Here is a 71,017-nt window from a genome sequence, read left to right as displayed (position 1 = left end):
GCCTCCCTCGCAGGCAGCCCGCTCCATCCTGGACGGCTCCCACAGGAGGCAGGGCCCTGGCTCCCTGAACCCCGGCCTGTGCCCTCAGCTCTGGCCCTGCAGCCACCCTGGACAGAACCGTTCATCTCCTACACATCTTCCCTCCTTTGGGTTAAGAGTTTGGACTCTGGATCCAAGTACCTCAGGGAGACTCCTCACTCAGACCCCAGGATCTCAGGGTGACTTCCCAGCAGAGTGGCCTTGAGTCAGTTATCTATCTGCTGATCCTCAGTTTTATCTCCTGTAAAATGGGGTTTTTGAAAGAATTCTTCATAGATTCTTCTAAGCCCAGGTGTTCCTCCAGACCAGCATTCCCTTCCCTATATGAGAAAGGAAGTGGTGGAGGTGGATCAATTAGGATCCCAATACTACTTTCACGGGGGCAATGAGGAGCCATGGAAGGCTTTAGAGCAGGAGCATGGCCTCACTGGAGTTAAATCTCCATCTAACAGCCAGAGTTAGAGGGGCTCTGACAGGGTCAGATTCCCGGGAGCAGGTGCTCAGGGGAGATTTCCTTTGAAAGCCTGAGGGGACACCAAGCTCCCTGAGGTTGGCAGGGTTTCTGGTTGACTGCCTAGCAAATGTCACGAACTCCAAGGGAGCTCTGTCTGTGGTGACAATCGCTACCTTGTTTTGTTTCCTGGTGAATGACAGGGTCATCTCCAACTCCAGCTTTATCATCACTGTGTCTACTGAGTGTCCAGCCAGTGGCCCTCCTGTGAGCCTGGAGGTGACAGACCGAGGGTCCTGGGTGAAGCAGGAGCCTCTTCCAGACCTCCCAGTGAGAGGCCAGGCCCGGACGACCAGAGACCCCCTTGTTCGTGGAGGATCAGAAGGAGAAGGACCAAGGTGCATGGGACACATTTCCTGGCCTATGCCAACCCTGGGCTGGAGCAGGGGCCCTGGGTCTCAGGCTACCAGCATCTGCCGACATTCAGCGGTCACGGCTGCTGTGAGCCTCAGCTTCAATATCTACAACTGCACCATGTCTGTCTGTCTGTTCGATTCTACCATGGAACCATCTCTCTACCCACTTGAGCTCCATTCCACCCACACACCCACCCACTGACCAACCTTCTACCCCTCCGTCCCGCCCCTTATCCACCTGTCCGTTTTTCTCTTCATCTATCTGATAAAAGCCCCTTTTGCTCTGGAGCAGTTGCTATGAGCATCAAAGAGGGGAACGCATGCAAACTGCGCAGCCGGGTCGCTGTACCTGGAGTGGCTGTCACCGTGCACACGTGGAGAGGGATTGCAGGCGGGCTCCCTTGAGCTGCGGCCTTGGGGAAGCGTCCCTGCCTGCGCAGAGGCTCCGGCGATCTTCCGACCCGGACGCCAGGCAGCCGTCCGCCGGCCGAGCAGACAGGTCTCCGCAACTTGATCTCCCTCCCTTGAGGGCCGCGCTCCCGCCGGTGCGGCCGGTGATTAATACGCTCTGAGTGGGGCCCCGACCCCTGTCAGGGACGTCACGGTGAGAGCCCTGCGCAGACTGACGGCTCCGCGGATGAATAAATAATGACAGCAGCGGAGAAAGGGGATCCGGGGGCCGCTGGGGATAATGGAGCCACAGGCGCGGTGTCGCAACCCCAGGGACCAGGGCGGCGGGAACGTGGGCGCCTGCCATCCCAGTCAACAGTCACCTGCTGGCCGTAGTGACGCTCAAGCCCTGTCCCAGTCCCTGCTGACTGCAGCAGCGGGGTTCACACTGAAGTGACTCGCTCAGGCTGGGGAGTCCCACACACCTGGGGCACTTGGCCTGGCCGGGCAGACCTATGTGTCCATGCATCCTGGATAGATGCATGGATGGATAGACAGACAGACAGACCGGTATATGATAAGTGGGTGGGTTCCACTTCCCACAAGGAACAGGATGGGCCCCACCTCAAAGCCATGAAGACAGGAATGAGGGCCAGTGGGCCCATTCTGAACCCCTTGCTAGTTCTACTGAGGATTATTCTTAAAGTGATCTTGCCTCCTTCAGCACCCTGAATTTTTTTTTTTTTGGGGGGGGGGTACCAGGGATTGAACAGGGCTGCTCTATCACTGAGCTATATCCCCATCACTTTTTATTTTGTATTTTGAGACAGGGTCTCGCTAAGTTGCTTTAAGGCCTCACTAAGTGGCTGAGGCTGGCTTTGAACTTGGCAATCTTCCTGCCTCAGACTCCACAGACGGCGGGATTACAGGCACCCGCCACCACACCTGGCCCCTTGATTTCTTAATTCACAACTGCCCTGAGGACCAGGCAGGGTGGGGATGGTCATGTCGTCAGATGAGGAAGCACCTGCCTTTCTCCAGAAACCCGAACTCCAGTCCTGGCTCTGCTTACCCAACTCTGAGTCAGGGTCTGCTCTGTGCCCAGCTGTCTTCTGGGCTTTCAGGTGACACCAGTGCCTACGTCTGTGTCCCAAGAGATCTCAGTTAAGACGAGGGGCAGGCAAGGTAAACAGTGGGTCCCCCAAACAGGTCCCCAAATTGAAACCACAGGGAGATTTCACCAGAATGGCGCTGTGACGATGTCTGACAGCCCTGCCTGTTGGTGAGGGTGTGGGTCACCTGGGACTCACGCATCTGGCGACAGGCTGAAACAGCGAAACCACTTCAAAAAGGCACAGTTTCTTACAGGTCGAAACACACAGCTGTCCCTGACCCACCTGTTCTACTCCTAGATGTCACCCAAGAGAAACGAAAACATGTCACACGCACACCTGTACACAGGTGTGCAACAGCTGAGGGGACCCAGTCCTCAGTGACACAAGGACATCAGGGGTTGCTTTCTGGGGTCACGTCAGGGTGAGAGGTCAGGAGGGAACTTTCTGGGGCAGTAGAAACATTCTGAATCTTGACTGTGTTGGTTACACAGGTGTACACTTATGTCAAAACCCATAGAACTGTACTTTTTTTTTGGCAGGTTAGGGGTACTGGGAATTGAGCCCAGGGCCACTTAACCTCTGAACCCTTTTTATTTTTATTTTTCATTTTGAGACAGGGTCTCACTAAGTTGCTGAGGCTGTCCTCGAACTTGTGATCCTCCTGCCTGGGCCTCCTGAGTTGCTGGGATTGCAGGCGTGCACCATCGTGCCCCGCGGAACTGTATATCTTTAAGAGTGCATTTTATTGCGTATAAATTGTGCTTATATAGAGTTGGTTGTGTACAATTAAAGAACAGAACAAAACCAAACACAAGCACCCAAAATAAAACTCCAACCAGGAGCATCCAAATAGCTGGCACTTCCCAAAGTGCCTGTGATCCTAAAAGCGTGGCCAGCTGAAGCCTCCTTTTGATCCCTTGGCACAGGGCTGGAGGCCGACTTGGAGGGAGGAACATCGCCATCCCTGGGAGGCTCAGCAGTGGCGCCGTGGGCCTGTGGCCCTCTGCGAGCACTCGGAGAGGGTCGCGTCTCCCGCTTGGCCCGGTTCCTGCCCGCTCCTCCTCAGGATCAGCTCAGGGCCGCCATCACCCACACAGCTTCTTCCTGGGAATTCCGAAGGGTACCTTCTGGGCTGGCATCTTAGCTTGGCAAGAGGATGGCTGCTTCCTCCAAGCAGACGCAGCTCCTTGCCTCGGGACTGGAGTTCAGCTCCACGGTCCCTCGGGCCAGGTCTCCGTGCACAGTTCACCTGGAGAGTTCATACTGAGCCTCCATTCTGGAAACCTCCCTACCCTATCTGTCCTGAAGCCAGTTCCTTTCCTCTCTGGGCTTCGTTTCCTCCATTTGTCAGATGGGAGCGTACAGCCGTGAAGATCTGATGAGGTAAGAGAAGGGAAGTCTCTTTAAACAGGATGTCAGGCTGGGCAAACGCAGTTTCTCCCTGGCACACTGGATGGGTGGGTGGACGGGTCGTTGGGGGGCGGGTGGATGATGGATGAGGAGGTGGTTGGACAGGTGGGTGGATGGCATCATCTCTAGAGTCCAGTCCTGTGACCCTCTGGAGCTGTGAGATCTGGGGCCCACCCATCAGTGACTCTGGGTCTCTCTTTTGGCCCTCTCCCCATCTATCCCCAACTGCATCAATCCCCAGCCTCTGAGCACTGGGACCCCAATGCCACAGCTAAACCTCCTCCTCAGGCTGGCAGGCCAGAGGCTGCATGTGGATTGTGGGAGATGACCGACTGATCATCCCGCCCTGCCGCCGCTCCCTCCGCGGGAGTTGGCCCTGGCCAGGAGCTTCCCTTTCTGGGCCCCGATCTATAATGAGATAACTGATTGTTCCTGCCTCTTAGACTCTTTCTCGATAAAGGGAGAGACCAAGATGAGACAATTAAAAGGCAGGTTCCCAGTCGCCCTGGAGAGATCCAATGAATATTAACGGACTTCCCGCTGCCGTCTGGCTGAGGCCTAGGGAACCCACAGCTCCAAAAAGGCTTAAGGGACCCAGTGGGATGACTTAATTTTCAAGACGACAATGGTGAGGGGGTTGAAGGGCCAGTCCCCCCTTGCCAGGATGCCCACTGAGTATCTCCTTGAGGAGGGGCTGCTGCCCCACACTGAAGTTAGGAGAGGCAGAACCAGGACCAGAGAACAGGGACTCTGAAGCCAGGGGTCAGGGCCACATCTCAGCTGTGGCCTTACCAGGCTGTGTGGCTTCAGGCACATATGTGAGCCTCTCTGAGCCTGTTTCTGCATGTGTGACATGAGGTGACGATGAGGGGAACCTCACAGACCCAGCCCACCTGAGCACAGGTGAGACGCTGCTGCATGGGAGGAGAGGCAGAGTCCACGGGAAGGGCTGGGCCTGTGCACTCAGGCTCCCAGGACGAGGAGACCTAGGAGCGGGCACCGGGAGCCGGCCCTTGCCTGCAGCTCACGTCCTGCTTCTGGTCTGGCGTCACAGACTCACCAAGGGGCACAGCGGCTCATGGGGGCCACAGCCACCGACCGGCCGAGGGAGGTCACTGGAACGCAGGGTCGGGAGCCAGCCCATCTCTGGTCAGGCCCTGCATGTGTGCCCCGTCCTCAGGGAGCCTCCTGAGCCCCCAGATGAGAAGGCCCTTCTGTCGCAGCTCACCTGCCTCCAGGAGCTGGGGCCCCCAAGGGCAATTTGGAGGGTCTGGTGCCCGGTGCAGAGCCTCCGTATCGTGAGCAAGGACCACGTCGCCTCCTGTTTCTCCCTGGCACACTGGGTGAGTGGGTGGACGGGTAGTTGGGGGGCGGGTGGATGATGGATGAGGAGGTGGTTGGACAGGTGGGTAGATGGCATCATCTCTAGAGTCCAGTCCTGTGACCCTCTGGAGCTGTGAGATCTGGGGCCCACCCCTCAGTGACTCTGGGTCTCTCTTTTGGTCCTCTCCCCATCTATCCCCAACTGCATCAATCCCCAGCCTCTGAGCTCTGCTCTCCACCCCCAGCCGGCCCTTCAGCTCTGGGGCGGGTGGGGGTCCACCAGCTACGGCGCCCACCGTCAGTGTTGGGCTTCCAGGTGGCAGAGTGTGAGCCCACCCTAACTGGCTGCCCCGTCCCCGCTGAGCGGCGGGAGGTGTAGACGTGAGCTCCGAGGGAGCCGCTGCGGCAGGCCAGGAGGGCGGGAGGGGGAGCTGAGGCTAGTCGGAGAAGGCGCCCAGGGAGCCCGGCGCGGGCGTCAGGCAGAGACAGGAGGCGAGAACAGGCTGCAGCCCAGGCTCCAGAATCACCGATGGACTCCAGCCTCACCCACCCCAGCCCTGCCCTAGCCGGGCCTGCCAGGCACCTTCCCAAGGCCGCCGTCACTCAAGGAACCATGTGGAACTTCGCTCTTCCCAGGAAGACCAGGCACCAGTCTCGCCTCCCATGAACCTCTCCCCCTAAATGCCGCCTTCCGTGTCCACTTCCTCATCTCCTGGTCTGAGGCCTGAAACTCCACCAGGGCTCCAGTGCGGAGGGCAGAGCACTGTTCTGAGAGTCCAGAGCTCTTCTGCATGGCTTCAGTCGGCACCGCTCTTGACAGCTCGCAGAGGTTGCGGAAACGAGTGACGTCCGACCCCAGACCCACACCCCATGGTCTCCATCTTAGAGGCGGGGACAACTGAGGTCCAGGAGGCAGAAGGCCATGCACGTGGGGCTGCATTCAAGCCCAGGTCTGCAGGCCTCTAGGCCAGGGCTCTATCCTCATGTCCTCTCTGCTACCATATCACCTGCCCCTCTTAGGACATCAGTGTCCCCATCTGTCCAAGAAGGCTTCCTTAAGGGGCATTGGCTTCTCTTACTCTGCCTGTTACCAGGAGAACCTGGGGCTGTGGAGAGGGGTGGGGCCATGGCTGGATGGGCATCGAGTGTGGGAAGAGCCGGCCAGGGACTGCCAATCAACGTGGGCCTGGCGCCCCAGCTGGTGGCCGAGGCAGCACCATGAAGGCCAGGCCTCCTCCTGCCGCTGGGCACGCAGATCACCGCTCCGCCTTTCCATCGGGCGGCACTTCTGGAGAACAGTCTTTGCTCCCCGAGCCCTCAGGAGGTGTGGGAGATGGCACACCCCAAAGTAGTGGCCGGGCCGTGGGAGAAGTCTTCAGCAGGAGGCCCAGACTGAGGGAGGGCGATGGGAAAGCCGTGGTGAGCAGAGCCAGAGGAGCTGCCAGCCAGAAACCTCCCCATGGACACTGTCCTGAGGGTCCTCGGGGTCCCTCTGGGACAGGCTGCCCAGCCCTCCGCGTTACGCCACAGTCACGGGATTCCAATCCCTGAGTGCTGCAGCGTGGACCGTGCCCAGAAAAGTCATGGTGGCAGGGCCACCAGAGCCTCGGGGACCCAACCCGACCCCTTACTTGCTACCAGCTGCCCCCTTCTTCCCCGCTGGTCCTTCTTTTGGTATGAGGATGCCTGGCCTCGGCCCGGCCACCACTGTTCTTTGGGTGAACTTCACGCGTTCCGTTCGGTGTGTTCTCAGCTGGAAAGCGCCTTGCCTCAGAGGAGTGTGCCCGTGTCTGATTAATGCGCCATTATCTGATTAAGTTGATGTTTAGATGAGACTGGACTCTTGAGTCCATGTCGGAATGAGTTAAGACGTGAATTTTGGGGGTCCAGAGGCAGAATGCGGCGGTCTGGGTGATTCCACATTGAAACGTCCGAGTGGAGTTCCGCGTCTGGGCCTGGAGGCCAGCGTCTATCTGCACAGCCACCTCAGCCGGCTCGGCCAGCCCTGCCTCCAGCTGCTGGTCAGTGCTGCCCAGGCTTGGGCCAGCCTCCCTCGGTGCAAGTGGACAGGGACTCCAGGAGCACGAGCCCACTTGCCATGGCGGGACCATCTGTAGGAATCCACGTGACGCTGTTGCTCATGTCACTGTGCGTGTGCACGTCTGTATGTGCGTGAGCACACACGTGTGTGTGTGTGTGTGTGTGTGTGTGTGTGTGTGTGTGTAGCAGTCCATGCCCAAGGGGCAGCCCCTGGTGGATGGAGAAGGGAGCAGATGGGAAAACTGTCCTGTGTTCATTGCCCCCAGGGACTGTCTTCCTTCAGGCCACTTTAAGAAAATGTCCTAGGCTGTCATTTATAAGATAAGAAAAATGTATTGCTCATAGTTCGCCTCACAGACTGGTAAGTCCAAGGTCAAGTGAACCAGCAGATTGGGTTTCTGGCGACAGCTGGACCTCTGTTTCAAAGATGGCATCTGTGGCTGTGTCCTCCCATGGTGGAAGGAGTGGTGGAGCCCCCCTTCACGTCCCTGCACAGAGAGGCGCTGGTCACAGAACGACAGACCCAGGAGGCCTGGGTCCCAGGCTGAAGTTGATTGGCGGCCCCTGCTCTGCCTTCGCCCATGTTGGAAGTGTCCAGTGTGCGTCCTGCCTCAGTGTCCTGAAGCAGGAAACTGTACTGGCCCCTCAGGTCACTCAGCCGCCCCCTCCTCCAGGGAGAGGCGGAGCAGAAGTTCCCCCCGAGGTCCCGCAGTAGGCGTGGGGGGAGGAGAAGCCCAGGAGGGAGGGACTCAGTCTGCCTTTGAATAATGGCCCTGTTCTACTTGTCTCACCATAACAAATGGAGCCTGGTCAGGAGACCCTGCTGAGGCCTGCCCACGTCTGCTGCGAAGCCAGGAGATGCCCAGAAGGGCTTCCCGCCTGTCAAGGCGAACCCGCCCGTTGGTGGTGATTAGTCCTGCACTAGCGGAGCGAGCCGGCGAGGCCGCGGCACGTGGGGCAGCCCTGGGGCCAGCCTCCCTGCCCCCAGGAGCGGTCCCTTCCTCTGCCACCCGTGCGTGGAGTCCTCCAGGCCTGGGCCTCGCTGGGAGGGCCTGGGTGGGCAGGGGCAGCAGTGAGCACCCCAGGGCTTCTTGGTGTGCCCAGAAAGCCCACAGCCCGGCCTTCCTCAGAGCTGACCCAACCCCTGCCCAGGAGTTGTCTATTCTACCCGCGGCAGTGCGTCCATAGCATCCCCAGCCCGGAAACCAAAGGCCGGACTTTTGTCCTAGGGGTTTCCAGGTACAGGAAGGCTCTCCTCAACATTCCTCCCTCCTTACCTTCCCAGAAAAGGAGGGCTGGGGGACAGAGCATACTCCTAGAGGACCCCTGATAAGACTTCCTCAAGCAGGGGCCTTAGAGGTGGACCGACTTGGGTACCAGTCCTGGTTCAGAGCAGCCTTGAGCAAGTTACTGCACCCCCAAAACCCTGTGAAATGGAACTGAACATGAGCATCCCTCAGAGTGGCTGACAGCGTGAGAGCTCAGGTGTGAACAGTGCCTGGCACATAGTAGACACTCAATAAATGATGGTTTTGATTATCGCACCAGGATGGAGACAGTCGACAGAGTACCCTGCTGTCCAGGGAGGACGTTCAGGGATCACAGCCGAGAATAAGGGCAGCAGAGACCCCCTGAGTCCAGAGTGCCATCAGTGGGCCTGGCTTCCAGCCCCTCATGCTGCAGAAGACCCAGCCCTGCCTACCCACCTCCCCACCCCCACCAGAATCATAGGAGACCAGAATCCACATGGAGGGGAGTTTTCCCTCCTGAATGGCAAAGATGGGGGAAAGGCACTGGACCAGCTTAGAAAGAAGCGGGAAACTACTGGTTTTCAACAAACAAAACTGCCTTTTTAAGAAATGGGAGTACGTGCCTGTAATCACAGTCACTCGGGAGGCTGAGGCAGGAGGCTCGCACATTCAAGGCCAGCCTGGGCCACTTAGTGAGACCCTGTCTCAAAGTAAACCTTGCAAGGGGCTCGAGATGTGGCTCAGTGGCAGAGCGCTGGCCTCGCCTGTGTGAGGCCCAGGGTTCAGGCTCCAGTGCCCCCCACACACAAAGAAGAAACGGGCCGGACTGCTGGACAAACGGGCCAGGAGGACGCCATTAACGGAGCTCCTGTGCTGGCGTGGGGGTCCACAAAGCGAGGCGGCTGCTGGGGGAGAGCGGACCTGTGCCGGTATCTCCAGGAGCGGAGGCCCGTCTCTGAAGGCCATTATTGCCATCTTTACTACTTACCTAACCAGCATGTTGCTGAGCGCCTGCTGAGGCCACCCCTCCTCCAGCGGCCTGCAGGATGCCCTGGGGGACCTCGCCGGGGTGCCCTTGAGCCCCCAGGAGAGTCGTGGAGAGGCTCTGGCTGTGCCTGAGATGCTTACACCCAGCAGGCTGGGTGCCTCTGCCCATCCCAAAGAGGGAGGGACACGGACGCCGACAAGTGGCTTCTTGTTCTGCTAAAGACCAGAAGCCCATCTGAAGCATGAAGGGAGCAGAGGTGGCCAGAGCTGCAGCCCACATCCAGCTCAGCAATGGAAGGTGACACTGTCAATGTGCAGCTGGGCTGGGCTGGTCCCCAGGGACCCTCTCGGGTGGCTCTGGGCCAGGGCCGTTCCCTCTGACCATGCGTGAGCTTTGCCCCTCTCTCTCCCTCGGCCCCTGGAATAGGATGGTGTGTGGGCAGACAGGCTCTGCATTCTGGGGAGCTCGGGTCTGTCTCCTTCGCATTCCCCACTCCTTCCTCACAGCCCCCAGAACAGGACCACTGGGCATCTCTAGCCAGCTGACATCTGACCGCCACCCCCTGCCAAGGCAGGTGGGGTTGGATGGTCTCATTCACCTTGACAAGAACAGCGCCCGTGAGGCACCCTGGGCCTTTATTGACCTCAGTTCTGATTCAATCTTTACTATTGACTGGCTCTGTGACCTTGTCACTGGGCCTCGGTTTCCCTAAGTGGCCCATGATGAGATTGAACTAAATGACCTCCAAATTCTCTCCCAGCACTGAGCTGTCCCCACCTGGTGTCCTTCAACCACAAACAGTAACAATTCTCTTCCTTCTCTACAACATCAGCTCACCAGAAGACTGCTGGCTCGCCCAGGGTCCTGCGGACCCTTTAAAGGGTACATGCTCACTGGCACTCGGGGAACACTTACCAAGGAACGGGTGAATCACTAATAGCTACTTACTTATCAAGTGCATATTGTGAGCCAGACGCAGAGCTAAATGCTCCACACATGCTCACAAGACCGCTCTCCATGAGGGATGGGACATGGCAGGGCCAGGGAAAGGGCTGGGTGCGTCCAGCAGGGAACCCCGGGGACTTCAGGTGGCTCAGGGTCACTCCCTTTACAGTCTGCACAGTCCTGGAACTGGGGTCCTTTCTTAACTCGGCATTTAAGTCTCTTCAATTTCATTGTTTCCTGTTTCATTCTCAGAGAAGGGGAAGTGCCATTTGATATCAGGTATCATATGCCCAGGAATCTCTTGTTTGATGGCTAACTGGATAAAATATATGTACCAAGTATCAGAGACAAATATAAGGTCTTAATATAAAGAGCACTTCAAGTCATTGGGAAGAGACAAAGTAGGAATTCACAGATTCAAATACTCCATAAGCTACAAGGCACGTTTTTAAGTCATCAACTTCACTAATAATCCAAGACTTGCAAATTCAAATAACAGTAAATGTAATGTACCACCCGGGAAACTGGCAAAGAGCTGCTAAATCCAGTGCCAGTTGGAGAATCAACAAGAGAGATTCCTGCTGGTATGTTGTGGGTATGGGGCAACTGAATAGTCAGAACTGAAAATCTTTAAAGGGTACATGCTCACTGTAGTGACATGGCCACATGGATGTTTATAGCAGCTCAATTCTCAATAGCTAAGCTATGGAACCAACCTAGGTGCCCTTTAATAGATGAATGAAGAAACTGTGGTATATATACACAATGGAATATTACTCAGTCATAAAGAAGAATAAAATAATGGCATTTGCTGGTAAATGGATGAAACTGGAGATTATCATGCTAAGTGAAATAATCCAATCGTCAAAAAACCAAAGGCCAAATGTTGTCTCTGATATGTGGATGGTGACTCACAATAAGGGGCAGGGAAGGAAGAATAGAAGTTCAATGGATTAGACAAAGGGGAATGAAGGGAAGGGAAGGGGATGGGAATAGGAAGGACAGAAAGAATCAGACATCACTTTCCTATGTTCATACATGAGTACATGATCAGTGTAACTTCACAACATGTCCAACCACAAGAATAGGAAGTGATACTCCATGGATGTATGATATGTCAAAATACACTCTACTGTCATGTATAACTAAAAAGAACAAATAAAAAAAATTTTTTAAAGTGCATGCTCTTCAACCCAGTGATCCTACCCCTGAGTACTTATCCCAAGGAACACCTCAAGGATGTTTATCCAGATATCCTTCTAGTGTTGTGATCAGTGCCCGGTTGCCCAGCAATAATTAGTCAGGCAAATCTGTTTTCTGCACACACTGGAATGTCACAAACCATGCAGACCCATGTCCCTGTGTGCCCCCGTCTTTAGAGCATCTTTAGAAAGACTCAAGGCAGTGGAACAATGGCGGGCGCTTTGGAGGAGGAGGAGGTGTAGGGGGTCGAAGCAGGAGGAGAATTCCGTTCTTTTTTGTACTATTTGAATTATCTATCGTGTCTATGTACCAATCTGTAAAAATAAAAATTAATTAAATTTAAAAGGAGGGAATGATGTAGAAATATACTTGAATCAGAAGAATAATTAAAATAGAGTTTGGGTGGCCATCCATCCAAGGGGCTTATTCCTGGGCGGGTGACCTTCAATCCAGCCCCTCCTCCCACCCTGCACCCCCTTTCTCTTTTCCTTCTCATAAGAGAGAAGGGCTTTTGTCGGGAGTCCTCATATTTGGGGCCACCTTCACCGGTGGGCAAGGGGACCTCAGCACAAAGTGATAAGTGGAGCCTCCTCCTGTCCCACATCCCCACGCTGGGGCAGCAGAAGGTGGGCCCGTCCTGCCCTGAGGATGCATCCATCTTGGATGTTATGGGGAAGGGACAGAAAGACCCTCAAAGCCTTCAGGCTGGGCTGGGATCTCCGCCCTAACCCTGAGCAGAGTTCCACATTCCTTTACACGTTTATTCATGGGCTCACATTTGGAATCCCACTCAGTCACTGTTTCTTGGGTGCACTTCTCTAGATCTGAACTCTGCATAGGGTCATGGAAAGGGGTCGTGATCTGGGACTTTTTGGGTACCTAACTCCACGGTACCAAAATAGCCCAGAAGCTTCTCCCCAAACTCAAGAGCAATTCTCTCTGGATAATGAGATATTATAGAATAATTTTCATGTTTGTGCCCGTCTACATTTCCTCACCTGTCCATTGCTTATTAATTTTAAATAGTTCTCTAAGAATAAAAGAGAGAAAAGATCACCTGTGGGACGGCCTTCCTGGAGACCGTGCCCTGGCCGGTGTTTTGCCAGAGATAGACACCTGCCCCGCAACTTCCTTTTTAATCAGGTCATCGAATCCTCCTAAGAAGTCTTTTGTAGACATCAAATTGCCTCTGTGCTTGGGCGGGATTAGGAAATGCCAGTCTTCATCCTGGGGGATTGGTTTCGGAAGCACCATGTCTTCTGAGGGCCAGGGGGGCGGTGAGAGAGGGCCCGAGTCAACACGTATTAATGCCTGACATTTGTACAACATCCTGCAATTTACAGAGAAGATTCACATCCATTATCCCCTTTGATCCTCCCAGAAGCCCTGGGAGAGGCAGGCCTTCCTCACAGGAATGAGAAAGGAATTATTAGTATTCCCATTTGACTCATGGGGAAACTGAGGCAGAGAGAGGTTAATTGTCCCCCAGCCCCCAGGGTGGAGCCGGGCTATAAATGCAAATTATCTGACCTGTGCATGCGAATCCCTGGCACTGTATTTTTTGCCAAGTTATGAAAGGTAGGCAAAGTACTTAACCTGGAGCCTCAGTATCCCCATCTGAGAAATGGGGGGAATAATAGTACCCCTACCCTAGGGTTGTTGGTAGGATTAGCTTAGTTACCAGATGTGATGTCTTAAGACCATGTCCTGCATACAGCAAGTGTTCAATAAATGAACTGTTCTTAAAGGTGGTGTCTCCAAGGATGTGCCACCTGGCCACATCCCAGACTTGTTCATGATACCAATCTTCTTCCAGCATGTTGGTTGAGCATCTCCTCCACATAGGGACCTGGAATTAGGGCAGAGAATTAACTAAGGTAGAGGGACAGTTGTAAGGGATTCACCCCCCAGCAGGGCAGGGCAGCGGGCACGTAGCCAGGCAAAACCACATGGGACCACAGGGAAGGGTTCTGGGAAGGCTTCCTGGAGGAGACTCCTGGGCACCCGGCTGAGGTGACCCTCCGTGGCTGGCTGCGTAGAGTGGTCTGACAGATGTGGTCCATCCCCAACACAGTACGGATGTTCCCCTCTTGCCCGCCCAGCACAAAGCAGGAGGCAAATAATGGCACGGGAAGGTTGCTTCCTGGAACCGCCTCACCGGTTGCAAATCAGGTGGCCAGGCCAGGTGCAGTCTCTATGGGAGCAGAGAGGCAGGCAAGGAAGACAGGCAGCTGCCACCTGTCCCCTCCTGCCCCTCCTGCCACAACCTGGGTCAGGTTCACAAAACTTTCCAAAGCTGGGCTGCCCTGTTTGGGGACCAGAGTCTGCAGACACAACCTGTCAATGCAGAGAAAAGACGGAGCTGTCCAGGCCCACCGTGCCTCCCCAGACCCCCTAAGCCCTCACCCTTTCAGGACTGGCTATCAGAAAAGGCTCCGAAGTCCTGGATGCCACTGGGGCCAAGTGCCTACAAACCTTGTGACTGCAGAGGCCTCTTTGATATGGGGGGAGACATACAATCTACCTTTAGTCACCCGAGGACCTTGCTCCCTGCAAAGCCCAGAGGAGCCCCTGTCCTGCCTACAGCTGTGTGACCTCCCGAGGTTGGTTACCCTCTCCAGGTAGTAAATCCCCCACCTGCATGGCGTCTGGGGAAGATCCAGTTCCTTCCATTGCCCTGATATAACCAGAACCACCTGTCAGTCTCAAACGCGTCTGAATTGGACGACAAAGGACATGGTTCCCCTACATTACCCGTGAGGTGGGTCAAGTCATGCTTCAGGGAATCCAACCAGCTGGGAATCCAACCAGCCAGTTCCTGCGAGAGCTCCATGCTTTGCAGCTGTGATCGCTCTGTGATACCGGAGGCTAACGTCAGTACTGCGTGCTTAAAAGTTGTCACTGTCTTAATTTAATATCTTCAAGAGGGGCTTTTGATGTGGTGACCACTAAGGCGTCTTTGACTGATTCGGCTGGCACTTTTTCTGAAAGAGAATGTCCATGCAAGCCAGGAATGTTGGTTCACGCCTGTAATCCCAGCCACTTAGGAGGCTGAGACGGGGAATCCAAAGTTCAAGGCCAGCCTGAGTGACTTAGGGAGACCCTGTCAAAATCAATTCTTAAAAAAGGCTGGGGATGTAGCTTAGTAGCAAAGTGCCCCTGGGTTCAACCTCAAGTACCAAAAAAGAAAGGAAAAGAATACTCAGTGCTCTTAGTTCAGCCCTGCCGGTAACTCTTTCACATTTCAGGCAAAATTAGCCAAGGTGCCCTAAGAGAAGCAGAGAGGTTGACGGTGCACCTCAGGTCACACAAGACTCTCCTCTTGTGACGGTCGTGTGACCTTGCAAACAAAATCCAAAACCTACTAGAGCTTGTGGAGGGTTAGAAGTCCAACTGCCCTCACCTGGACCCTGCTAGAGCCAGCTCGCACCTGTGCAAGAGAGCCTGTTCTGTGTTCAGAGCCAGCTGACACGGGGCTCATCACTGGAAACGGGCCACAGCAGGGAAACCAGCAGACACCACGGAACAGGGAGCCACCCCACCACCTCCGGAGAGCCCGTTGTTACGTGTCTAGCAGCACACCACTGCGAAAGCCCAGAGTTTAGCAATCCGTGAAGGAAGGTCAAGAGCTGACATGTGCGCCGCCTCATTTCTTTCCCTTCCTGCTGATTTCTTTCCAGCCCAGGGCTCGTGAATCCAGGGGGATCCTTTGCTTTGGGATCAGGAGGGAGGGGCCTGCAGTTTGATGTCAACGTGATGTTTACCTGCAGTTGGGAACTTTCCAGGATCTGGGGTACCCGGTGTCTAGCCGGGTGCCCTTCTACCGGCTCTCCTGCCTGGTCGAGTGTCCACACGGCCTGATATTTGCAGCGTGTGTCTATCTGCAGCCTCAGCTCCTCAAACAAATGAGGGTGGGCACGAACTTCCTGCCAGCAGCCTCCTGCCGGGTATGCAAAGTCGGGGCAAGCAGCAGCTACTGCCTCCTACCAGGCCACCTGGACCCTGCCAGAAGAGGTGACACCAGTGGACAACACAGAGCCGCCGCTCTGGTCCCATCCTGGCCAGTGCTGTGCCCACTGCCCTCCCTCCCCACCTCAGTCTGCCCTTCCGTAGAACAGGGGTGACGAGAGGGAGGCACTTGGCCCTCTACTATGGTGCTGAGAAGTCCCTAGCGGGACAGCGCTGTATTTATTTTGGGAAACATGTATTGGTCTTCCTCTTGAGGAAGGAGACCCCAAGGAACAGGGTACCATCTCGAAGTGTGGTCACAGAACTGACAGACTTCTCAGGTCCTGGTCACAGGTCCTCGGCACGTCCTGCCTGGCACGGATGTGACTGGGGGTGGCAGTACCAGGTCCTGGGAGACGGCGTAGAACAGAGGGGCTCCGGAGAGAGAAGGCGCAGCCCATGGGGTTCTCCTCGACTTCCTGTTGTGCTGTGGTACGTGCTGTAGCCCCACGATGCTCATGTAGGGGACGCCGCCGGCAGCCTTGCAGATGGGACACTGGCCCCTCGGCCCCCCGGGCAACTCCAAGCCACCACCCGCCTGCCCTCCCGTACCTCAGGTGGCTTCTGCCTGCTTTTAACGTCATGTAAAACGGGTCCTACGGAGGCGTTCTTCTGGGCTGGCTTCTCTCGCTCAACTCGTGGAATGGAGACTTAGCCAGTCATTGCACAGAGCCTGGCTTGGCTCCTTGTGGCCCTAGAGTATTCGCAGCATCTGCGATTTGCGGTTTGCTCACCTCTTCTGCCTGGAAGGGACGTCTGGGGCCTCCACTCTTGCCTACCATGTCACGCTGCTCTGGCCACTTTCTGTTGCTCACGCTCGCACATTGCTGTGCCAGACTGCGGTGCCCACGTGTGCGTATTTGGCAGATGCTGCACAACTGTTTTCTCTTTCTTTGGTACCAGGAATTGAACCCTGGGGCGCTTAACCACTGAACCACATCACCAGCCCTTTTTATTTTTTGCTTTGAGACAGGATCTCACTGAGTTGCTTAGGGCCTCACTAATCTGCTGAGGCTGGCTTTGAACTCACAATCCTCCTGCCTCAGCCTCCTGAGCCCCTAGGATTACAGGCACATGCCGCTGCGCCTGGCTGCATAACTGTTTTCTAATGTGGCTGTACAACTCCCCAGCTGTCCTGCCAGTCATAAGGGAGAGATCGGCCTCTCTATATTCCATCCCAACTGCGTACCGTCTGCTTTGGTATAGTCACTCTGGGGGCCCTCAGGGAGAGGCTGCTTCACCCCCATTCTATCTCCAGGGAAACCCATGGAGCTCACTGATGCCCTGGGACAGGATTGCAAAAGTGTGCCAACCCAGCCCTACCTGGTCACTAAGGGAAGATGAGCTGTGCTCACGGAGGCAGGAGCAGAGGCTGAGGAGGAGCTGGCTGCTGGAGTCCAGAAAGGGCCAGCTCATGAACCTAGCCTTCACGGTCCACGGCCTAGAGCTTCTGCCTGCCTGGAGCAGTTAGAACTCAGGAACTGTGCCCGTATCTGTCCACCAGTCACCCTCACCTCTCTACCCCCGGCCCCTCTTGGGACCCTCAATAGCTATAACCCCAGCACCAGCCCCAGAGCAGGAGGCAAGAGCCAGCCTCAGTTACCGCCAGTCATCAGCGTGACATGGAACCCGAATCTCAGCAGGATCTCTGGCTGCAGGCACGGACACGGTGCCCAGGACAGGGAGGGGTGGACCCTCTCTCCTCCTCTCACATACAGCCCACCCAGGAGGCACCTTGGCAATGGTCGGGAGAAAATGGACTCAGGCCACCCAAACAGTCGACAGCCACTGCCTGAGCAGCTTCTGAGCGCCAGCGTTCCAGGTACCGAGGACACCTCTGAGTGGAGGGGTTGAGCCTAGTGACAGGAACGTTTTGGGGCTTTTTTTTTTTTTTTTTTTTTGGTACCAGGGATTGAACCCAGGGGCACTTAACCACGGAGCCACATCCCCAGCCCTTTTTTATTTTTATTCTTTCATTTTTGAGACAGGGTCTTACTAGGTTGTTTACAGATTCGCTAAGTTGCTGAGGCTGGCTTTAACCGGTGATCCTCCTGCCTCAGCCTCCGGAGCTGCTGGGATTACCACCTCCCCACCACACCTCAAGAGCGGGTGAAAAGAGTCAGGTCATTGAAAAACAGAGTCAGGTCATTTGGGGACTTGTTAACAGCTGCGAAGCAGCTAAAGTCGAATGATGTGAGGGAGTGGCTGGGACGGGTGGATCCGCAGGTTTGAGTAGGAAGACCCCAGAGGCCTGTGTGAGGAGGTGGCATCTGAGGGGCAACCTAGAGAGGAGCCGGGTGCATGAAGAGATGGGGAAACAATCCAGGTGGGTTGGACGGCAAGCACAGGGGTCTCGAAGCAGGAAGGAACTTTCTAGAAACCAACAGAAGGCTAGCGGGTAGGGGTGTGGAGAGCAAGGAGAGGAGAGGTAGAGAGGTCAGGCAGCCTTAAAGGTCACCCTAAATAGGTTTAAGTTCCACAGGAAGCTGTGAACCCTTCGGAAAGCGGGTGGCAGCCCCGTGGGCCCTGCCTTTCAGCCCTCGGCCTCCTCTGGCTTCAGCTGCAGCGGCGTGACTCCCACCTGCAGGAGCCCTCAGCACCTGCCGCTCCCCTGCGGTGTCCTGCCCAAGGAGAGTCTGGGCAGCGCATGGCAGTGCAGAGCTGGGTGCAGGCTGCTTTGAAAGATGAAGTCAGGGCTCGAGGAGGGCTTGCATGTGCTCAACCCGCAGGGTTCAGAGGCTCCGGGCACATCCTTGCTTGGGCTATTGGAGGCTGGGGTGACGCCCTCCTCCTGAGACTCCATGTGAAAAACTGTCTAGAGAAGGGACAGGAGGAGCACAGACTTTAGAGGCTTTCGCAATGATGGAAGGGGACTGGCATGCGGTGAGTCCCACTGTATGCCCAGCACTCGTGCATCTGCACGGTCCGGTGCAGTAGCCAACAGCCCTGTGAGGCTACTGAGCCCTTGAATGAGATGTGCTTAGTAAATGTGAACCAAATGTCAAAGACTTCCAATTAAAAGAAAAATATGAACTATCTCTGACACTTTTTTATATTGATTGCATTTTGAACTAACACTTTGGATATGTTGGGTTAAATAAAATATTACAAAAATTCATTTCAGCTGTTTCCTTTGACTCCTTAGTGGGACCTTTAGAAACTATGAACTCATACATGCGTACACTCTGTTGGGCCAGTGCTGGGTCAGGACTCCCACGTCCACTTTCCACTTATGCCCCCAACATGGCATGAGCAGGCGGTTCCCGCCTTTCCAAGTGCGAAGGTGGAAGTTCAGGAGGTCAAGCACCTTGGCCGCGCTCCTGTGTTCTGGGGTGCTGCGTCAGGGGCAGCGGTCTTTTACACTAGAGTTTCCTGACCCTTCAGGTAATGTTTCCAGCACAGGTACGGAGGTCAGGTTCAGGTAGCTGACCCTGGAGGTCACACCCAGCCTGGAGATCCTGCTGTGGGGGTCGGTGGAGTGGGCTAGAGACACCCCTCCCCACCCTGGGGCCCCTGGCTCCCCTCCTGATGACTCGGCCCCACCTTCCTACCCCCAGCCCCGCCCACCCCCCCTCCACCCACCACCCTCTTGTAATTTATGACACCTTTCAAAGTTAATTAATGCCCTAGTTACAAAGCCATCCCAAAGTAATTACTGTGTAATTGGATTATAACTTAGGTAATTCCCAACAAAGCGCCCATTGCCTGTGTGGGAAAGCCGGGGACATTTACCAAACGATGGATGCGGGATGCTGGGGTCAGACAGGGAGGCCAGGGTGCTCCCCCTGAGGGGGCCGCCATCTGTCCTGCCCCCACCTCCCTGCCCCCACTGCTCTGGCTCCAGCTCACAGCTGGATTCAGCTCTAGGCCACCCAGGACCACGGTGGCTGTTTCCTCAGAGGTGACTGTCCAAGTCATCCTCCCGCCTGAGTCCCGGTCTGTGCTGCTCGTCGAACAGGGGAGGACATAATTCATTTTCTAGGCCTCTTCTCACCCCCACCCACCCACTGCTACCAGACCACAGAGACTGACAGCCCTTCAGCAACAGGAGGACAAGTGACCAACCGGACACAGGGACAAACTCGGGGCCGGTGCAGCCACGGAGGAATCCATACCCTCGCGCTGAAGGAGACACGGAACACAGGCCTCTCCCACCTGGGACCCGTCCAGCCGTCTAGACCTTGGCCAGGGCAGCGGCTCTGCGCTCTGCAGGTTCAGAGCGGCCAAGAGCTTCCGGTCCCTCCGGGAGCAGCCGCTCGCCCGACTGTCCAGGCCGCCACCCACCTGTGTGGCTTCCATAGGTCAAAACTCTTTGGAACCTTGGTTTGCCTACTTGCTAAAGGGGATGCTGATGACATTGTGCCTTTCAGAGTTTGTGGTTGTGAACAACAGAAACCAACTCTAGCTAACTTAACCAAGTCGAATCCCCTCCAAAACGACAGGGGAGCTTGAAGGATCTACAGAAAGATGGAGGCCAGGCTTGGGAACAGATTCCAGGGAACATCAGCAGCAGAGGTAGCAAACCAGCAACGGTCCTATGCTGGAGAGTGCCCACCCGCCTAGGACGCGGTTACAGGTGGCTTGCCTGGGCCCCTCTACCGTGAGGCCCCCTCAGATGCCTCTCCGGCTGCCCCTCAGGCCGGGGTGGTGACAGCCTCAGGGGACTGCAGCACCTGGTGTCCTTGACCCCACTCTTGCACCGATAGCTGTCCTCATTAAGTCCTCCCCCGTGACGCCACCCCTACCCCCATGCATCCCACATCACCTCCTGGGGATCCAAAGTCCCTGGAGGGTGTCTGATGGGTCAGTCGAGGTCTCAGCTCACCTCCCAACTGTCACCAGGTGGACAGGGAAAGGTGGCCCCGCCTAGCATCTGACACTGAGTTCCTGGGATTGCCCTTTCCTGAAGACCCGACACAGTAAGGACGGGTCAGGGCTGCCAGGAAGGTCAATGGCTATGGAGCGATAAAGAGCGCCCCCCGCGACTGTGGGCAGCACGTGTGAGATGCCTGGCCAGGGCCTTGTGCGCGGTGGGGACCACGGTGACTGACAGCAGCTGCAAGTGCACTTGTCCCCGTGGATGCTGGCTGCCCTCATGTCATGGAGACCCTCCACCTGCCTCGTCCCTTGCCACCCTGAGCTGCTGCTGTGCTGGAGACAGTGCCCCGTGAGCCCCTTCCCCGCATGCTGGGGGAACCTGGGGTCGGCCTGTGAACAGTGTCCACCCTCTAACTTGGTGTGGCCATTTCCAAGGTGCCCCCATTGCATGGCATTGACTAAGCTGCTTCTATGGTGGGCTCTGTCCTGGGTGCTAGAACACAGCAGAGAACAAGAGCCACAGAGTCCCAATTCGCAGAGCCACAGATGTGGAGTATGTGGTCACAGGATGGTGACTGATATGGAGTGACGTCTATGTGGCGACCTGAAGGGTTGGGGCTGGAGAAGTTCAGAGGATGGAGCAATCCCTGTGGGCTTCCTGGAGGAGGAGGAGGTGGGAAAGGGGACACTAAGAGACTGAGGCAAAAAGAGTCCCCCAAGTGCTGCCTGACCGTGGTGACCCGAGGATTCCCTGTGTGGTCCCCGAGCGAGATCTGGGCAGGAGCCCCTGGGCTGCTGGCCCCCTGAGGGGCCCTCTGAGGCTGGGTGCAGGCAGCGCCCGCTTGCCCTGTGTCTCTGCTGGACACAGGCACTGGGCCCCTCGATCACACGCAGTTGGGCGGTGTCCTCTTCCCGTGTGGCGCACACACCTTCAGACCTCATCTCCTCCACGGCGCCTCGGCCAAGAGTGCACGCCACACCTGTCCAGGCCCGCGTCTCGCCCTCGCCTTCAACCCAAGCTAGCGTTGGCTTTCTGGTATGTTCGAGTTATTTTCTCTCTAAAGATACTGTGCTTGGGAACTGCTCTATTTAAGAGCAGAGCTTCCACGCGTGGTGTCAGCGTGTTATATTTAGAAGAGGCATGTCACGGTCCCTGTCTTTCTCTTGTCAGGTCCCTGGAAGCAGAGCCTGAGGCAAGGATTTGGGGCAGATTTACCACGGAGCGCTTCCTCGGGAAATCCTCAAGGCAGGGAGCAGAGCCGGACAGGAAGGAGGTCGGAGAGTAAATCAGGGCACCGCAGAGCTGCCCAGCCCAAGGCACGGCCAGAACTCTGTCCCCCGTTGGTAATCACGGGAAGCACTGAGAAAAGCGGGTTGTCACCTTCCCAGCCTCTGGCTCTCTAGCCCCAGCAGCTCTGGGGCCCCCCAGGAAGTTTCCAGAATTGTAAACAGAGTGCAAGGAAGGCGGCTGGGGAGCGTGCCCACCCTCAGTCAAAGGGACCCTGGGTGGGACCCAACAGCATCTTCCAGATCTCTCCACCACACCCGGCCCACTTTATTAATTTCTTCCTGTGCAACTGAGAGAAAGAAAGAAGAAGGAGAAGAAGATCCACTCGGTCTGACCAGTGTCTGCGCAGAGTCACAGCATGCGCCCTGTGTACAGAAAGGAAATAAACAATAGAGAGAAAACATGAGTCACCAGGACTGCCCCATGTCCCCAGGCCCCACCTCCTGCCCGCGGGTCTCCCTCTGCTGCGTGGTGGGGGAGAGCCAAAGGGAAGTGCCAGGCCCTCTCGTCCTGACTGTGACTTCAGAGCAGGCCACCCAGCTCCGTGAGGTGGAATCGCTCCCACCTGCCAGGAGGGGCCGTGGGAGAAGGGAGGAGGCTGGCCCGATGGACAAGGCGAGACTCGGGGCAGCACGGCAGGCCACAGGACAGGGCAGGCCCCGGCCCCCAAGTGGCAGGCAAGTACCTGCAGCCAACACCACCCGGGAGTCAGTGGGCCTGGGCTTGGAGTCACTGGGAGGCCCTCTGGGTGGGACAGGGGCTGGGGAGTGGGGATGCTGGGAACAATCTGGACCACTCTCAACACTCACCCACAGGAGCATCTCGCCCACAGCGAGGGCTGCCGAGCCCAGCCCTGGGCCGGCCCAGGTGCCCAGGGATAGGAGGCAGGTCTGCATCACAGTGGACGGAGCCCCTCCGGTCCCGTGCACAGTGCTGAGTAAGGCCCTGCCCCCACTCTGGCTGCAGAGTGACAGGGAGGAGCGTCACACCTCACGTGGACCTCACAGGGTCCTCAGTTAAACCAGGGAATAAATGCCCATTCTTCTGACTATCGGGACAGCTGTGTGCTCTGCCAAGACTTTTCACACATACACACGCATGCGCTCACACACACACATGCACACACACATGCAGACGCACAGTCTTGGAACTTCATTTGCCCAACACTTGATATCTATCAACATCATTCCCATAAAAGACTCTCATCCCATCTTACAGATGAGGGAAAGTGAGGACCAGAGCTCCAAGGTCTCCCAGTTAATAAGTGGCACAGGCTAGACTCAGAATCAGGCCTTCAGACACTAAATTCCCATGCTCCCCGCTAAGCCACAGGAAATCGGAAGTAATGAGGCCAATGTCTCAGAGGCAGTGAAACAATATCATAAATAACCCTGGAGGCCCTGGGCTTTCTTTTTTAAGTAATTGTTTTAGCAAAATCGGAGGCATACAGAACATGCTGTTTTGCAACCTGCTTTTTTTTTTTTTTAATATCTTGTGAACATTTCCCCATGTCGTTAAATATTCTTTTACTAGGCCATCATTTTTAATGGTTGTATGGTATTCCATCACATGGATGCCCCATAATTTATTTAGCCAATCTCTGTGTCGGACCTTTAAGCTATTTCCAGGGTTTCGCTCTCATAAACAAGGCTATGATGAGCATCCTTGGACATAAATCTTTGCACCCATTTCCAATTGCATCCTGGGAGTTGAAAGGATGCTTTCTTTTAAAAAAAGGTTTTGAGGTCTATGACCACATTTGCTGAGATTGTTCATTTTCCTTCTCTTGTTCTCAAAGATAATAATTTTCAAAAAACTTAAAACCCAATTTAAAAAAAAAATGCACCATGTCCCCCAGTCAGCAGGTCATCAGTTGTGTGACTTTGTCAAGTCACCTCCCCTTTTGGTCCTCTGTAAATTCATGTATCAAGTGAGGACTTGGACAAGCTGGTCCTTAATCAGCTTGGGAGCCCCAGGTTGCAGCAGCTCAGAGGAGAGAGTGAGCCCTGGGGACTTCCTGGAGGAGATGGTGCCTGGACCACCCTTGAACGTCGCGCAGGGATTCAAAAGAGGCACGGAGGGGAGAGTGGGTCAGGGGAGTCCCAGCATCCGCTGCCATGCTGAGCTTGGGTGGACGCTCAGGTGCTGGAGGAGCACCAGGCTGGAAAATTTGACCTGGGAAACACGGAATGGCCCGCCTGGGAAGGAGGGGGTCAGGAAACGTTTTCCAGAAAAAGTGAAATTTGCCATTTCACACAAATGGCTAAGGGGCGGAGGGATGAAATGTGGTGAGGAAGAAAGGAGTTCCGGGCAGAGGGAACGGTGCACGAGAGGCCCCGTGACAGGGAAGAGGCAGGACCATCGGGCCCTCCACCGCCAGGGCGCTGGTACTCAGCGGCAGAGAGACGAGGAGCAGAGACCTGGGAAGGCCGGGAGGGGCCCCTCTAGGCAGGGCCTCTACCCAGTATGCGGAGGCGGCCCTGGAGCTCTGCGAGCAGGGACCGGCGCCCTGGCCAGAGGTGCCCAGGCCAGGGAAGGGATGGGAGGAACCGAGATCGGAGTCGAAGCCAGGCGCTGAGTCCTGGGGTGTCGCTCGCGCAGGTGGGCAGCCAGGGGTGCGTGCTGCTGGGTACCCAGCAGGGGCTCCTCCTGCTCCTGGGAAGCAGCCCGGCATGCGTGCTGGGGGATGGGGAGGCTGCCGAGAAGAGGGTCAGCCCTCCGTTTACTCATCAGCTTGTGGCAGAGGTGGGAGGTTGGGGACAGGCCAGGTCCCCCAATATGATGACCTGTCAGGCTACTTACTACCTATCAGCTACAGACCTTTCATGGACAGTGAGGCAAGGCAGTAACACGCATGCGCACCATGCTGGCCTGCTTCTTAACACGCATGCGCACCAATGCTTGCCTGCTTCCGCAAGCACGTGCAGAAGGTAGCTTTGGGCAAACTGGTGCTGGAAAGCACAGATGACCTTCCAGCCTGGCCCAAGTGAAAAAAGTCAATTCTCTACTCCCATCTGCTGAGTTCTGACCCAAAGGAGGACATCTGGGGACGGTATACTGCAGATGGGGAAATTGAGGCTGGAGGGAGCAACTTACCCAGAGTCACACTGCCAGCAGGTGGAGAAGTCGACTTCACCCCAAGCCCATCAGCACCCCCAAACCAGACTCCTGAGGTTAAGCCCAGACGTTCATGGGCTTAGAAAAGTAGCAGCAGAGGAGGGGTGAAAGCTGCAGCCTGTTCCGGGGCTCAAAGTCCTGGGCTGGGAACTGGCAGAGGGGAGCCCCACCGTCCCACTGATCACTGACCTCGGCCAATCAGACACAGCCCCTGGCTGCCTCGGTTTACCCTGTGGTACCTCCAGATGTAAGACTCTTTGCTCACAAAACGCCACGAGGATCACAGAGGGAGCGAGATTCAAATGAAAACAAAAGCGTGGCCCAGGCGGCGGACGCTGCTGTCGGCATCATTATTAATGTCATTAATAACGATGCGGGTGATAAATCCCGCGTCTGCCAGATCACGTGCCAAACAGAGGGTGACGACTAATTTCCCCTCACACTCGTCTGGCACTCCGGGCTCCCCAAGACCTTTCCCATCCATCATCCTTTAATCATCCCGCAGTCCGCCCTGCAGGAGGGGAGGCTCGGGGGCATCAGTGAGCTCCCCCGAGAGGCCCAGGGATGGAGGGCAACACCCAGTGTCACCCAGCAAGGGGAAGGAGGAGCCGGGACTTGGGTCCAGACTCCTGACCGGAAGGCAATCCCCCTGGCCCTCTGCAGTGACCTGGCACGGCCACCCACCCAGAATGAGCACCTCGGCTTGTGCTCCTGGAGACAGGATGCCGACGCTCACCTCCGCCAGCGAGCGGCTCCCCAGCTCCGGCGGGGGTTCATCGCCCAGCTCGTTCCCGCCTGCTTTCCCTTTGCTTGTGGGAGGACCCTGAAAACGGTGGGGAGCTGGAGAGAATGGAAACCCCGCCTCCCGTTTTCTCCGGCCCTCACCGTGTGGCTCTGCCTCAGTGTCCCCATCCCTCAGTGGTCTGGAGACCTGCTCCCTCAGGTCAGGGGCCCCAGCAAAGGAATCGCCAAGCGACTATTGCATGGACACCAAGGGAAGCTGCTGCTGCCCCACGTCCCTCCGCCTGCCCACGGAAGCTGCAGTCTTGGATGGCGGCAGGACGCTCTGCGTGGCTCCTCTTCCCAGGGTCCAGCCTCCTGGGGAGTCAGTCCCATAGACAGGTGTGTCCCCTGAAGCAGGAGGGACTCCGAAGGGCAAGATTTGGGCAGAGGAGTTCGTCCTCAAGCGGGGCAGGCTTCTCCCCATCACAGGCCACCCTATGAGGTCCCAGGCCTGGGCACCTCCCGCTCCCCCCATTCCTGAGCTCAGACTCTGTTGGTTCCACTCTGGTCGCAGCACCCCCACGTGCACCCACCCCCACACACAACACTTCTCCCACATGCTGGCCCTGCTCAGACCCTCAGGTTTTCCCAGGTCCCCACGGACAGACGTTAGAACTCCTGGGCCTCCCATCAGGGTCTTGTGATCAGAGACCAGCCCCTAAATTCCAGCACTGCCGCCTCCCCACTCCAGCCTGCTGCAGAGGAGGAACGCTGGCTCTCCTGCCAACAGCCCTGCCCACCTGCTTCGGCACCCTGACCTGCCTTCCCCGCCTGGCAGCCTCCACCCCTGCATTCAGGTCGTCCCCAAGCCACTCAATGTCACTGCTCCCAGGATGGTCGTTTCCCACGCAGATAGGCCAGTGCTGTGCAGCAGGGCCGGGGCTCTTGCTCTTGCCTCTGCCGGCTCCTCCGCCGCCAGCCTGGTTTCCTGGGCGTGCCTGCTCCCTCTCGCACACACCCCAGGGACCCGAGTCTCCCTGCTTCTGCTGGTGGCTGGGGTCTGCAGCCGAGGCCGCGCTTTGGCTTTTAATGGCAGGCCGTGCCCCCCGGGGCTGCAGCCCGCCCCAGCAGCGCACCAACTTCTTCTTTCTTGTTCTTGTCTCTCGGACTCAAAGAATGAGACCCACAGACGAGAATGAGTGAGGGCAAGAGCGGGGTTTACTCGAGTGTGGATAGAAACGGGACTTCACGGGGTGAGAGGGGACCCAAGGGGGGGGGCCGCTTGGGCATGCTGGCCTCAGGGTTCTGTGGCCCTGGGTCGACACTATTGTCCGAGTTTAGGCTACTCAGGGTTTGGAAAAGTACCAGCACAATCCCATCCAGGTCCACCCCACGTCTGTTTTCCCTCTGCAGGTCAGGAAGCAGGAGGGTGGGGTGGTGGGACTGGGGACCCTCGGGGATTCCAGGTGGCAGCACTGTGCCAAGCAGGCGTCTGCACAGGTGCCGGCCAGGACGCCACATGGTGTCAGGTTGGTGTGCCTGGCTCATGTTGGCCCTCGCTCCACGTGCCTCAGGCCACACTGTCATGACAGGTCCCCGCGGCCCCCACTGGCCCTCACTGCCAGCACCCCAGCCCCCGTGGGGCCACGGCTGCCCAGTTCCACCACCGCTTGTTGGTGGAAATTAGTGGGCTGGCTGTGTGGCTTGGCGGTTGGGTAATCATGTCCCCAGGCTAGCAGCTCCTTGAGAGAGAAGACATCTTATCCAAACCAGAGGTCTCGATGAAGAACTTGCCCAAAGGGACCAACACCAAAGGGATTCGACATTTACCTGTCGAATCAAAATGGCATCAAACCATCCCAAGCTCCGCAATGCCACTCCTAGGTGTACATCTGACAGAAATGCATATAGACAATCTCCAAAATACAGGTGCTAGGATATTCTGAGCACTGTTATTTACCTAGCTAAAAACTGGAAACCAGTTCCATGTGCGTGGAACGAGTGGATAAATTGTGGAATAGTATGCAGCAATGAAAACAAATGAACTACCGCTACCCTGTCACACACAAATCCCACACATGCAGTGTTGAGCAAAAGAGAATGAGTTCTTATGAAAATAGAAGAGCTAGTCAAATAGTGTTTGCCTAGCAATGCTGAGGCACTGGGGACGATTCTCAGCACCACATATAAAAAATAAATAAAATAAAGGTATAGAACAAGGAGGAAGGGAGGAGGGGAGGGCATTGCTGGGGAACAATGGCAAATATCTACCAAATTATGTTATGTCTCTGTACGAATATACCATAGCAAATCCCACTAATGTATATAATGATAATGCACTAAAAAAAATAATAATAGAAGGGAAAAGTAATACAGCAGAGCAAGCAGATTAGCAGGAGGGAGGAGAGGGAAAGGGAGGTGCCAGGGAAGGAGACGGGTCAAGTCGTATGTTCACGTATGATATGGCATCATGAATCCCACTGTTGTGTCTGATTATAATCCACCAAGAAAAAAGAAAAGTCACGAGTCCTAGGAGAGAACACACTCCATGCTCCCAATTACATAAAGTTTCCATCAGGCTAGACTGAGCTAAGGTGTCAGGAGGCAGGACAGTGGCTTCCTCTTTGAGGACAGAAATGCCAGGGTGAGCAGCCGGGCACTCTGGGGTGCTGGTAGTGGACAGTGTCTTCAGCTGGGCAGCGGTCTTAAGAAGCTGAGTGGAACACCCCTGTGTGACGTCAGGCAAATCCTCTGACTTCTGAGATTTTCATTTTGCCAAGTGTTTAAGGGTCAAACGTGGACCTCCTCCAGCTCTCCAAAGGCTGTGTGAGAAGGCACTTGGGATCTGGGGGCTGAAGAGTCCCAAAGCTGAGGAGGTCCCTGGACTGTCTCCATCCTTCCCAGGAGCCGGGATGCTGCCACCACCACAAACCAGTCTACCTGGGCGGTACTCCCTCCCGGCAGGTGGCCGGTGCAGTCTGGCCCCTTATGGGCAGATAACCTGGCAAATGACCTGGGTGGAGAATGCCACTTTAAAGATGGGGAAACTGAGTCACAGAGTGACAACACATGACCCAAATGTCACAGATGCTCCACCTCCTGATAGCCCATGCTCTCCCCTCCCGGCCTGGCAGGTGTCCTGATCTGGCCGTGGTGCAGGGTGTGGGGATGACGATGCTGTCGGAGTTGAAAGTGAACACAGCTCCCTCTCCCCGCCATGCTCCCCACCCCAGGGAAGAGGCCTCGGAGCGCCTGCTGACCTTCTCCCTCATGGAAGGGTGGGGCTGTGCTCCCCGTGCTGCTCCCAGCTCTGTGCCTTTGGGCAAGTCTCACCAACTGGATGTGCCTCCATTTTCTCAGCAGTGAAAAGAGACGGACAGTGTCCAAGAGGATGCGTTTGGAAGTACCTGTGTGTGCCTGGCGCCTGATAGCTGCTCCGCCATGCCCTCACCTTTGCTTCCATGTCCACTCATTTCACTGAAGCGTCTTCTCTGCCTGGTCAAGGACATCCATTGTAAGTGGACACCTCATGAGTTTCACGAAGGTCAAACTCACCGACATCTCCCTTAACCTCCAAAGTCCCTGTGCCTCCCAGCAATCCTCCCAACCTTGGTCCCATGTGACCACTGATCTGCTTTCTGTCACCAGAGATTTGTTCCTGCCTGTTCTGAAGATTCCTAGAAACAGAAGCCTACGTGTGCTCTTTGGGTCTGGCTTCTTTTGTTTAGCGCAGTGACGTTTTAGCTCCAGGACGTTGTAGTAGTTTCCTCTTCATGTTGCTGGGTAGCATTCCATCATGTGAATATATCACGCTGGTGACCTGGTTGCTTCTTGTTTCCAGTTTCAGTGACTAGGAGTAAAACCCATACAAAAACTCAGGTGCATGTTTTTCAGAAATTGGTTTCTTTTGTTGTTGCTGTTTGGCTTTGTTTTGTTTTGTTTTAACCCTCTGGGAAAATATCTAAAAATAGGATTATTAAAGCTGTCCTACTGTTTTCTACAACATTTGCACTATTTGGCACCCCCATTAGCACTGTCAGAAGTTCCACGTAGGCTGCATCCTCCCAGCATTTTTTGTTGTCTCAATGTTAGTCATTTTTTAAATGCATATTGGTATTTTGTGGTTGTTTAATTTGCATTTCCCCCAATAATAACTGGTGTTGAACATCTTTTTACATATATGTTTGACATCTGTGTCTCTTCTTCGGTACATGTCCAAATATTTTGGACGTTTTTTAAATTGGGCTTTTTGATTTCTTGTTCAGTTGTGAAGTGTCTTTGTATATTCTATCTGTGAGTCCTTTTACCATTTACAAATGCTTTCTCCAAATCTATGACTCTCTTTTCACTTTCTTACTAGTTTTCCTAAGTCCAAAAGTTTAAATTTTTCATGCATTATGGTTTATCAATTTTTCTTTTACTGTTTGTTTTATGCCCAGTCTGATAAGTCTTTGCCTAACCTAAGATCACGGATATTTTCTCTTGTTTTTTAATAGTTTTACACATTACATTTAAGTCTATGATCTGATCCATCTGGAAAAAAATTCATGTATGGTGTGAGATAAGGGTCAAAGTTCTCCAGGTGCAGCAGCACATCCCTCTGATCCTAGCAGCATACCCCTGTAATCCCAGCAACTAGCTGGGACAGGAAGATTACAAGTTCAAGGCTGGCCTCCGCAACTTAGCAAGGCTAATAAAAATAAAAAGGGCTGGAGATGTGGCTTAGTGGTAAAGTGCCCCGGGTTAATTCTCCAGTAACAAAAAAAAAAAAAAAAAAAGGAGTCTAAGTTGACTTTCTTATTTATGGATAACCAATAGTTTCAGTCAATTTGTTGAAAAGATTGCCTTTCCTTCCTAAGTTATCTGGCATCTTTGTGAAAAATTAATTGATCTCTCTATTTTGTTTCATTTAGTCATATGTCTTATTATCGTAGCTATTTGGCAAGTCTTAAAAAGGACAGCATGAATTATCCAACTTTGTTCTTTTTTCAAAATAGTTTTGGCTGTTCTAATTTCTTTGTATTAGCATGTACATTTTAGAATCAACCTGTCAATATTTGCAAGAAAGTATGATGAAATTTTTATTAGGGCTGCATTAATCTATAGATCACATGGGAAAAATGAATCTCTTAACAACATTGAGTCCTCTGATCTATGTACATATTATATCTTTCCATTCATTTAGGTCTGCTTTAATTTCTTTTATTCACTTTATAGATTATAGCACAGAAATTTTCATATATTTTGTTACATTGATCTCTAAGTATTTCATGTGTTTTTATATTGTGGTTTGTAGATTGTTTTTAAATTGCAATTTCCACTCATTCATTGCTAGTACATGGAAACATAATTGAATTTTGTATATTGATATTTTATCTTGCAACCATTCTAAACATATGTCAGTTCTACAAGCTTTTTGGTACATTGTTGGGATTTTATATGTAGATAATTGTGCTATCCACAAATATAGACAGTTTTATGTGTTTTCCTATTCTGGTGCCATTATTTCATTTTCTTCCCTTATTGCACTGGCTCGGGCTTCAAATGCAATATTAAATAGAAATTGTTTGAGTAGACATTCTTGATTTGTGCTGATCTTACAGGGAAAGCATTAAGTCTCTCATTATTATTTTATTTATTTTTTATTGTTGATGAACATTTATTTCATTTATTTGTATGCAGTGCTGAGAATCGAACCCAGTGCCTCACACATGCTAGGCAAGCATTCTACCACTGAGCTACAAACCCAGTTCAAGTCTCTCATTATTAATTATTATAACAATAGTTTATCAGATTGAGGAAGTTGTGTTCTATTTCCAGGTTGCTAAGATCCTCCCTCATGAATGTGCTATGTTTTATCAAAGGCTTTTTTTGTATCTTTTGAAATGAATTTTTTTAAAATTTAGTCTCTTGGTATGGTGAATTACATTGACTGATTTTTAAGTGTTGAACCAATTTTATTTGTCATGAGGTATTAACTGTTTAATACATTTTGTAATTCGACTTGATAAAATTTTGTTAAGGATTTTTACATTTGTGCTCATCGGGGATGTGGGTCTAAAGTTTTCCTACTTAAATTCATTTATCTTTTTTAGTATAAGGATAATACTCTAAAATGAGTTGCAAACATTTCCACAACCATGTCAAGCAATTTTTTGTTGAATGCTGGAGATTGTAAATTTCATATTTGTTAATCAATTTTCTGTCATGATAACCAAATACCTGAGATAAATCAGCTTATAAGGAGGAAAGGTTTCTTTGGGCTAACGATTTCAGAGGTTTCAGTCCATGGTCCTTTGACCCTGTTGACTTTGAGCCTGTGGCAAGGCACACAGCATGGTGGGAGCCCATGATGGAGGAAGTTGCTTGTTTCATGGCAGCGAGGAAGCAAAAGAGAGAGAAGGAGCTCAGGCCCCGATATGCCCTTCAAGAGCACACCCCCATTCACCTGGCTTCTTCCCACTAGGCTCTACTTCTTCAAGGATCCACCACCCCCAGTAGCACCACAGGCTGACAACCGGGTCTTCAGACCTGCCTTTGGAGGACGCTTGTCCAAACTGTAGCAGTGTCGTGGCAGGCTCAATCTCCTAGTTCTTAAAACACGTTGAACTTGTTTTTAGTCTGCATTTAGGCTGCTTACAGTGTAGTTTGGCCCTTTAAGACTTGTGTTCACATTTGGTTAAGGTGTGTTTAGCGTTCCCTTGGCCCTGAGCTCATTTAGGCCTCTTCCCAATGCCTGGCCCTTCTGAGGACTCTCCATTCTGATCAGTCAGAACGTGAATGCCTTCCATGCCTGTGGAAACTCTGGGAACGCTCAGCTCGTAGCTCTTCAGCCATTCTTTGCTAGCCTTGCACATCTTCAGATTTAGAAACAGAGTCTGAGGATTCCTCTAGGGACTGCTAACGTGTGAGCTCTCTGCTCAACTGCTCTCTCTGTTTGATTGCTCTCTCTTTTCTCCTGTTCTCTCCTCAAATAATAACCCATCACCTCAATGGAGAGCATCCACCAAGTTCTCCCTGAGTTCCTCCTCCCTGCAGTGCCGTCTGAAGAGCACCTCCAAGCTGGGGAGACACAGGGTCGCCGTATTTGTGTCCCTTGTCTTTAGACTCGGCGTTAGAAGCTGCCTGATGTCCAATACCTGAAAATAGTGGCTTCACGTATTTTGTGTGGTTCTCTAGGTGTTGATAGGAGGAGCTAAGTCCAGTCTCGGTAATTCTGACATGGGAGGAAGAGGTGGCCTCCCTTTCTTTGCTGACGTCCTGTCTGCTGTCACACCTGCCCGCACAAGACGCCCTCTGCTCCTCAAACCTGGGCATGCCTCTGGGGAAGAGACCTGAGCATGGCCAGGAAATAGCCACGCAAGCCCAGCTCCCCTCCACGCGGCCCCTCTTCCACCCTGCCCACTTCCTCCTTCCTACTTGGGTTTCCTTGGAGCCCCAGTCCTTTCTGGTTTATCTTCCAAACCAAAATGATTGAAACCAACAGATTTTGACCTTTGTGTGGCAAACACTGATCCAGGTGTTCTGACAGGAGTCATTCCTTTAAATCCTCCCCGGACTTCTCCCAGGATGAAAGCTCTCAGGACGTTGTTCACCTGGCAGGTGCTCTGGGCAGGCCACGTGCTAGGCATTTGACACACACAATTCCATCTCCCAGTCACCATGATCCGGTGATATCGTTACTGTTAACCCACTTTACAGATGAGGAAACTGAGATACAGACAAGTTAGTGACGTGATTGAGTGCCCAAGGTCCTGTTAGAGCTAAGCAGAGCAGGAGAACATCCATTTTCTTTTTAACGAGCCAAATGGAAAAGTTAAAGTGCTATAATGACATATGTTTTACAACATCAGGAGCAGCAGAGATACTGAACGTAATTTGCTTAAATCATAACTACAAAGATTGAAATATGCATGTATAAATCACATCTAGGCTCCACAAACTGAAAGCTCTTCATAAACACACAGAAGCTGAGAGAAAGTGCAAAACAAGCAAGATCAAGGTGAGATCTCTGGTATTTTCGTACTTCTGCTCATCCGGCTTCAGGCTGAGGCAGCCGAAGGTGTTGTGGATGAGCTTCGCGGCCTTACCCTCCCTTCTCCCTGAGGTCCACGGCATCCAAGGCCAGCAACCGCTTGGTCAGCAGCTCCTCCAGCCAGATGCAGTCATCGTCAGATTGATGTCCATCAAATGAGAGGACTTCTCCCTGGATCTCCAACAGGTCTCCAAGAACATTCCAGACTGCCTTATGTGGTCCCCACCAGCAAACAGCTTCCTCTTCTCAAGGGCTTGCTCCGGTGCACAGAAGTGATCAGTTTACACTTCAACCCCTGCTCTATCCTTGGCTTCCCCGACATGGGGATTTTTTTCTTTTTTCCAAGACTCACCTCATCCAGCTGTCCAGTCAAACCCTGCGGTTCTGTCTTGGAGTTCAGGTGCAATTCAGGGGGACTCTGAATTTGAAGAAGTTCATTTTTTATTTTTCTTCATCCTCTTGAAGACCTATATCCAGGTCTTGCATAAGTAGTATCAACTTCCTCTTCTAAATCCAAATACTTCAATAATTTGTTGATGTCTTCGACTACCTCCCTCCCAGAGTGTGTGAGTTCTGTACACCCACACGGAGCTAAAGCACCCAGACCGCAGTCAAGCCCGAGAGCACACGTGCTGAGTGCCTGCGAGTCTCAGTGCTGTTCACTCCCATCAGAAGCACACAGAGTGCCTCTGGCCTGGTTCGCCTCACACATCACAGAGCTGATCTTTGTGACAGAAGGATGCATGTCCTCGAGAATGGAAGGGAAGCCTGCTTTTCCATGCAGTTGTCAATCATCTTGTGCATGGCACAGATTTTGTTTCAAGTGTGGTATTTTATTTCCACAAGCTCTCCCCTCCTGTCTTAACATGTGTCGGCCTCAGAATGATATCCTGGAGGCCTTCCTCAGACTCCTCAGCCACGGTTGTCTCTGCTGTAAAAAGGCACGTGATCTTCTCTTCCACAAGGGCTTGGGTTTCCCATTCACAATAAAGAGGGGGGCGGGGCTAGAGGAGAACAGTTACTCTAGATGAGGCAGAGGGGAGTGAAGGGAGGGGACAGGGCGGAAGGACAGTGAGTGGAACAGACATTATTACCTCACGTCCATGTATGACAGCATGACCCATGTGATCCTGCAATTTGGATAATCAGAAATGTGAGAAATTATACTCAAAAAAAAAAAGGATGTTCTTTACTTTGATCCGGTGAGAATGGTTTGCCTTCTCACAGAAGACATTCTGTCCCCTGAGCTACCTCTTCCTGGCTGGCTGAAGCTTTCCTTTTCCTTCTGTTCCACAGAGTCTATCTCAAAGAGTTGCTATTGTTAGAATTCTCTCCAGTTTCTCGTTTCATAGGTACGCTTCTTTAAAAAGGGCTTGTTGTCGTTGCAGTCCAAAAGACACTCAAGTACAGAAAGGAGGTGACTTGTCAAGTCACTATGCTACCTGAACATGGCAGTGATTATACAAAGGGCAGTTATCAGAGTCCAGTCTGAGCTGGCGCTGGGCTCTGGGCTGTGAATTCCAAATTTCTTTGACCATAAAAGGGAGCAGCAGGGCCTGGGCTGGGGCTCAGTGGCGGAGCGCGCGCCCAGCACGGTGAGGCCTTGGGTTCCATCCTCAGCACCGCATGTGAATAAGTAAATTAAATAAAGATAGTATGTCCATCTGTAACTAAAAAAAATTTTAAAAAGGGAGCAGCGCATGCCTTCATAAGACAAATTCTTCATAAGATGTTTCTATTGGTGTAGAAACGGCACGAATTCTTTAGCTCTTAATCAACTGGACCCCTTAGTGGAGTGGAAACCAGCGGCTCACCTTCCAAACCTCCCAGGACACCTGCACCCTCCAGTCTGTACATAATCTTTCCAGAAAAGTGACTAAGCAGAGGAACTGGGCCGCTCCGAGCCCATCTGAGGCTCCGCGGCGTCCCATCTGCCCGCCCTTTCAGCATCTCGAAGGCTTTCCCTGCAGGGTGCAGAAGTGCCCGGGAAAGGACACATGCTAAGGAACCTCTGGGGCCACGGAGGACTAGCACCTCTCCCCCCACCATGTGCCCCCTCCACCCCTCATACACCATGCAGAAACGTGACACCCGAATAACTCGCTCACTCGTCTCCCATTCAGGGTCAGGAACGGCTGAGTGCATGTGCCAAGTTCCTGGGTTTCTAGCAAATGCTCACTTGCTCAATCAAGGTGGACAACCAACGGAAACCAGTCCCTGGGGGGTGTCAGAGGCCCCCACAGGCCTCGGCCCTGCTGCCTACTCCCTGGTCTCCTCCTGCCCTCATAGGGCTTTACCCCAGGAGGTCTGGTGGTGGCGATCATGGCTGTCCAGGCAAAGCAGAGATGTCACCCTTCACTTCAAGGGGTGCCCAGCAGGACTCCCAGCTGCATCCCACTCACCCCTCCAGGCTAGGAATGACCTGGTCAGCAGTGGCAGCTACTGGCCACAGTGGCTGCTCCAGGCGTCTTGGCCTGGCCTTCCCCTTGAACTCACTTTGGATGCTGGATCACGAGTCAACTGGTGGCCTGCACCAGGGAGACGTGCCAGGCCTTGGGAGTCTGGTGCACACGCTCATCTGTCAGCACAGAACTCTAACCAGCGCAGGGGGATGCCAACCAGGAGCTGGCCTCTCCCCCACCACAGTCTCGGCCAGGCCTCTTTGCCACGGCTGCTCTGGGAGTCTGGCCCATGCCTCCTCGTGGGCCGCTCTCCTGCTAGCCTGGTGCCACCTTCCCTGCCCCCGGGCCCTGCTCTCCCAGGAGGGTGACTCGCCCAGGGAGCAGAACTGAGATTCTCTGATTTAGTGACCCTCTCAGTCAGTCCCCACCCATCCAGCCTTCAGTGTGGTGCCCTCAGGAGCCCCCAGCCAAGCCTTAATCCCCTTGTGGCCACCTGCGTTACTTCCAGTCTCTGCACTCACACCTCTGAAACCACAGGTCACAACTCCCCCATCCCACCTGGGCCTCAGGGGTAGGGGGACTTGTCAAAGGCTGAAAACCCCAGCGCTCTCAGCTAAAAGTTGAATGTGTCTCCTGGGGACATTCCCAGGACCCCAGGACCCTAGGGAACTACCACTTTCAGAGTAACAACAACAACAACAATAAAATAGTCACTGACCATGGATGGTGGCCCCTGGGCTCACTGTCTACTTTCCAGTTCCCCAGGGACAGTTATTCTTGGGGTAGGGAAGGAAGCCAAGGGTCAGCTGCAATGTCCTCTACCTACTTCTCTCCCCACACTCGTCACTTTGAACTTCAGCACCTTGCCCTTCAGCTGGGGCCAAGGAGGCAGGACATCCTGATGTTGCTTAAGGACCAAGTAACAAATGTCAGGTCTAGTTAGGATCTGGGAGTTCTGGGCTTCCAACCAGGGCTCTAAACCCAAATCAGCCCCCACACACAGCTACTGTAGGAGAAATGAAAAGAGTATCCCTCACTGGGGTCATATTTTAATCTTGTCACCGTGAAAAATAATAATGGCAGTAGCAACCACTGGCCCAACCTGACTCTGAGCCAGATGCTGCTACTCCTCAGGCCTACAGGATAGATACTATGATGCCATTTGGCCAAAGAGGAAACTGAGGCCTAGAACGGTGGGGAAAGGTGACCAGGGCCCTTGGAACCAGGAGAGAACAAAGCTTGCTGGGTCTCTGGCCCGGGAGGACCTTCTGAGCTTCTCACTTGTATCTGCCAAGCAAATGAGCAGCCCGATCCTCCCCACCACTCCCAGGAGCCCCTGGAGAGGCAGTGCTGGCATCGGCATGACTTGCAACAGGTGGGGAAACCGAGGCACCCGGGCCCCAGATCCCCTGCCGACCAGGAGCAGAACCAAGCCACCCGCTAAAGCTCGCTCAGCCCCTGAGCCTGGACCCTGCCCACACATGCGAATGGGTAGTTATGGTGTTTCCATGGAAACTTGACCATGGTTACAGAAGCCAAGGGATGAAAAGGAAACGGTCCGGTTTCAGATCCGGCTCACGGGCATTCGTTTTGGGAGTCACGCGGGGGGACCGGCTCCTCAAGCGTACACTTCACTCTGGAGTTTACCAACTCCTTTCTCAGGTATTAAGTCTGATCCGATAACAAGCTGGGGAGAGATTATTTTACCCATTTTGCAGGTAGGGAGCCTGAGGTTCTGGATACAGGCATGTATCTCTGATCATCAAAGGCCTCACGGAAGCCCCAAGAGGGCCTCATTCCTAAGCAGCCATATGATGAGCCGTCACAGGGCCGGCCCACAGCTGAACATCTGTGCTCCACAAACACTAATGAGCCGGAGGGAGGGCAGCGGCCAGGCCCAGCCTGGCCCTCGGGACAGCTCTGACGCCAGGACCTGAATAGGACGGGGTGTGCGGAATCCCAGGAAGCCGTGGCCTGGAGGCCACAGCCAGGCTCTCTCCCAGGGCACTAATTGGGGTTGAGCTGGGTCAGAGTCCCACCAGCAGTGGTTTGGGGAGCTAGGTAGGGGGCAGGCAGCCTTCTGTCTCCTTTTGGCCCTTGGTCTCTGACCTCAGAGCAGAGGCCTGCCTGAGGTTGCCCCCGGGGACCTGGAATCTGAGCTAATGAGGCCTTCCAAGTCCAACCCAGACTGGCTGGGTTGCAGCAACACAGCAAGAGACAGATAGCCTGGGACTTCTCTGAACCCAGCACCTGGGCCCTCTTGGGGGCAGCAAGCATCCAACAAGTGTCTACTAAGCGTGGTTAGTGAGAATGCTGAAATACAGGTATGAACAGGGCTGTCGGGCTAGCCGGGAGGCATGGCCACCCTGCCTGTACTGCCTACATTGTCATCCCCATTAAAATGTAAACCGAGGATCAGAGGCATTGTGACGTGCCAGGGACACAGCTGGCGGGAGGCAGGCCCGGGATCCAAATCAGAGCAGAGCCCGGGCTTTGCTTCCATTCCCCAGCTCGCCCAGGTACTCCTGTCCCCCATGACCAATCCCTCCAGCCAGACACCGTGTCCGGCACTCGCCATTCATAATCTCACTAAATCCTCATAATCAGCCTGGAAAAGGGGACACAGAAAGGCTAAGTGACTGCCTGGAGTCACATGCACAGGCAAGTTAGCCCGTCCGGGAGGCAGGGAACAAGGTTGGCCAGGGGGCGTCATGCCAGCTGGGAGTGGACCAGCTAGGAGAGGGGCAAGAAGGGGTGAAACGGGAGAAGTGCTAATCCTGGAGGACTTTCCAAAGGAAGCAGCCGCTGTCCAACAGAGGGGCGGAGGGAGTTCACACCATGGCCTCCAAGCTCGGTCCTCTCTCCTCCCGTCCCTCTCGGGGCTCCAGCTGCTGCCGAAGAATGAGCGTTCCAGGTTTGGCATCCAAACCTGGCAGGTTGAGATCCTGTGTTTCCACAGCAACCGTATCCCTAACAGTATCCAATAAGGACATTATTTGGCTGTGGTAAGGACACCCGATCTTCCGATCACCACCAAAGGTATTGAGAGCAGCCTCCTCCTCTCCAAGGGCCCCCTCCTCCCCTTGAAAAAATAGATGCTGCCCTCCCTGGAAAAAAATGGGGGAATGGAAAGGAGGAAACATCCTCACGTGAATGAGGGAGAGGTGGGGATGATCAATGTTCGCATTAATAGAGTTGCCTGTTCAGCGCTTCTCCTCTTTTATAGATTTAGATAACACGCTCATCAGGAATATCTTCATTTCCCAGAGCAAAGAAATTAATTACTCACTAATGGTGCAATTCAAAAATTAATTTACGCCACCATCTCTAATATGTCATTATTAATCAATTGACAGTGGGGGACTCTCAAGGGGGGTGTCCACTCTGGTCTGGGGTGCTCTGGGATGGACCTATATTTGATGGACACTTTCAGAAGCAGATTGGGTCACTCAGGAGCAGGGGCTGGGGGTTGCAGACCCAGGGATGGGGGCCGCAGGGACAGCTGCATAAAGAGCACTAGAATGGGAGTCAGAGGACTCAAACTCCATGGGTGCCATGGGGTGAGCCCCTCAGGGCCTGATGGACCCCTGTGCTGAGGAGGGTGGACTTGAACAGTGCCTCCAAACTCCCAGCACTGAGCTCATTCCATCTGACAGCCTGGAAGACTCTGGACAGCAGGAGTTGCCGGCCCGAAGCCCCCCAGCTCATCCCCTTCTCTGTGCCTGTGGATCCCAGAGCTTCACAGAGCCCAGGCAGACATGCCGGGGAGAGGGCCTCTGGCCTCCTGAGACCCCCTGGTCCCCTGAGGGGGGTGGGCCTGAGGGAGGCCGTTTAGTCCTCCAGGGAGGCATCCCTAGTTCCTGGTCCTCCAGCCCACTGACCCACGTGCAGCTCCAGCATAAACTCTCGGGCTGGATGGGCCCCTCTAAGTGGCCAGGGCCTCCCTAGCCACACTTCCTAACTGCTGTGCTTTCAGGGCCTGGTACACAGCAGGCGATCAATAAATGCTTATCATATGAATAATGTTGTGACTGTAAGCAAGTAGGCTGAGGAGGGTCGGCCGGGTGGGAGGCACCATGGAAAGAGGCAGAGAGCCTGGATGGGTTTGGTGGAGGGTGAAGGGACATCTGTGGGGGCCGAGGATCAGGGGCTGTCCCGGGGAAGCACAGGGGCAGCTCCTGTCGGCCCACTAGGCCAGGCCTGCTCCAAGTCCCTCATGGGTTGACCACCTTGCTTGCCCCACCCTAACCTCCAAATCACCTAGGATTAGCTCCCCATTTTACACATAGAGCTTGCTGAGGGGCGACCAGCTGTCAACTCCAGGCCTGGTGGGTCTGGCCCTGCCTCCTGCGTGACCGGTTAATGACCTGCTGTCTCTCTGTGAAGCTTCTGTTCTCCCATGAGCTTTACCCGCTACCTGGCCTGGTCCCAGGAGTTGGGCAGAAGGCACATCGCTGTTCCCCTTTGACAGGTGAGGAAGTGAAGCTCAGAGGCCAAGCCGGCCTGCGCGGGCGGCCGAGGGTCAGCTCAAACCCGGGCCTTTGGGCCCCAACCTTGTGCTGGCGGTCAGGGTGGGGGCCCACCTGGTAGACAGGGCGAGCGGCTCAGCCGGCCCTGGTGGAAGGCCAGGGCCCAGAACACAAACCGCGGGACTGCGCACGCACAGCCTTGGGCTCCGTGGCATCCCCAGAGCGCCAGGGACTCTGGGATCCGAGCGAGATTGTAAGTTAAAACCGCATCGTTTTGCAGATGGGGAAACTGAGTCCCGTGGGCGCAGGGTTGACCAAGACCACCAGCACAGGAAAACAGGCTCCCTGGGGTGAGACGCTGAGGGGGCGCCGCCCTGCAGGATCCGTGTCCCCTTAGGCCAGGTGCCTCTGCCGAAGGAGGTGTGTCTCACTACAAATTGGAAGGTGGACAGGATGCCCCTTGGGCTCCAGGGAGGCCAGCAGACGCCACAGTTCAGGAGGCGGAAGCAGCAAGGGGGCTCGGCTGAGAAACAGCAGGCTCAGAGGTCTTCCCAGGCGGTCCAGTTCGTGGGCCTTGGGGGCTGTGTGGCGACGCATTACTCTCCTGGGTCTCACCCCTGTGAACTGGGGCTCTTATCTGGAGTGCCTACGAGGTGCCTGTCATCTCCATCTGTCATTCCACTTGGTCTTTGGCACTCTGCTCACTCGCAGGTAAAAAAAGACTAAGGCCCAGAGAGGGCAGGGGCTGGCTCAGAGTCACCCAGCTAGGCATGGGGCCTGAGACCAGGGAAAGCATAAAGCTGCAGAGCAGGCGTGAGGAGGGATGGAGAGAGAACACCAGTGTGGTTTCCCTGGTGACGCTGACTGCCCATGGCCACTGTCACCCAAGACACAATGATCATCCACAACGTCAGTGGACACTCGCGGCTCTCTGTGCTCAGGGCAGGCGGCGGGGGAAGCAGGGGGTCTTAAGGGCATTGGAGCCAGGAGGGCTCTGGCCTGGTTCCAGCTCTGCCCCAACCGCCTGTGGGAGTCTCTGTCGCCTCATCAGTAAAATGGAATTAAATCTATCAGGTTCCATGAGAAGACTCAAACAAAGGGACTGAGATGAGCAGAAAGCGCCACCTCACTCACTGCTTCCCGGCTAGCAAGTTTCCTATCTTCACAGGCCTCCTCCGAAAGTCCAGGAGGCTCACAGGATATGGAAGCCAGGAAGCGCTGGTGTCTCTCAGCAAGGCGTGGTGCAGCCCTACTAGGCGCCGCCTCCCAGGGCCCTCAGATGCAGCAGGCTCAAGGCGACCACCTTTGTCTGCAGCCGTCTTCTCTGGCAGCTGCTCAGGTGCACACTTAAAGGCTCACTCACACACACACACCCCCCACCACCATGCACATACACACTCATGCATGCTCACCCACAGCCACACACGTACACACCACTTAACCCAAAGATGCATGTGCACAGGTATGTACACACACACACACACACACACACATCTCGTTTATACTTTCCTATCACAAAACACATGCAGACAGTCATGCATATCCATCAGCACATGAGCCAGGAGTGCACGCACACACACACACACACACACACACACATACCCTGACCATAAATGGGAATGAAGCCACAGGTGGCGAGGAGCATAATGGTCGCCCCTTTCAAAAGAAGACAGAGTCAGGCACTAGCAAGATCCATCTTCCCTACTTCTCTCCAGCTTCCCTGGTGCCCTGGAGGGCCCGCACCACCTGAGGATGCTCCTTGTCTCTCACCATCCCTGGCCAGCTGGGAAGGAGCAGGAGCATTCTCTTCCGGGTCAGGGAGTGGACTAAGAACCAGAGGAGCCCAGTCACCTGCCCAAGGCCACAAGGCAACCCTGGGAGTCCCAGAGCTGAACTGGAGATCTGTGATCACGCCACAGCCCTGCCTCTCCTCGCCCTTCCAGTTTCTTCTCTGGGTGACTCCCACCTCACCTCTCTGTCTCTGCGCCACCTGTCTGTCCACCTCTCCTAGTGTCTCCCTGCCTCTCTCTCTCGGGGGCTCAGTGGTTGTTTCTAAGGCTCCACCCCAGTGTCTCTCGTGCGGCCCCCTAACTTGCGTCGGGCTGGCTGTGGAGACTCTCCTAAGCAGGGTGCTCGCGCATCTGTACACCTTTCAACCAAGAGGCAGCTGAGAGAGGGCGACTCACGGACCTTCCCCACCAAACTGACTGGCCCGCCATGACACACTAGTGGGAAGCACAGGCCCAAGGGCTGTGTGCCCTGCACGAGGGTATGAGAGGGCTTTCCACACCGGTGCCCCCCACTCCCTCAGAGGCAGGAGGACCCCAGCAGAAGGCCAACAGGAACTGGGTGGCTATCAGGCTCTTGGTCAAGCCCGCTCGTGCAAGGTACAACACACTTAGCCCTTTACAGAGCCCACTGGCTGACTGGACGCCATTATTTCTAATTAAATTGAGTCATGTTCACTTGTTGTGGACAGAAAAGGGTGGTTTTTACACGAAAAGTGGAGTTTGGATGAGCTGAGTTAAACTGGGGCAGGGGGTGAACTCAGTTGGGGGAGTTAAGCTGGGGCTGAATTCAGTGGAGAGCTGCTTATCTGGAAGAAGGACTGGGACGGCGTCCTCGGCTTGGGGATCACAGCTGCCTTGGGGAGACACGTGTCTGGTCCCCTGTTCTTACTCAGTGTCTGTTACAACAAGACGAGGCTCACTGGGCACAGTGACCACACCTACAACCCTAGTGACTCAAGAGGCTGAGGCAGGAGGATCGGAAGATGGAGGCCAGCCTGGGCAATTAGTGAGACTCTGTCTCAAAATAAAAAAATAAAAAGGGCTGGGATGGAGCTCAGTGTTAGCGCACCCGGGGGTTCAACCCCAGTACTGTGGAAACAAAACAGGGCTGGTTCAGCCCCCAGGAAAGAAGAAAGTGGTTACAGTGGGTGCTGCGCCGGCTGTGGAAACCTGGCTGCGTCCGCCCAGGTCCGCCCTTGGAATCACACAGCCCCTCAGTCCTTCCTTCCAACCAGGCACTTTCTGCTCCCAAAGGTGTTCCTTAAACTACCAAGCTGTGCTGCTCCACGTCCAGCAGGACGGGGGTCTCCAGAGGACAGAGGGTCCTGGGCATCCCAGGAGCCAGCAGTGTGGTTGAGGCCAGGGGAGGCCAGGGCGAGGTGGCTGGTGAGGACTGGATTGCGTGTCCGGGGCGCTTTCTCTGTTGCGCTCTTCAAAACATGCTCCTCTGACCCAGTCGACTGGGTCCCGCTGAGGGTCGCCACACGTGGTCCCCTCCCGAGGAACCAGCCGCCTCTGCTGAACACGAAGCTCTCACACCAAGATGGGGTCTCCGCTTCGAAGTCTGGGGAGGGAGGGACATGGTGAAATTCGGGGACTTTGGTCCCCATCCATCATAAAGTGAAGGAGGTGCTGACTTCCTCTGGGTCAAGGCCAGCGCCAAGTTGGGGGAGTGTGGTGACGCAAGCCGAAGGCTGTGAGGTCGCCCTGGGGAGGAGCTTTCCCCTCGGTCGCGCAGGAGGACAAGGCAGGGGTGCAGGAGGTGACCGTGATTCCTCGCAGGTGTCCACACCTCTGGAATCCAGCAACACTCCTGGTGACTCGCACAGAAGGAGGGCTGGTGGTGGTGCCTTGGGAAGCCCCTGCCCTGCTCCTATGGTGGCCCCCTGGCTGCCATGAATGCCACCCTGGGTGTGAGATGAGAGGACAGGGTCAGGAAGCCCGTGCCTGAGCCTGGACTCCAAACCTCAGGGATACCAAACACCTTGCCCAGACACACAGCAACGGACGCATTCCTCAGGTTTCAAGGTGACACTCTGTGTGTGACAAGACGCTGTGTCTTGCAGATGTCAGTGCCTTTCCCAGAGGGGGTGTCATGCGGCTCTCCTCATGAACTCCTCCACTTAACGGGCTCCATCTCTTCGGCCCACTCCAGGGCTTGGGATTGCCGGCTGCTGAGTGACCCTGAGCTCTGTCCTGTGGGGTCCTAGAGTCCTCCTTCTGCACCCTCAGCACTGGCCTCCTGCCCCTCCTTCGAGGCCTTCACTTCCTGCACACTGATGTCAGCCTCCTGTGAGGAGGCTGAAGGTATGGAGGGGGGCGGGGCAGGGGGCAGGCAAGCTGGAGAGGGCTCTCCTCCTCTGCCTCCTAGAAAAGTCAGCCTTTCCTAGAGCCTGGCTCTGCTGAGACAGTGCCCAGCCTCCCTCCTGCAGCCCTGGCCCTGGCATGAGCAGGCCCCCATCCAGCCCACCCACCCCTCTCGGAGCCTCAGTTCCTCTGAATGAATCCCTGGCGTTCAAACTATGCTCTGTGGATCTTAGAGTTCCAGGAGCAGCCTCAGAGATGCTGAGGGTGTGATGGGAAGGTGGGGGGGACGGCTCCCTGTCCCTGCCCCAACTCCAAGAGAGTAGCTGTAGGGCTCCTGCATAAGACCCTGCAAGAACCCAAGATCCCTGCTGAGAAAGGCACAAAAACTCAGACAGGGAATGTGGCTAAGTGCCTCTGGGCTCTGATGTCTGGACCCACAATTTCTTTTCAGGGATGCTGCCTGACCTTCATCCACTAACCTTCCTTAGGACACAGTCTCGTTCTGGGGACCAGGAGAAATCTAAGGCCTGGTCTCTGTCCTTGGTTCCCCTAAGACGAAACCGCGAACAATCACAAAGACTGCTGCTTGTCTTTGGGTTTGGTTTAACCTATTATTTAGTTTGCATATAGTGCCCTGCTGCTTCCTGGGAGGGACCTGAGAGCTGGCGACCTTGCAGCATGGGGCATGGCTGATGGGAAATCCTTTTCTCCCTTCTGTGAGGTGGGCGGGGTGGCCCCAGGGGAGATGAGAACAGGAAGAGAGGGAAGGACATCCCCATCCCTCTTTTACAAGGAGGCAGTCCTTGGAATGTCCAGAGCAATAAGTGACCTTTCTCTAAGTCACACCAGAGACAGCTTCCCTTCAGTAGCACCAGGAACCTGCAGAGAAATCCAGGGTGCCCTGAGCCAGCGGCACAATCACAGAGAAGGCTTCCCCGGTTTGCAGATGTATACACTGGGGGTGCCGGGTTAGCCTGCAGCATTGCCAGGTGCACACCTGCTAAGCGGGGGTCCTTGGGGCAGGGGACATAGGCCAGCTCAGGACTGATGCTTCATACTGGACTGTTTCCTTCAGTTGCTGGACTCGAGTGTGGGCAGCACATGAGTGTGTGACCCCGGCATGGAAAGGAGAGAGTTCCCTGGGAGGGAGAATAAATACGATGGTGGTTCAGTTATTTCTTTTGCAACTCCTTTATGACTTAAGAACAATAATTTATTGTTGTTGTTATTGTTACATCTCACTCTACTGCGGGCCAGTGACTTGGACGAGGGAAGGGGGGCTTCTCTGCTCTATGATGTCTGTGGCCTTCGCTGACACAGCACAAAGGCTGGGAGCTGGACCAGCCAGGTGCTTCTCTCTCCCACACGGCCTCCCACACGGCTAGCTCGGGCTTCCCCACCTGGCGGCTTGTGGTAGAAGAGACCAAGGGGAGCTGCCAGTGCTTTTAAAGGATGGGCCTGGAACCCCTGCGACTTGATCACAGCAGTCATGGACCAGCGTGATTCAGAGGGGAAACATACCTACCCCCGAATACGTCGAAGACTTTGTGGCCCTGTATAGTCCACCAGAAACAAAGCTGCTGTTTTTTGCTGTCACTGTAGAGATTACCACAGATTGAGCATCGTACAACCACACCCCTTTATTACGTCATGATTCTGGAGGTCAGAAGTCCAGCCCAGTGTGGCTCAGCTGTTTCTCTACTCTGGAATTTACAAAGCCAAAATCAAGGTCTTATCAGGGCTGCATTCTTCTCTCAAGGCTTCGGGGGTGAATCTGCTTCCAGGATCATTCTTGTTGGGGACAGAATTCATTCCCACGCAATTGCAGGATCCAGGTCTCTGTCTTCTTGCTGGCTCCTCTCAGTGTCTGAAAGCCATCTGCAGTCCTCAGTTCAATGTCTCCTTCCTCTGTCTTCAAAGGCAGCAATGAAGGGTCAGGTCCTCTGACCTTGGTCCACACCCAGTCTCCCTGAGCTCCCCTTCTGCCTCATCTCTCTGTGGCCTTCCCTCGCTCCCACATCTCTGACAGACTCTTCTGCCTTCCTCCTCTGTGTTGAAGGGCTCCCGTGATTACACTGGGCCCACCCAGGTAATCCAGGATAATCTCCCCATTGAAGGTAGGCTGATCAGTGACATTAATTCCATCTGCAAAGTCCCTTTACAACATACTTGGATTCATGTTCAATTGAGTAGACTTGGACAGGAATCTAGGGGGGACATCTTTAAAATCCCACCTACCACAAATGACTTTCCAAGAAGACAAAGAGCGGGTTGGGCTCTGCACAATGATGAGACCTGGAAGGACACAGAACAAAGGGGCATTCCCTGCAGGCGGTGCCGCAGAGGCAAAGGCGTGGGGGGACCGTCATGAGTGTTGGAAAAGAGCAGGCGCTCCAGCTGGGAGGCTGTGGGGGAAATCTGAGCAGGGGCGAGAGTGGAGGGCAGGTCCCCAAACAGGTCCACACTGGAGAATTCAGATTTCAGGGGGACAATACGCTGAAGTAATTAACTGGGATTTCATAAACTCTGAGAGATATAGGAATTAGGGATTCTGCATGCCCTAAAATTTCATGGAAAATATTGTCCGTACGTGCATTTTTTTCCCCTAGAGAACTTGCATTACATGCTCCAAAGAACCCCTGGTCTACAAAAGTCACAGAACGTTGCTTTAATCTTTCTCTTCTCAACCTCTCCACTCAACCAAACTCCGAGGTGACAAAATGCTCCCTTCCCCTTGGGGTTTGTGAACCTATAGCCACAGGATTCTGAGCCCCACTTATTTTTCAGTTTCTTTTCTCCCTCTGAAAGGCTCCCCAAAAAGGGACAGAGAGTTACAATCAGACCTGTTACCTCCCGGGTCCTTCAGACTGCATTCCTAGTAGCTGTTGCCCAAAGATGCGACAGGATGGGACATACCCCTGGTGGAAGGAAGAGAAGAGAGTCTAACTGGAGGTTTCTCTGGGCTGTGTTCCACATCATCCATATCCAGGATGTCCTGATGCTGCATCCATGGGCCACCTGGTACCTCCAAAGGACCCACAAAATATTTGCCCCAAACACAGGCCTCTGGGAACCTGGCACACAGGACATCAGCAACAGGAACAAGAGTGCCAGGCACTGCTCCTTTATCTCCCTTGCTCTGACCCTACAGGATCCAGAAGCAGGAAGGCAAGAAAATAGAAGGAAAGTAAAATGGACTCAGGCTTCATTCACAGGTCAGTCCTGAGCTGGGGAGAAGGGAAGAGTTCAGAACTGGGATTTGAGATCGAAGCTTTGACTGAAACTGGATTGACCCTGAAAGTGAGTCTTAATTACTAAAACAAGGTTCTCTTCATAACCAAAAGTGGCCAAGTAAACTTTATCCAAGATGATGTCAAGGGGCAGGGAAAGGAGACTTGGTAGGAGCAAGTTAAAGGCATGGAGAAAAAATACAGTCATTCCCTATGAGCATCCCATTAAGTTCAACCCCATTATATTAGTCAGAGTAATTCTCACTAGCTGCTCTATAAAACAGCCTGACATCTCAATGGCTTTGCAAGGCAAGGTTCATGTGTCACTCATGGGAAATTCAATTCATGTCAGGAAGCTTTTATGGCCGTCTCTCCTCCATGCAGTGACTCAAGGATCCAGGTTCCTTTCATCTTTGGCTCCACCATCTTGCAGCTTCAAGATTACCCTCGCATCACCGAGGCAACAGACAGGGAAAAGAAGATTGTGGGAAAGCAGTTATTCACCTTATTCCAGAAGTAACACATGTACCTTCTGCTTGAATTCTATTGGCTGAAATGAGTCACATGACCAGCTTAAGACTAAGGGATGCTGGCAAGCATAGAGAATCTCCAGGTGTGGGTGGTCACTAACAGTCTTTGCAGAACAGTCAATGCACTAGTCAAGCATCAATACCAACTCTTCATTCTACTGATTCTAAACAGAGGCCACCTGAGCTCAGTGTTATGCTTGGCCCTGGGGAGACCCCACAAACAGGAAAGCCTCTGTCTTGCACCTCCTAGATGCATAGTCACCAGGGGTGTTCGACATTGACAACTTGGGGTGACAACTGCCCAGGTGGGAAGTACAGAGTACTTGGGAGCACACACACAGAGCACAAGCTCAGACGCAGGGTGAGAGCAGACTGGGGGAAGTGGGACCTGAAGTAAGGTGTCAGGTAAAGGATGGAAGGAGAAGAGCATCCAGGCAAAGTCCTGAAGGCCCAGAGACAAAAGCGGGGTGCCTCTGGCAGAGTGCACTTCCCGCGCTTCTCCTGGGCGCGTGCACGTGAGCACTTCCTCCCACTGGATCCAGATGGGTCCTGGCTGTGCCTAATTGCAGTGAGTCCATCTCACCTCTCCAAACCTGGCAGGTTAGGAAAGATGCCACAGTTCACACGCGTTGTGTGACCTTGGGCAAGTCAGAATAAAGCACTTAGAAAGTTCCAGAAGATGGCGTAACTCAGTCCGTGACTTTGATCAACCAGATGCACACTCTTTGGGAACTGCCCATGCCCTCTTATCATCACACTTGAACAACAGAGCCAGGCGAGCTGGGCCGTGAGGGAGAAGGGAGGCCAGACTGACCGGGTGAGCTGGGGGAGGGGGAGGCAGTGCGCTGTCCAGCTTCCAGGCCGAACCAGCCACTAATGAGAACTGTCTGTGGAATAATTAGCCACAATCACAGCGCGGTGCATTAGGCAGACATGGCCTCGGTGTAGCGGTGACAGATCCTGGGACGCAGGAACCCAGGGCTTTGAACACTGTATTACAGCGGGGGATGCGTCCTAATGTCACTTAATTACCCCAGACAGCCACGGATGTAATTGAGCCTGGATGGGCTGGCGGGAGTGAGCACGGGCGGCCAGAGAGGCTGATGCTCTGTAATGATACCACTTTGCAAGACAAATCTGGCCTTGGAGAAGAGACAGAGGATGAGGTGGGTGGGAGGCAGGAAGCTGTGGTGGCTTCCAGACAAGAGTCACCTCATTCCCCCAAACCCTAGGCATTCTCGACCCTACGTCAACCAGATGTCCCCGTGCCTGTGCAGGAGGCACAGGAAATTGGGCATAGCCTTGCTTCCCATGCCCTCAGCCAGAAGGCTGTAGGGGTCCTGCTTTTCCTCTTGGATCTTTCTTTGCTTTCCTAGGAAGGGTGAATAACAGGAATGGTGAACGTGGGCAGATGAGGAAGCATCAGCCGGTGGAAGCTGCAGACAGGACCTGTGTGGGCATTGGTGGACGCTTCAGAGGCAGGCGTGGGGGCAGGTGCCTCCAGAACGCTGTCCCAGGGGAAGGAGAAGAATTCCGAGGAACAGATCTGGGCCCTGAGCTTTGAGGCTGGACTCTCAAAACAGTGCTCCTGCTGATGCATGTCCCTTCTGAGATCAGAGACTCAGCAATGGAGGAGCCTGGCACCGCTGAGAGGTCATTGGAAGCAGGGCCATCTCTGACTTGCTCTCTTTATAACCCCAGCTTCTAGCACACTTCCCTGACCAATATTTATTGACACAAACAAGGGATTGAATGCCATTCACCCACTTATCCCCTAGGTCTGGTTATCTCCCTCTTTGGACCTCAGTGTCCTCTTCTAGGAAATGGAGCCAAAGATGCCCAGATCACTTCCCAAGGCCGAGACAGCACCTGTCAGGTGGGCTAATGACCACAGAGTGCTCTGAATGGTCAGGATCCCCAGGCAGAGGTCGAAGGAGCAGGCACATCTGAGACCCGCTGTGTCCTGCCCTCTCGTCAAATCCCACAGGTTCACTTCAGACTGGAGTGACCACGTGGCCCAGTAGGAAGCAAACATCTCAGTGACCAGAGTTGGAGTGAAACTGCTGAGTTTAGCAGAGGGGCCAAGGACTCACTCCCCTTGTCTCCTTCCGTCCCCCTCTCCACCCACACCAGGAAGGCAGACCTCTGGTACATAGCTGCGCAGCACCCCAACAGCGTCAAAGGTGGACCCACAGAAGAGGAAGTTGCCTGGGGTGGCAGACCCCTGAAAAATAACGGGCAGGGGCATTGACTATGTGGCGTGGGGATGGACCGCCCCTCAGGGGGACCTGTGTGGAGAGTGAGCTCAGAATGCCAGGTGCCATGTGCAATTATAAATGGCATCTGGGCACCTGCCACCCATAGGTTATCAGATAAATGAATGGGAGGGGCTTGGAGGGCAACCTGTCCTCATGGAGCAGGAGCGAAGGCTCAGAGGTTGGGGGAGCTGGGCAGACGGCTCCCACCACAGCTGCAGGGCGAGGAGGAAGATGAGGTGCAGACAGAACGTCAAGATGTCTAAAAGCAGCAAGAAGCCGGCTACGTGCTCCCCTCTCCCCACAGGAGGATGGTGGAGCGGGATGCCGCCTGAGGTCTCTTCTCCCTCTCCTGGACCACCGAGGGCCTTTTTAGGAGTCTCTACCCCAGCTCACTGTGGGGTCTTGGTCAGTTCACTGTCCCTCTCTGGACCTGTGTATCGCCTCTTGGACAATAAGCAAACTGGACTACATGTCTGTTGTCGCACTTCTAACTTGGGCATTCTGTCTGCCTGTCACATCAATGGGACTGGCTTTGCATGGGGCCCTCGTCACTGTACCCCAGAGCCTCCACGCTCCCTCCCTTGGGGCCCAGCAGTCACTGTGGCCCACAGTGACATTGAGGGACGCGCAGTTCTCTATCTTGCCCAATGGGCCATGTGCCAACACCTGCCCTCTCCCCAAGAGCCATCCGTCACTGTCTTGGCATGTCGGCGGGAAGACGGCTTCATTAGCTCCTCCTGAGCCATCCATCCCCGGGTGCAAATGAAGCCCCGAGACAAATGAAGTCCTCCCTCCCGCGTCAGCCTGGGAGAGCTCGGAACCCTGGGAGCAGTTTCTAAAGGGCTACCCTCAATCTCCGCTCCCTGCACAGCTCTGTCCAAGGTCACAGGGAGTCTCCACCAGGCAGGAAGTACCAGCCTATAGGGATGTATCCCTGACAGCTCCCTTGTCACCTGTCACCATGCCTGAAGTCCCCACCATTAGAGGGGTCACTGAGGCACTTCAGCCCTGGCTGCTGTGTCTATTAACATGCAGACCCTGCTACAGGAGGAGGAAGAGCCAGGACTGGCGCCAGGCTCTGGTGATGCTTTCCCCCTAGGGAAGCCCCACTTTTCCCATATTTAAATAAAGGAGTTAGCCTAGAATCTAAATCACCCCTAAGCCCCTTGATCCCTGATCTGAGTTTGCACAGGGGTGACTCTGGGACTCTGAGAACATGGTGTTTGCACTCTAACCCTCATGCAAAATCTTGTTTTTTTAAACCAGGGATTGAACCAGGGGTGCTTAACCACTGAGTCACATTTTTATTTTCCGTTTTGAGACTAAGTTGCTTAGAGCCTCACTAAGATGCTGAGGCTGACCTTGAACTCACAATCCTCCTGCCTCAGCCTCCAGAGCTGCTGGGATTACAGGCGTGCACCCCCATGCTTGTACCCTCATGTGCAATCTTGAAAGGGCAATTATGGTTTTATTAAAAGAGCTTGATGAGTCAAAGTACCACAAACTCACTCATACTCCCGCACCACCATCCACATGACCATGAGGAACTCGGGTGAGTCTTGATCTTGACTTAGAACATGGCCCTGGCCCCAGGGAACAGGGCAAGGGAAGCCTTGTAAGACATTGGCCTGGTCTTCCAGAAGCTGGAAACGCACTTAGGTAAGGCCATTGCTGTTCAATGAGGTTCCAGATGGTCAGTTTCTCGAGATTAGGAATGGAGGGTCAGAAGAGGAAGAAGGGCAGTGGGCATGGCAGAGCCTCTGGGGCAAAGAGGAAGAGCATCCCTGGTCTAGAGAGAAGTCTCGAGGGTTGGCACAAGAGCAGTGTGAGGAAACGGAGGCAGGTCAGAGAGGAAGGTCTGGCCAGGGAATTTACAAATTGCTCCTGTGAGCGGAGAGACCTACTACAAGACTGTTGGTAGTGGGAAGGGCTCGGGGTTGGAGGACCCTGAGAGATCGTCTAATCCAGCCCGAGACCCACAGGGACGACCAGCAGACACGGCAAACGTAAGCCCTGTCTGCTCCATGCCAGTGGTCACTGTTCTGCCCACTGTTGGGAGGACGTGCAACCCTGCCACTCCAGCCCTGGGGACAGTGGATGCTATCTTTCCGCTCTACACAGGCTGTGAACAGTTTATAGCCACCCAGCTTCCCCCTCGTGATCATGGGGTAGTGGGTGGCTTTTCAGCACCAAAGGTCATGGACAGTTCCTCCCTAGACTCCCACTGGGAGGGGTTTGCAGTTTTTCCACCGGGCAAGCCAAGGACAGCTCCGGGCCACCCAGTTTCCCTTCAAGGGAGCCCTAGGAGGGGGCGAGGGAGCAGTAGGGAGAGGGACTGGTGGCTGACTTCTATTATCAGGGGGCCCAGATGTAAAATGAATGCCTGTGATATTTATCCTTGTCATCGCTAATAATAAGTGGCCTGATTTGCCAAGTGGGGACAGATTCAAAGATGTCAATTAAGAAGAGAAAACAGCCCAGCTGTACTTTATTTGTCTTCTGCACAGATGCTTGGTGGCGGAGAGGACTCCAGATCTTGAGACCTGGGTGTCCACCCCCACTCCTGCCCCCTCGCCCCTTCTTTCTACCACACGTACGGCCCTGCCTCACCTTCCCTCCCTCTCATGTGTCCTGTCCCCTCATCTTCCTGTGCCTCTGTGTCTCTTTGCCCTTTTCTGTATTTTCTTTCTCTTCCCCACTTTCTCCTCTCCCTCTCTCCAAACTCACTGACTCACCTACCTGTTTTAGTCAGCTTTTATCACTGCTGCCTCCAAAATATCTGACAAGAACAATTTTGGAGGAGGAAACGTTTATTTGGGGCTCACAGTTTCAGAGGTCTCAGTCCGTTGCTCTGGGCCCAAGGTGAGGCAGAACATCATGGCAGAAAGGTGTGGAGGAGGAAAGGAGATTGGGACATGACAATCAGGAAGTAGAGAGACTCCACTCTCCAGAAACAAAATATATGTCCCAAAGGCATGTCCCCAGCAACCTGCCCCATCCAGTCACAGTCTACCTGCCTAAAGTTACCACCCAGCTAATCCACTCAAGCGGGTTAATGCATTGCCTAGGTTAAGGCTCCCTAACCCAGTCACTTCACCTCTAAGCTTTCTTGCATTGTCTTACACATGAGCTTTTAGGGGACACCTCATCTTTAAACCATAACACTACCTTTTATTTTTGTTCTGTGATGTATCAGTACCCCCTCTTTAGCCTCCCCCACTATGTTCCTGCCTCCCCTCCCCCAAGTCCCTGTCCTTTGAACCTCTGGCTTCTGTGACCCCTGTATCCCCACACTGGCCTCCACCCATGATCTCTGTTCACAAATTGTATTCTGGATTCAGAGTGTTAAATGGATGTGAAGGAAAACTGGAAAAGTCATGAACCTGGAGGTTTTCACTTAAATCACAAGCTGAACCAATTTTGGAGAGGATTTTCTTGAAAAACAAAATAAGACCTGAGGGAATCAGTTTGACCAAGTCCCTGAATCTAATTAAAATTTGAAACCAACACCTGAATCTAAACAAGAATTTCTCAGTATTGCCTTTCCTGTCCCCAAACTAATCAGGTGTGAGCCCTAGGGTCCCCAATGCAGGTCTTCCTCTTACAGCTGAAGGATTCTAAATAGCTCTAAGAATCCTCGTCTTGTATCTGGGGACTCTGCAGTCAAGAAGTCATAGAAAAATGCCCCAGGGCGGGAGCCAGCGACACAGGGCCCACGTACTCAAGTTGAGTCCAGGAAGGATGTGGGGATGTGTTCATTTGGTACTTTCTATGGGGCCAAGGGGGCTCAGAGAGGGTAACAAAACATCTGCCTGGTGTTCTCTGCCCACCAGGGCATTTTGGGAAATTGTTAGCCTCTTCTAGAGAATGCATCCCAAGCTGGGGTTTGCACTCTTTCCTGTCCCATGGACTTTTCCTATTTCCAGAAAGGAAGAGTCAGGGCCATGACTTTTCCTTTCTGGAAACAGTAAAAATGGTTCCGTGGATTCTGGGATTCTGGGTACAGAGCAGCTGTGTGAGTGCAGATTTTCCTGGCCTGTGGTCTCTCCAACCCTCCACGATTTCGCCTTGCAGAATACCAAGACTGACTACCAAGATGGGGTTGGGGCTGGGGTCAAGAGCTGGATGGTGTGCCCATGAGGAAAGGAAGTCACATGACCCCTGAGAAACCCGGCCAGATGTAGTTTCCCTGGGCCCCACCAGCTGGTTGCAGACAACAAGCCCTTTAGCCGCATCCTGAGATGTGCCCCAGCATGAAAGAAGGTTGTCCCCAACTGATGATGGTATTCTTACCCCAACTCCTGTTTTAATACCTACCAATCCCATCCTCTGCCTTCCCTCCAGCCCCAGGAATATGCCCTGCTGGTGTCCCTAAGCGAGAACCTCAGGCATCCCCTCCAAAGACCAGGGCTCCCACGTTCCCCCTTCTTCCTATGCTCATCCTGGACCATCCTTGATGAGGCACAATGACATGGTTAGTGTGATGGGCTGACAGATCTGGCTCCATGAGAATGTTCTAGGCCAGGCTCTGAGGGAAATGACTAAACAGACTCCATTTTGCTCTGAGACTCCATGTTATGTAGGAAATAAGCTTCTCCCATGGGAACACCCCACCTCTGTGCCCATCCTCAGTTACTTAGTGTGACATGTTTAACAATACAGAATAATTCTTATGTAAAGAAAAACTGCTCTCTTTTGATTCCTATTGCTCCTAGACAATGTACCATGTAAACAGTAATTATGTGGATGTTAGTAACCATTCTTTAGTTTGTACCTAGGTAAGGGTCAGTTTGACCCACTTCCCCCTCTGTCGATGATCTCATGATGTTAATGTGTAATTTCGAATCATAGCAACAGACACTTATGATTGATGTGATTTTTGGTATAAGAACCCCTACAACCCTGTGGTCGGGGCTGTTCTCCCAACAGCCATTTTTTGGGGGCATTATGTGAGACAGTCAGTCGACCGGCTTAATAAAGACTCTCAAATTTGGACTTCTCAGTGGTGGTTGGTCTGTTCTTAAGTTGCACCCCGTAACCGTTAGTTTCTCCAGTAACCATGGTCCCCCGGATCCTTTGGAAGACCCCCGGATATAGGAATCAAGTCCCCTGACTCTAATCCCAGCTGTCTGTCACTGGCGAGGACTGTAAATGGTGGTCCATAGTTTCCAAAGCAGCTCTACAGTCACAGTTGTTTTTCAAGAACTTGTTTGATCCTCCTGACAGCCCAGGAAGAGACAGAGACAGCATGGTCTTATCTCCACATTCCAGATGAGGAATCCCACATTCCCTTTAGATCCTGAATTGAAATCTGGACCCTTTTCCCAGTGATCCTTTCTCTGCTCCTGTCTTCAGAGCCTGTTTCGAGGACAGACTAAGGATCACACAATGGTGACCAGATAACATCTGAAGCTGATCTTTGAGTTCTTGGTAAGGGTTATGGTCTGAATATGTCCCCCAAACTGAAAAGTTCAGGTGTTAGAAACCTGATCCCTGAATTCACATGTAAATGGTACTTGGAGGTGGGGACTTCGGGAAATAATTAGGATTAGATAAGGCCATGAGGGTGGAGCCCCATGGTGGGATGAGTGGTTTCACAAGAAGAGGAAGACAGACCTGGCAAGCTTGCTCTGTCTCGTCTTGTGATGTCGTCTGCCAGATTATGGTGGAACAAGAACTGTGAAGCAAATAAGCACCTATTCTTTATAAATTACCCAGTTTGTGGCATCCTGGTTGTTACAGTTTGGATGTGAGGTATCCCCCAAAAGCTCACATGTGAGATAATGTAAAAAGGTTCAGAGGAGAAATGATTGGGTTTGAAGAGTCTTAACCTAATCAGTGAATTAATCCCTGATGGGATTAACTGAGTGGTGACCGGAGGCAGGTAAGGCATGACTGGAGGAGGTGGGAATTGGGGCGTGGCTTTGGGGTATATATATTTGTATCTGGAGAATGGAGTCCCTCTCTGCTTCCTGATCACTGTGTTTAAGCTGCTTTCCTCCATCACAGTCTCCCGCCATGATGTTCTGCCTCACCTCAAACCCCAAGGAATAGAGCCGGCCTTCTATGGGCTAAGAGACCTCTGACACTCTAAGTCCTCAACTGAACCTTTCCTCCTTTACAGTTGTGTTGGTCGGGTCATTTAGTCACAGCAGCGAAATCACTGACTAGAACACTGGTAACGCAGTAGAAAAGAGACCAAGAGAGAGACAGGTGTCATACAAAAAGAAGTGATCATTACAGTCGGTATTTATGGGCACACAGATCTATAAAGTCACTTGCTAATGGCTCGATTTGAGCTCACAAATCCTGGTGTGAGTCTGTTCTTTAACTCTCATGGATGAAACAAGCCCCTGAAAATTTCCCTGGGCTGGTAAGGTGGCCGTGTTTTCTACAAACCTGCATCTTGTTCCTCCCTTTTATATGTATCGCTGGAATAATAATAATGATAATAAACACTTATTGTGCACGTAATGTATTCCAGGCACTAGGCTAAAGACTTCACATGCATTATCCCACTTATGGATCACAACAATCCCATCTCAGAGGGACCATCATCTCTCCTTTTTTGGAGGGGAAGAGTGAAGTTCAAGAATGCCAAGTAACTTCACACTAATCAGCAGCAATCAGCACTTGAACTCAGATCTGCATTGCTCCAAAGCTGGAACTGAAAGGACCAAATTCTTCATGCCCTCCTATCTTGAGGTCCAGCTAGCTCCTTGGCTAAGGCCTTGGCAATCCTTCCATCCACCACAGACCCCAGGTTTCGTGCATCCGGGTGTTTGGTGACCGAGGCTTTGGGGAAGCTGATCAACACCCCACCCTCCTTTCCAATCGTTCTCCACCCAGCTCTGTAGCAGAGGCCATGGGAACTCTGCCCGTTGCCCTTCCCGTTTCAGGATACCCTCATCAAATGCCAACAGCCCCCATCTTCATTTCTTTGCAGAGGACTTGACGCTGGGGCCTTCTTTGCTGACGGCCTAGGGAAGGCCAGAAGTGGCGGGGAATCAAGGCTTCCCAGGAGCCGCTTCCACCTACAACTGATGGAGGTTGGTCCATTAGCCTGCAGTTCCCTCACTCCTTGGGTGGACCAAGGGCCTACTCTGTGCCAGCTCTGAGCTCCCCCAAGGAACAAGCTCCACTCAGCCACCATGGGGCTGGCTCCGTGACCCTGCAGCCTTCCATTCCCAGCCGATGTGTCCCACATTTAAATACTGTCTCAGGGTGGACTTCTAGTGAACCCCAAGGGAAACCCCCTTCTCGCTGCTCTCAACTGAAGCCTCAGGACCCCGCCCAGGAGTGTGGCAGGGGGATCTTCCATTTTCCTAGTCAAATCCCCCAAAAGCCTTCCCAGCGCTCTCCCAATGACATTCTGAGTCTTTCAACTGGCCTCGTCCCTGCCTGTGCCACCTGGGATAACACTGTACCACGCTCCAGGACTCTGCCCACACCTCCTCCACCTCTGCTGGCAGACCCCTCCCCTCCACCTGCCAACACCCACTCACCTTTCAAGACTCAGTTCAGTGGCCACTTTGACAATGACCCCTCCAGTGGTCACTTCTGACACCCCCGCTGAGGAAAAAGTAATCGCTCCTGCCACAGAGCCCCCAGCTGACCTGAGCTTGCCTCTACGGCAGCCCCATGGCCCTTCGCAGATCTACGGGGGCCGCCTCTCCCACTGAATGCCGGTTCCTTGGGAGCAAGGGCCATCTTTGAATTGAGGCTCATCTTTGAATTGGCAGCCCAACTCCCTTAAAAAATACAGATTGACTGGCCAGTGGTCTTTCTCTGAGGCAGGAGGAGCTGGTGCAGGGGACGCAGCGCTGTCAGGCAGCTGCTGGGCCTTCCTGGGCAGGGCGTGCTCGCTCTATCATGGCCTCAGTGTCCAGCACCCCTGGTCCAGTGGCCCACAGCTAGGTCCTGTGAACTCAGCGGGGTGCTGTCTCCCTTCCTCTTAGCTGACATCTAAACCAGGGTCTCTTCTGTACCCGCCCCACCCCAGACCTTCCATAGAGAGGACCCAAATTCCAGAAAGAACAGCAACCTGGCTTAAACCCCAGCTGACTGTGCGTCCCTGGGCAAATCACCTACCCTCTGGTTTCCCAACTGCACCTCAGTTTTTCCAACTGTAATGGGGGCTAATATGAGCAGCCCCCTCTCAGGCAAGCTATAGGCACTCAAGATGTCAAGGACAAAAGAGCCTGGGCCACCTCCCAGAGCCTCCCGGCAACAGCAACCCTGGGCAGATCGTGCAGGTTGAGGGGGTATGGGGCTCCTCGGGCATTGTACCCACTTACCCATTTCAGAGACGTGCAAAGTAGGGTCCAGAAGACATTCTTCCTCCCAAGGCCGTTCAGTCTGCTGGGACAGAACTGCAAGTCTGAGCTCCTTGACTATGTTGTTCCCATTCACCAAGTGGCCTGTTGAAAGCCATTGTTTGGCTAAAAATAATTTAAAATCTTTTTTTCCCTTTTCTACCCAAGGACCCACCCCTTCCCATGATGAGTAGTTTACTAAAGCTCCCCATCCACCAGCCACCTCCCCCACCTGAGGCCCACGCCTGCATGCCCCTCCCTAGCCTGCATCAGCAGAAACCTAGGCAGGGCTGCGAGGCTGAGGGGATTGACGGGCTGAGGACCAGGCGTCCTGGATCCACCTGCCCTCCCCTGCCCTCCCTACCCCAGACCCCAGCTTCTCAGCACGGAGTCCAGACCTGGAGAGCAGCTGGGAGCAGACACCCCACACATGCTCCCCCGCTCTGCAGATGTCTGCTGACCTGCAAAGATCTCAGCTCTGTGCTAGGTTTTGGAGATTCGCAGCTAAACCAGTCACCTTCTGCACCCCAAGCTATTCAGGGTTGGGTGGGGGTGCCAAGCATGCCTGCAAAGAATGAGCTCCTTGGCTAAGACGCAGCAGTCCTTAGCACACAGGGGAGCTGGGGGGATGTGACCCGCTGCAGGATGGGGGTGGGCGAGACCTCCTCCAGGGCCCAGTCTCCCCCAGAAAACTGAGTACCACAGGGCCTGGCAGTGAACCCCGGATCCCCTGGAGAATGCCTGCAATCAGATCGATCTGCAGAGGACAGCCTGACTTGGCCAGAAGGGAGCAGGACACTCTCTGTCCCCTCCCCCAGCTCCCAGTCCACTCCCCAGCCACCCAGCCCTCCCCTCCCCCGAACCGTCCTATTAATAACTTGTGATACCATTAGCTTTTGCTGTCACCAGCACTGACAACTCAGAAGCCCCCAAGAGCTGTCTGCAAAGACACAATAAATGAGAACTCTTAATTAACACCTCCCTTAACTAAATAAATCCATTTTATGCAGTCGTGATGTCAGCAATGTGACTTGCTGATGACTGAGGCGACTTGGGCAGGTTTGGCAAGGGTTTAAGGGCAGGCTCAGCTTGGTGGCCTCTGCAGGACATCCGTGGGCAGCAAGGCTATGGAGTGGTGTCCAGGGCTGGCCTGGGGACGCAGCAACAGTCAGGAAACTGCACGGCGGAGGAACGGAGCGGGATCGGGTGCCCCAAGGACCTGCCAGCTTTGCCTCCAGGTCCTGGTGGTTTTGGGAAAGCATCTCCAGGCCTCCGTTCTCCTCTGCCACGTGGGCACCATCTCTTTCTCTGCCTGTTCCCAGAGCTGTGGGTAGGATTAGAAGATGCCGGATAGGAAGGAGGTCTCTACAAACTGTAGGGGTCCATGCACAGCTGAGAAATGAGGGCTAGTGTGGGCTTGGCGGTCCTCTCCTGCTCCCCCTCAGCACACACGGCTGGACGAAGTGCTCCCCGGGCATCCCTGAGTTTTGCCAAGGACACCTTAGGATCAAGGAGGACACCTCCTGACCTTCACCCTCAGAAAGCCCCAGCCCTCTGGGCAGGAGGGTTTACTACCTTGCTTCCTGTCCTCGCTGTCCTGGGCTGGAGCAGTGGCAGTTCTGAATCCATTTCTCTCAGGCATTCAGTCACTCAACAAACATTCGTAAAGCACCCACTTCGTGCCAGGCACACAGGGGCCCATAAGTGGCATATAGGCATGGCCCTGCTGTCATGCGGCTTGCAGGCCAGGCAGAGACAACTTGTCCCCATGACCTGCAGCAAATGATTCACAGTCGATACCTCACTTCCTCCCCAACTCTCTCTCTCTCTCTCTCTCTCTCTCTCTCTCTCTCTCTCTCTCTCTCTCTCACACACACACACACACACACACACACACACATAGGCTGGCAAAGCCCGGACACACCCTGAGCAGAGCTGTAATGGACATGGTGAGAGGGGAGCTGGGAGGCCCCAAGATCTCTCTGTGTATCGTGATTCCACCAGGAAAGGGGCTGTTGTTGGCTGTGGGAACACAAAGTGCTACATTAGTAACCGGGTCTACGTGGGCAGGGGATGAGCAACGATGTCATCATGTCCCCTAGCACGTGGCTGACCCACAGTGACTGGGCCCAGAGCCCGCATCTCTGCAGCTATGGATGGCTGCGGACCGACAAGGGGCCAGGTCTGCAGCAGAGCTGCCCACAGGCCCTGGCCCAGCGCATCAGCAGGTGCTAAACCTGTGCCTTGGCTTCCTGATGTCGTGGGGCACTTTGCCCCGTCCAGCTCTCCAGACTTCCCAGAAGCCCCCTTAACCCCTCGAGCCGAGTAATTCCAAGCAGAGCCTGGACCCTCCCACCCAGCAGGGCAGCTGGAGTCTGGGAGTTGGGAGGCCCCAGATCTAAGCTCCAGCTCTGCTGTGCACCGGCTGCTGGGTGACCTTCGGCAAGCTCCGGACCTCGGGCCCCAAGGAGTGCGGCTACCCTGGTGTCCTTCTGTTCCAGTCAGCTTTCTCACTGCTGTGACCAAAGACCTGACGAGAACAACTTTAGAAGAGGAAAGTTTAATTGGAGGCTCATGGTTTCAGAGGTCTCAGTCCATGGACAGCCGGCTCCGTTCCTTGAGGCCTGAGGTGAGGCAGAACATCATGGTGGAAGAGTGTGGTGGAGGAGAGTGGCTCAGGACAGAGAGAGAGAGAGAGAGAGAGAGAGAGAGAGAGAGAGAGAGAGAGAGCCTCCTCACCACACACAGAATACAGACCCCAAGGCACGCCCCCAGGGACCACCTCCTCAGCCACACCCACCTGCCTGGGCAGCTCATCCCCTCAGGGGATCCATGCACTGACTGGGTTAGACCTCTCATAACCGGTCATCTCACCTCTCAGACTTGCACTCTCAGACATGGGCTTTCGGGGACACCTCATGTCTAAACCATAACCCCTTCCCACAGAGCCGGGGCACCCTCAGCCGTCCCTGGGCTGGACTCAGGGCTGGAGACGCAGCAGTGCCCAGCCAGGTGCCCGTCCTCCCCGCGGGTCCCAGAACAGCTCTCCAATTTTCCACACCAGAGCCCCAGCAACACGGACCCCCAAGTTCCTTTGCTAAATCCTCCCATGGTCCCCTCAGGTGGTCTTCTGGCTTCTGCTTGTGTGTCCTAAAGGACAGACCACCCTCGACCCAAGACGCTGTGAGACTGCCCTGAGCCCACCTGGACCCACCACACGGCCCAGGTACCCCGTACCCTCCTGGTTCCTGTGAGTCCCCATGCTGTGGCCATCGCCTGAGTCCAGCTTTCTCTGGGCTTTCAATCAGGGTGCCCTGGGAAAAGTGAACCCAAAGACTAGCCAACCCGGTGTCACTCTCCCCCACGCCCTGGTGTCTGCCCGCCCCTCCCCCTGGAGCCCTCCTGATGCTCCTCGGCCTCCTGAGCTCCACGGAGGGAACAGGAATATTACAGTCCTCACAAGCGTTCCTCCTCCTGGGCCTCTAGATTGGAAGCTAGAACCACTGACCTGAATCAAGTCAAAGGAATGACTTTCTAACGGTGGAATTATGGACATGGGGCATCGGGGCGGCAGAACACTTTGGGATGGAAGGCTGGTTGATGCCCTTCCTAGCATACCCTGGGCTAACACACTCCCCTTTGGGGAATAAGATTTTTCCCACCCAGAGACAATGCATCTGGAAGGGGTCACCAGCCCTACCAGCCCTGGGCTTGCTTTGGGACCTGCAGCCTTCTTTCCAACAGCAGGGTTTAGCCCAGCAGCTGGGACAGCTATAGCTTTAAGAATAACTCCTGAGCCGGAGAAGCGAGGAGTGGAGGGGATTGATTTTTGGGTCCTCCTGGAGACTGGGATCCAAAATCAATCTGGCAATTACCAGGCAAGGTGTGAAGTGGCTGCCGGGTTCCAGGCTCCCCCACGCCCAGGTCATCTCCTTTGCTGGAGGAGGGGCACTGCTGCCTCTGTGGCCGTCCCCCGCCTGCCCCGGCTGCCACTCACAGGCGTTCTGGGACCCTGACAGCTCCTGAGGAGTCCGGCCGGCTGTGCTCTACCAGGACCTTGTCAGCTGGACAGGCCACAGGAAAGCCAGGCTCAACCACAGGAGGCCCAGCCCCGGGCCACAGGGCAACTGGTGTTTCTGGACATGGCAGGGGCTCCTGGGACCATCAATGTCCCTAGGGCCAGACAGTGGACACAGAGGCTGTCCATCCATGTTCCCCACCAACCCTGCAGCCAAGCCTTGTGGACAGACAACTGGAACAGTGTCCCTCAGCACCCCCCTGGGCCCTCCCACCCCACTCCACCACACACGTCTGGGGAAGACGGTGGCTCCGGAGGAGAGGAGGGATGGGGTTCCAGAGAAAGAAGGGCTGGCCCCTGAGAGCATGGCCCTGCCTTGAAGAAGCTCAGGAGAACGAGGGCTTGGTTCTTCTTTTCTGCCCCTCTGCTGTGCTGTGCAATGTTGGATGAGTTCCCTGCCTCTCTGTGCCTCCAGGTCCTGTCTACACCATGGGGGTGAGACTGGAGGATCTGACTAACAGGGTGAGAAAGGGTACGGGCACTGGGGACCTAAACCATGAGGCCATATGGGATTTCCAGAGCAGGCAGTGGGCTTTGACAAATTCAGCGTCTAGGACCCCAGGAGAGACAGGCATGGTTGCAGAGGCAGGGCCATCTGTCACCAGGTCCCCAGTGATTAAGGACTCATTTGGGACCTTAAACCCCAGATTCTGGGCTCCAGCCCTCTTCCCTTCTTCCTGGCCTGGCTAGGGTAGAGGCTGGTAACTGGAGGGGCTCAGCTCAACCCGGAGCCACCACACTGCGAGACCCAGGGCCACAGCAGGGAGGGACACTCCTTCGGGTTCAGCGAAGGATGGTTGGGCCTTGAGATTCTCCTACCTCTCAAGGGCTTCCCAGGCCACCTCTCCAGCTGGAGCCTGGGGTTCAAGTGCGGGGCGTGGAGCTCAGTGGAAGCGGGCGGCCTAGCAGGTGTGAGGCCCTGGGTTCCAACCCAGCACCATCGACACGTGCGCGCGCACACACACACACACACACACACACGCCTGCCCAGCACAGGCCCTCTGCCACCTCCTTTGACCTCCCCTCTAACCCAACACAGACCCGGGGTACCTCTGGCTGAGAGCCAAGGCCATGGAGCCTTGGGACCTTGCCCTGAGTGGGCTGGGAAAGGGCCCCCACTTCCTCAGGGACCTGGCAGCTCTGGTCTGAGAAAGTTCTGACTCCGACCTCCCTCCACCCCTGGCTTCCTCCTCCTCTCCCACCTCCCGCCTGGTGCAGGATAGGATTCCTTGGGCACAGCCAGCAGGCCCGCTGCACGGTGGAGCCGCCATCTGCCACCCAGCCTCCATCCATCCACCCCGCACGCCCTCTGCCCTCAGTATCAGACCAGGAAGAAATCCGACAGAGCCTCTGTCCCCGGAGAGCCCAGACCGTGGAGAGAACCGTGGGGACAAGGCCCAGTGGCCTGGGCCGGAGAAGGAGGGGAGGGTCCCAAGGCGCCCGGCCACCAGCCTCTACGCTTCCCAAAAGGTCAAGAGTGGAGGTCACCAGTTCCCCGGGGACTGACACAGGCAGCCCTGTTCCCACCATCCCAGGGACCACAGAGTGGCCAAGCAGTAGGACCCTCAGAGGTCACCTAGGAAAAGCCCCAGGTACAGGCAGTTAGAGCCCCTAAGAATGTGTGCCCGTCTCAGTGCCAAGTGGGTGGCCTGGCCCCAGAATTCTCAGCACAGGACTGGGTGTGGACTGTGAGCCCACTGGAGAAGCCTTTCTGGAAAGGAGGGACTCTCCCGAGCCCTTGGGGGAGGACCCCAGAAAGGCACAAAGCAGAGAAGTGGTATGTCAGGTGAGGAAGGTTCTGGGTGCAGAGTAAACAGTAGGATGAGCCCGTCAGAGCACAGGGCCGGTGCCCGGGGCGCCCTCCAGGCATGGGCAGGAGGTGGTCGCCCCCCCGTGCTGCCACCAGCCTTGCATCCGCGAACTCCTGTCTGCCTGCATGGCATGCAGGGGTCACCTGAGACCTGCTGATCTGCATCTCTTGTTCTCCAAGAGGCCAGTGGGCCAGCCGTTGATGGCTACCTTCTCATTCTCCATTATATCTCCATTGCCCACATTTCTTTCCCTCATTTTTCTTGCTCAGAGACAGTTCTTAAAAATGAGTCCCTGAGCTCAGCCCTGTTGCAGGCTCGTTAATTTCGTGCCCCACCTCATTTGTTCCGAGGACCTACTTTCCCCTCGCCTGCTGCCGCCTTCCTCCCGACAGCTATATCTGGATTGCTGCTCCGTCCCCAGTCACCTTGTGTGCCACTTAGAGTTCTGTGGGCGGTTTTCTCTGCCAAGGAACTCTGGACGCAGGGGGACGGCAGAGGTCGTCCGTTCACCGCCACGCCCTCCTCAGACCCGAAACTGGAATCCCTTTTCCAGCATCGCCTGCCCAAGGTGATCTGGCCTGGACTGCCTTCCTCCAAGGACAGGCTGCTGGCTGTCCACAGGCCAGCCTGCATCGCTGCCCGGCTTCCCAGAGAGGTGGAACGCCTGTGAGCCTCATGGCGTTCCTCTCACGTCATTAGCCCTGCGTGTTTTCTAGAATCATCTCTCCTGGACCCTGCTGTCCACCCCGAGAACAAGGATCCATCATTCATTCCCTGCGACTCCTTGGGGCCAGAGGTTTTTTGGGTACTTTGAAGATACAGGGCATGCGACAAAGCACACCCTTTGCTTGCATGACTGCTGGCGCCGACACACTGGCCCCGACATCTCCAGCAGCCACCCCCGGGACAGGGGTGACTTCCTCTTCATTTAAGCCCAGGCTGCCTCTGGGCCTTCCCCAGCTCTGGAGCCAGCGCCGCCTTTGGGAATCACCTGGAGCAGGAACTGGAGCAGGTAGCACCCCTCTTCCCAGGACAGACCTTCAGACATGGGAGCGCACAGCATGTCCCCTCCACGTCTGATGTCCTCCACCGCCCTGTCCCCTCCTGGCTCTGTGGCCGGGGTACCACCCACTCCGAGAGACACACACAGTTTGTCAGTATCTATGCAAGGGTGAGGTCCCTCGGGTCATGCTATGAGCACAGCAGGACAGATGTCACCTGGTGGTGAGGCTCCAGCTTGTGCCAGACTTTTGGTCACCACTGCCCCCACTTTTGGCTCTCGTGAGGTCAATGCAAGTCCCCAAGTAGGTTTTGGATAAATGTCCTACAAGCGGATGTTTGAGCAATCGGCCATTCATCCCTGGATAACAGACCACGTTTTTTTTCTGTGGAGTCCCCTGTCTTGGTTTTACCCAGTGTCTCACCCAGTGGACAGAAACCTGTTGGGGCTTCTCTTGGTCAGGCTGTCCCTGGCACCCTGGTGACATCTCCAGACCCATCAACAGAGGCTCTGACCCCCACTCTACCTCCTGGAGGCAGAACTCAGATCTGCACCCTCGGTCAGCTCCACACACCCTGCACTCTCCAACCCACTCCGTGGCTTCACAGTCCCCCAGGCGGCTGTCCCCAGTCTGCCTTCTAGCATCCCCAGCTGTGAACAGAACCTTCTTCGTGCCTTGACATCCTGCTTCTCCCTCCAGATCCAACTGTAGCTCCCCTCTTCTGGAAGCCACGCACAACACCCCCGGGTTACTGCCTAGTCCCAGTCCCCTAGCTGCAATGGCCCTGTCCATGCCCACTGGGTGGCACCGATATGACAGGGGCAAACACGTGACTCTGCACAGGCAGCTTGGGGAACTTCATGTGCTGGCCGCGGCGGCTCTGCGGGGTGGGGCAGTAGAGATCAGACAGGGCACTTGAGGGTGTGGAGTGCAGACATGGACGGAACCAGGAGAGCGCCGAGCCAGGGCGGAGGGCAGGGCCTCGGCACGGCGGAGGAGGGGCCGGGACCCTGGAAACCCAAAGGAGGTGGGTGAGATCACCAGAGAGCAAAGGCCTGGCTCGGCCCCCTGGCTTTCCTCCTGCTCTGCCTTTATCTTCAGGCCCCAGGAACCTCTGGCCTTCATGAGTAGAACGCCCCAGGCCCCGGGCAGGTGGAAGACCCCGGGCAGGTAGAAGACCCCTCCTGCAGGTTCCTCTAGAAGCTCACCTGCCTGGGCGCCTCCAGGGGCTTCTTAGCTCTGAGCAGGCACGTGCCCCTCCACGGGGACAGAGACCAGGACACTGGCAACCCCAGAACTCTAGACAGGAGAATTCTGGGGGTCAGACAGCCAGAGAAGACACCCACAGGGTCACGCCCTGGCTCTGGGGCCCATAGGATTACCTACGAGGGCCCAGAATTCAGTCTCCTGTCCCCAGGAGCTCCTCCTTCCCCAAGGACAAACAGGAGCCCTGGCCGGTGGAGGCCCTATGGCTAAGGATCTCTCAGAGGCAGGAAAGAGGCTGAAAGTGTGGCCTGGACACACTCCATTGTTGAGAGAGGAAACTGAGGCCGGGGAGGGAGGCCAAGGAGGAGCGCGGCGGTCAGGGCAGGCCCACACGGCCCGCTCCTGCTGGAGGCCTGCAGCTCCTCGGGCCTCGCAGCCTCTCAGGGGAGATCTGGTTTCCTTGCTGGTTTCTGCATGACCTTGGGGCCAGTCACCTTCTCCCTCCCCACCTCATTTCCTCCTGCATTTTAAAGAGGCCTCCAGCTCAGCATCAGCATGTGGACCTGGGAGAGCTGAGCCACTGCCCGGAACCAGACTGTGGGAGAGGGAGCAGGGCCGGGGACTTTTCAGAGTCCCACTGGTGCCCTGCAGGGCTGGAGACCAGAGAGCAGGGCAGGACCAGAGCCATTAGCTCAAGGCTTCTCACAGGCAAGGATCCCGACGAAAATATGTGCACGAAGGTGTGTGTGCTCGCACACACTGGCACGCACACGTGTGTGGGGGGAGGACCGTGCAGGAATTTGTGTGTTGCTGACATGCACGTGATGTGAGGAGAAGCAACGCAAGGCCCGCCCCCGCTGTGGCTGAGCACAGAAGAGCCGGGCAGAGGGTCCGCCTGGTGGAAAACAGCCCGCACTCCCAGGAGGTGCCAGAACCTCAGATCCTGTCATCTAAGTCACCCAGCAATGGACAGGAAGCGAGGGCTGGAGTCTGGCCGCCCCATGCCCTCAAAGGCCACGAGCAGGCAGGACACTGGCGCGGCCACCTCCAGCCAGCCCTCTGTAGCTCCTCCTTGCTGAGACACAGCAAGCTAGCGGGAGAGCCACACGGAGTAGCCAGGGGCCTGGCTGAGGATCACTGAGGACACCTGGGGAGGGCAAACCACAGGAAACTGGCAGAGGACGGGCCCTTGCCCCTCTGCACGGCGGCAGAGGAAGAGGGAGAGACGGCACAGGCTCCCCAGGCCCTCGGCCACCCGACCCCTCTCCTGCACCCCAGGCAGCAAAAAGGCGACCAGGCACCTGGCTGTCACAGGTGGCGGATTACCCTGGAGCACCCTCCAGCCAGCCGGCCGCACACCCCCATTTCACAGAAAGGGAAAGAGAGTCCAGAGAAGGGACTAAATGTGAAAGGCCTTATCCCCCAGGACAGCTGGCCTGGCGGCTCCCTGGCCGCCCCTCTCAGCCAGGTGGCCTCTGTTCCTGGGAGTAGGGCGGGGAAGTGGCAAGTCCAGAGCATCCGGGCAGCCTCGTTGTTCACCACGAGGACCAAAGCCACGCTAGCTTGGGACAGGAGCGTCCCACGAGGCACTTTGTGGGGTGACCAACTCCTTCTGATTGCCCAAGGCGTTCCTGATTTCGGCACTGAAAAGCCCGCATTCCTGGAAACCCTTTCGTCCCAGGCGATCGGTCACCTGCTCTACCCTGTTGATGGACCCTCCTGGTGGCAGGGCCAGGATGGAACCAGAGAGCGAGGAAGTCTTAGAGGCCATTGAGCTTCATGCCCTGTCCCTCAGGTGTTCCCACCAACCTCCACTTGAATGTCCCCAGCTCCAGGGAGCTCGTCACATCAGCTGACCCTTTCAGGGGCCTCTCTAAGCACTAGAAAGTTCTAAAACAGGCTGACAGTGGCTGCTTCTCTCCCACCCCTCCCCCAGCTTTGTTCCCTTCTGAGAGCTGCTGGACACTCATGCCTTCTCTGTCCTCCCTGTCACTGTCCTTCAGACCCTTGAAGGCTGTGGTCACCCCCCACCCCCAGAGGTTAATCTTTTCCAGAAAGTGATATCCATCCTTGCTGGGCGTAGTGGCACCCACCTGTCATCCCAGCAGCTCAGGAGGCTGAGGCAGGAGGACCATGAGTTCAAAGCCAGCCTCAGCAACTCAGCTAGACCCTGTCTCTAAATAAAATATAAAAAGGGCTGGGGATGTGGCTCAGTGGGTAAGTACCCCTGGGTTCTATCCCTGGTACACACACACACACACAGACACACACACACACAAAGCAGAGAGATATCCACCCTCGAAGTGCTGGTGGTGAACAGAGAGAGGACATCAGGGGCCACATCATGACCCCACTCTCACCCCACCTCCCTCACCCTGGGGCCTCTGTCTGAATCCATCAGTTCAGCTGCCCCCTCTTGGGGGGTTTGGAGGGCAGGGCAGGGGAGGAAGGCATCCTAAGTTCACTGACAGTCTTTGGGAGGTGGCAGGGTCCAGAGTTTGCTGACACAGACAATATTGGGAGTCAGGGATGGACAGCGGGGACAGCAGGGGAATGACTGCTGAGTGATGGAGAAAGGCCCAGGCCCTAGACACACAGGGAAGGCGAGCTCTCGAGGCCTGGCAGGGATCAGGCGTGGGGAGAGGAGGAGGCAGGGTCCTTGGCCCTGAACGCGACTCCACCAATCGCACTTGGTGCTGAGCCCGCCTCTGCCGTGGGCTGAGGGGACGGGAGCTGTCTCCCTACTGCTCCTCACTATACCTGGGCCCAGGTGACTCTGCTTCCAGAAAATGGGTTTCAGGCAAGGAGCTTGGACCCAGGAAGCATTGCAGACTCCTGAACCCGCCAGCCAGCTGTCCCATGGCTCTTGAAGGTCCTCAGATCAAGGCTGCGCAGCAGAGTCACACTGGAGTCTTCACGAGAGCCCACCCCAGAGCTACTGAACCAGGTCCCTGCCAGCCAGGCAGAGCTTGGGTCCAGAGATCTCTGGCATATTCTGCCGCCCGGCCAGGGTTGAGAAACTGGGCCCAAAGAAGGAAGCCGGGCCCAGGCTGCCTGGTGTGGCTGAGCAGAGCCTGGGTTTTAGACCCAGGTCCCAGTCCCACCCTGGAGAGGCCTCCTCGCTTGGAGGCCCCAGGCGCAGCTGGGCAGGAAGCCCCAGGAGGGGTGGGGGCTGTGCTCCCCCAGGCTTCCTGGGCTGTGCCAGGCCCTGCCCAAGCCCCAGGCATCCCGGGGCTTCCCCTCCTCCCCGTCCCCATCTCCTCCCCGCTGTAAACCTGTCTTGTAAAAGCCGATGCAAGTCCTGGCCGTCAGCCACAAAAGCCTTCTCAGGCCTCCTCTCCGGCCGCATGTGGCTCCTGGAGAAAGCAGGACAGAGGCGAGACGCTAGCACTCAGCTGCTCTGTAAATCTATCGAAGATATGTTTTATCACTTCCCGACATTCCTCCGTAAAAGCCACTCAGCTGCATCTACAGAGCATGGAATTCATGTGATACTGGGAAGCTGGCTAATGGCCTGGGTGAATCCAGCAGGACAGATGGAGGCCCTCCGGGTTCGCTCCTGTCTAACTGTGCCGTCTTTGGCAACCAAGACACAGTATCTCAGCAGCCTCTGCCTCACCATCTGTAAAATGGGGATGCAGATGACTGGGAGGATTAATGAGATCCCAGCTGCACACCCCGGACTTGAGGCCTGGCATAGAGGAAGGATCAATGAAGGAGGCTGGCAAGGACAAGCTTGGAGCCTCTTTGGGACCAAGGGTTGGAGGAGGTAACAGATATACAGGACCCAAGGCTTGGGGTTCCCAGCTCCCATCTTGCACCTCTCTGGAGACAGGCTTGGTTGGTTGGTTGGTTGGTTGGTTTTATGGTACTGGGGATGGAACCCAAGGATGTTCTACCACTGAGCTACACCTCCAGCCTTTTTTATTTTTATTTTGTGACGATCTTGCTAAGTTGCCCAGGCTGGACTCCAACTTACGATTCTCCTGCTTCGGCCTCCCAGGTGGCTGGGTTCCAGGCGTGTGCCACCCTGCCAGCAGCAGGCCCTACTGTATCCCAGG

The 71,017-nt window shown here is 54.8% G+C and overlaps 1 pseudogene; it reads right to left on the bottom strand.

Annotated features, from left to right (window-relative positions):
- Positions 1–33,610: 33,610 nt before the first annotated feature.
- Positions 33,611–68,727, bottom strand: LOC124985730 (BAG family molecular chaperone regulator 5-like; annotated as a pseudogene).
- Positions 68,728–71,017: the final 2,290 nt, after the last annotated feature.

The sequence above is a fragment of the Sciurus carolinensis genome, chromosome 5, assembly GCF_902686445.1.
Source record: "Sciurus carolinensis chromosome 5, mSciCar1.2, whole genome shotgun sequence".
In the NCBI taxonomy this organism is placed as follows: Eukaryota; Metazoa; Chordata; class Mammalia; order Rodentia; family Sciuridae; genus Sciurus; species Sciurus carolinensis.
Note: the sequence above shows the minus strand (reverse complement) of the source record. Positions and strands in the feature narration are given on the sequence as shown.